The following is a 72,089-nucleotide window of genomic DNA, read 5'->3' on the forward strand; positions in this document are numbered from 1 at the left end:
CTTACTGGCTTCCTCCCTATGACTAGCTTAAGCTGCTTCCTGAGAGCAATCAGGAGCACCTGACCCGGGGTGGCACTGCCTACAGTAAACTGGACATTCCAATATCAGCCATCAATCAAAAGTGCACCTCAGGCTTGCCCACAGGGCCAATCTAATTGAGGGCATTTTCTCAATTCAGGTTCCTCTTTCCAAATGACTCTAGCCCTGTGTCAAATGAACACAATACTAGGAAGGGGCTCTTACTGATAGTATTACTTTTGACAGGGTGACAAAAAGGTAACCATTTCAACTTTGTTGAGACAATGTATGGGAAAGCACTAAAGGAAATAGGAGAGAAAATGTAAGAGACTGTTACTTTGTAGCTACTGTTTAGAAACTTCATTTTGGATGTGCAACATTGTTTATAATGGCAAAGAAACCAGTTCATCAATAGAGGAGCATTCACATTACATCACCACATAAGAGAGTCCCAGTCAGGCATATAATTAGGTCTCTGAGGTGTTTTACTTTCATGATATAGAAAAATAAGTATTATGCTCATTGATTAAGCAATGAGCCTTTGTTAAAATGTAGCAAGAAAGTATGATAGAATTGACTGCTAATTGATGGATTCATGGGCATTTTCTTGCTTATTTTTTTAACCTGTCATGCTGGTAACATTCGGCATTCAGCCTCTGTAATCAGAAAAGAATCCTATTTCAATGTTCCAAGACAGCACTAGAAACACTGATACATCCGTGCCGCTAAAATAGGTAATAGAATCATGGTACTCTTGAAAGAAGATCTCAGCTTTGTCTTTTTGTATAGTATTTGCCACTGGCTGAGTTTAGCAGCATTTACCTCCTAGGACTGAAATGATCATTTATGAGTAGGGAAACACTGGAAACTGAGATAGCGGTCACATTTTAGTGAGGAGCCAATGGAGTCTGGTGCTCTGTGCTCTCTGTGAGCATTTACATTTGCATCAATCTTTTCTTCTTATTTCTCCTTTCTTTCTTTCTTTCTTTCTTTCTTTCTTTCTTTCTTTCTTTCTTTCTTTCTTTCCTTTCTTTTCCTGTTCTGTATCTTTCCTTTTTCTTTTCTGTTCTTTTTCTTTCCTCTTCAAAGAGTGTTGTTGCTGAAGCCAGGCCTGGAAAGAAGTCAGGGAGGGTTGTTACCCACAATGGAAGAGGAGGCAGAATGTTTTAAATTGCTCTTCTTGCTTTTAACTCACTGAATCCTGTCCTTTTGGCAGGCACACTTGGCTCACTGCCATCAAAAGGCAAACACTCTGTTGGTTTTCAGAAGTCATTTCTCCTTTGGCTTTGTTGATGGTGAGATGTTGCCTTTGCATCTGAAATTGGACACTTTCTTTTTCATTCTGAACTCTGGGTCTAAGTCACTACATGTTCTTCCCTTATCAGTGAGATGGTGCTCTTCCTTCAGTCTGCTCTTGATTTATGTTGAGGTTTGAGGAAAAACTCTAAACACTTTTTCCTTCTAATTCAGCACCACCAATTCTGCTCCTAGCTCTGCTATGCTGTCATTAACTGGCAGGCCTTAATTAAATACTTCCATGACTTTGAACCAGGGGCAGTAGCTCTCAGCTTCTTCCTGTCCTTTTCTTTCTTCTCTGCCATTGTGTTAGTTTCCTTGTTTATACTTTAAGCCCTGTCCAGTCAAGAGATTCTTTGACATAAAAAAAAAAAAGCTCTGATGTGTTTGTTCTCACAGCAGTTAGAAATCCTCTCTCATATATGTGTTCTAAATCCCCTGAACGATGTGATTATCACATTAGCAGGGGTATAGTGAAATATGTACACATCTTAAAGCTCCCAGTGATTTTGTCAATTGCAGGTAATTCTCAGGCTGCTTGTAACTCATTTTTCATAGGGGGAGAAACCCTGAAGTTTATCCCCCTGCCCCCTGCCCAAACTGTCCATCCAAGTTTCACCTCTCTACAGATACTGCATTTGCTCACTGGTCTGTGGACTCTATGTAAGTAACTGAAGTAAGAAGTATTCTTCTCTGATTGAGCTTTTTAACTTGTATTAGCATTTCATGATATACGTGTGCCACCCACTTGCCTGTCCCTGTGAAAGAGAAAGGCACAGAGCTGCCTGTATTCTCCAGGCTATCTCGCAAAATTAAATCCAAGATTTTGTGGTAAGTGGAAATTTCACAGCTGTGCTCCTGACCCACCTCCATTTGTTATCCTTCACTTTTAGGCACTCTTCAGGACCAGTGGGAAATTGTCCTTAGTCCTGTCTAACGTGACCCCCATCCACAGCTTTCACTCTTTAATGAATACCTGCTCCAAATGGTCTCCTATTTGCAGGTACCTAGCTTCTCTTGGAGAGAGCTTATTAAAAGCTTATTGAGCCCACTTCCACTTGGTCTTTTTGTGGGACTCTGAGCCACAGGACTGTGGTTGTGTGTGTGTGTGTGTGTGTGTGTGTGTGGTAGGTGGGTTTTGTCTGACTCTTTTGCCTACTTGTGAGACCTTTTGCCTCTTACTAGTTTTCCTTGTCCAGCCTTTATAGAATATATGTATGTAGACTTATTATAATTTTATGCCATGTTTGGATGATATTCCAGAGAGGATATACATACATACATACATACATACATACATACATACTTACATACATACATACATATATATATATATATATATATATATATTTCCAAGATAACAATAGCAAAAACAAAACCCCTGCTATTTGATAGGTACTGCAAGACTGTATGTATGTATATGTATATATATATATATGTATATATATATATATCATATACATATGTATGTATATATATCCTTTATTTGTATGTGTTTATATATAGCTTAATACATATTCTTTATTATATCCTTTGCATATATTCTTTATGTATAATATATATTCTTTATATAAATTATACATACATATATTTACTTACACCTACATATGTGAGTATAAATAAATATACATGCATATATACATATGTATAAGAATATGTATATGTATAAGAATACACACACACACACACACACACACACACACACACACACATATATATATATATATATGAGAAAGACACTGAGAAAGAGTCTGAGAGCAATTTCTTTTTTATTTAAACAACTTTATTTTAAAAAACAGAGATAAATGTACAGATTTTTAAAAAGCATTTTTGCATAAAACTATATGAATATATTTTTGTCAGTATTTGATTTTTTTAAAAAAGGTTTGATAGTATACATTGAACCCTTACTAGTTACAATGAGCATAAAGTACATGTAAAACAAAATGTAACATAGAAATAGTCAAAGTTTTCTTGGTGTGTAAAGATTAAACATAATGATTTTTAAATACCAAGAATTGCCACAAGGCTACATTCTTAGCTCTTGAATTATTAATGATTTAATGTGTACCACACTCTGAGAGGGTGCTATACAGTTGTTTTTTTTTCTAAGAAAGACTGAGGCTTCCCCTTTTTGGCCTTTCTCTGAATGCAATTCCTATGGCATTTTTATGTTATCCTCATTGTAGAAATACATAATCTAAAGCACCAATGGCTTCATTCATAAATACTTTATGGCTAAATCCAGCATATTCTTACTTGAGACTTGACCTGATCTGCTGCCTCTAAAGTTCGCTCTCATTTATCTAGTGCTATTGAGGTAGTGGAACAGCAGCATCCATCGCTGAAGAAAATGAAGATGAGCTTAGCATTCACATTCCTGGAGATGGTTCCTGCTTTCTACATGTCTTTATGACCTTTGCGTTCATGTTCAAGCCTTACTCACTCTTCCTGGTTTTCCTATTTCCATGGAGCCTGCACCACATCCTCTGGAATCCTCAAGTCATAACTCCTGTGTCTTCACATGCAGAGCATCCCTAGAACTTACTCCAGTAAGTTGGAGTAATCCATGGTTTAGTTTCACCTTCACACAAATAGAAGGGACGGAGAAAAAAGATAGTTGAAAAATATTATAATATATTTTTCGTTTTTAGCAAACACCTTTATAGATATTTGTTGAGGAAAAAATAGAAATTATTTTCAGAAAGTACTATTTTTTTTTCTTGCGCAATCTATAATTTTTACGGATGGAGAAAAAATGGAGGGCAGGATCAGGTGAGGGAGGAGATGGGGAGAAGTACAGAGGGTTGGGAAATTGAACCGGGTGTGTAGTAGTGGGGGATGGGGAACTGGGGGTAGCCACAAGAAAGTTCCAGGTGCCAGGAAAACAAGAGGTTCCCAGGATTCAACTGGGATGACGTGAGCCAAAATACCCAACAAGAGGAGAGAGAACCTGTAGAGACCATATCCAGTGGTTAGGCAGGGCCCCTATGGATGGATGGGGCTACCCACTCATCTCAAAACTTTTAACTCAGAATTGTTCCAAAATGCAGGGACAAGGAATGAGGCAGAGAATAAAGGAAAAGGCCATCCAGAGACCACCCCAGCCAGGGATCCATCCCATCTACAGACACCAAAAAGTATTAACTGAAATTTTACTTTTCTATCTTTTCTTTATGCAATGCATATCCTATTACTTGAACTCTTTGTTTATAAATTATTATTTTCTTTTGTTCCAATTCTTTTGGGGATGTTGAAATTTTTTTCTAGCACAACTTAAAAATCATTACTATGATTTGAAAGATCATCAGTTCTTTTCAGTCCTGTTCTTGAAACTATTACCTTTTTAGGAATAACAGTAGATACTTGCTCTTAAGGAAGGAACAGGCTTGGATCTATTTCTAACCATTCAGTTTGCTAATAATTCACTAGTGGGAATTTTATATTCCATGCTACCACGTGGGACCATGAAATAGTTTAGCATTTATAGAATAACAGGTATATTTCGCTCTTTCTTGTGGACATGGGGTATTTTCATACTGGGAATGAATTTTCTGATACTAGGGCTTCAGGACTTTTAATGGTTACAACCCAGTCTATACTGAGGTGAACCAGCATTCTGGATTGTGGGTTCTGCTTAGCGACAGGGCAGCTATGGCAGTAATATGAACAACACTAACTGTCCAGACCCTTCACACTGGGGGTTGTTTGTTTAGCAGTTTAGATATTCAGAGATTAGTTCTTCAACTTACTCTTTCTATCATGCAAATTACCCTATACTTAGCTATATGCATAAAAATTAAGATTTCCTATCTTTGAGTTGAAGACAATAACATAAACAATGTTTATCATAATTAACCATTTGTTGGTATTACTGAGATGGAATTTTCTATGTAGTCCTGACTCTCCTGGAACTAATTCTGTAGACCAGGCTGGCCTCAAACTCAGAAGTCTGCCAGCCTCTGCCTCCTGAGTGCAGGATTAGAAGTCTGTCACTATGCCTGGAATAATTAACCTATTATATATAAGTGATCAACAGAACTTTATCTAATACTCTGGGAAAAAACGCAATTGCTTTTCAGTTATTCCCAAAGAGCAAATGATACAAAGGAAAAAAATAGGAAGACAATGAAATAAATTAGAGACCATACTCTTTGCTGTGATTCTTTTTAAATCTTGGTTCTAACACCTCAGTGAGTTTAGAAAAACACGTTCGGAATGGGTGTCCCATGTATGTTTATGCATATGCATGTTCTCTATCAGAGCTTGGCTTTTCAGATGTGTTGAACTTAGCGTAAATTTGGAATGCCAAACACGTGACTTGTAAATCTAAGTACAATGAGAAGCCAGTGACAATGCTTGATGTCAAAAAAGAATTCAAATGACTTAGATTAGAAATAAGGAATGTTTCAAAGTCTCTACTGTTGTCATAGCACCCTGTCAATCATTCAGTCAATCAGGAATTCTTATCCTGACATAATGTGGAAGGCTACTCCCCATGAAACACAGTAAAATGAACATGTCAACAGTCACAGGCTATAATGAATTTCATTATAAGGCCACTCAAGGATGCTCAAGAAAAATTAAAGGCACTTCACTGTAAGGGAAGAGATTCTCATTCTCAGTACCATCCCTTTATATAGCATTCAAGGTTATCATTACATTAAAGATGGAGGGCACAGGGTGGTGGTGGTGGTGGAGGAGGAAGAGGAGGAGGAAGAGGAGGAGGAGGAGAAGGGGGATGATCTCAGCTTTTTACTGGAGCTATTGTAGTGCCTATTTGAGACACAGGAGGATGCTTTTCATCACCAGGCTCTCAGTAACTTTCCAGCGATGGTACTGGAGTGAGTTAGGTCGACCTGCATGGATCTTGAGGTTCTGAGCTACTGCATGGAGTGTTGCCCAGATGGTCAGGCTCTGAGACTGGTGAGCTGTGAGCTGGTAGAGGTAGAGGAGAAGAGGAGGAGAAGGAGGATGAGGAGCCCGATGAAGTTGCTGAAGGGTTCTCAAAGCACCGTGAAACAACCCCAATTCTCCTTGCTGCCTCCACTCTGTGAGGCAATGAGTACCTAGCAAGCTGGTTTAAGTATTCTGATCTTGTCACACTGCAAATTCCCTGATGCAGTTTGTTGAGACCTTTCTAAGTCCCTGAAGGTAGCTTCTGACCTAAGGGAGCTGGACCTCCTCCAGAATCAGCTCATTGAGACAGGCCTTTATTTACTGAGCCAAGACCTGGCTTGGCCCAAGTGCCAGGTGCAGACACTCAGAATACAGCTGCCTGGCCTCCAAGAGGTGATCTGGTACCTTGTCATTGTGCTCCAGCAGAGCCCAGTCCCAACCACTCTGGACCTCAGTGGCTGCCAGCTGCCTGGCACCATGGTAGAAACTCTGTGTTCAGCCCTGCAGCACCCTAAATTCTGCCTGAAGACCCTCGGTCTGACTTCTGTGGAGCTGAGTGAGAATTCACTGAGGGAGCTTCAAGCTGTGACAACATTAAAGCCAGATCTGTCCATCATACACTCAAACTTGGACACACATCCTCTGAAGGGATGAAGCAGTGTCTTCTGAGGCCACCGAGTCCGGAACAGGATGGAAGATGCTGTAGCCAAAGTTCTTTGGAATATGTCCTCCCCCATTCAAAAGCAAGTAGAGGCCAGCTTCTCCCTCCAGGGAAGTCTTTCAAGCCAAGAAGCCACAGAAGGGCAAGCAAAAGATCCAGGTATATGTAGGCCCTTGATAGTTTCTGGATAGGCCTGGCACATATCCTGCCCTGAATGCTTTGAGGTTAGTCTTCTCTCAGCCCCATAACCACTGATACCTTCCTTTCTGTCCCTTAAAGATAATCCCAACAGTAATAGAAGTATTCAGTAGCTGAGCATGGTATTGGATGATGTCACTCATCTGTGATGTGACACCCAGATTTTTTTTTGTATGTATGGATGTTGTCCCCCCCAGAGTTCTACCCTCTGTAGGCAGATGACAGGTAGATCACAATTCCAGTCTGGAATTTTGGGTGTTGGCTTTTGAAAGCATGCCATCCCTGAAACCTTAGAGTTTTAGCCCAGAGAGATCCACTTGCTGCCTGAGAAAGATAGGAAAGGAAACAGAAGAGCAACAGTTTCCACTGATGGTGGGAGCTGCCACAACACAGTGGATCTCTCCCAATATAATACATTTTCTTTTGGGTTGCCTTTGCAAAAAGAGGAACAGCTGCACAATTATATATATATATATATATATATATATATATATATATATATATGTATGTATGTATGTATGTATGTATGTATGTATGTATGTATATATATATATATATGTAAAACACACATACACATGTAAAAAAACACATCCAAGAATCTGCAGAACTCATGTCAAAGCTGACATGATCTCTAAGACATGGCTTTTTATCAACCAAGATCAAATGGTTTATGTAGCACATTAGAGCATGCTAATGTATCTTTATTAAGATGGAGCAGATGCCATTGTCTTTTGTGGACCACATCCTGAGCATATCCCATCCTGGCTGCTGCATGATGGTACTTAGAAGTTCCCGCTCCACCTCTGCTTCCCCCTCACAAGCCAGCTCACCTCCCCAAGTCCTGTATTTTCAATCAGAGAAAGTGTTCCAGCCTCTTATCTTCTGGTGCTGCCTCTTGCTAAATGGATCGAAGATAACAGAAAGTGGCAGGAAGTGCCCTTCCTGCAAGCAGAGGTCAGAAGCATCACTGCCAAAGTCCTTGACAGTGGTTTTGGACAGTTGGAGTCATAATCATATTGAGATTTAAAATGTAACTACTAGCAACCCCCCCCACCTCATTCCTCAAAATTTTAAGGTTCTAGAAAATTTCTTGACAAAGAAAGGTATTGGCTTTCTGTAAAAGTATAGCAATTACTGAAAAAAGAAAGATTTAAGTCTAATTTTTAATGACTGTTAATACAATAGAGCATTTCTAACTGTAAAGGGAGAACCTTTGGACTTGTATGCTAGGGATGAAGTCCTGTGAAAAGTGACTGGTGGTTCAGCCATGCCAACCTGACCAGCATGTCACATGGGTTCCTGGAATTTCATCTGAAAGTCTCTCTTTATATTGCTGGCAGGAAACATTTTTCCTCTAAGCATTTCTTATACATCTGCTTTGTCTGAGGATCATGCCTGTCAATGCAGGCCTCTCAAAAGAAAAGCAATGGAAAAGCTAGCAGATTGAAAGGCAACATGGCAGATGCCTTTGGTCCAAGTCCCCAAATGTGAAGTAGAAGAAAGGCATTGTTAGCCACACTCTGTCCTTCATGGAAGTGCAGAGAATTGCATCAAAGGCCACAAAGCCATTTGAACAGGTTCTTTCAAAAAACATGTTAAATAGTCTCTGTCTCTTTAGAGTGAGAGCCCATGTAGAGGCAGGAGATGGAATATCTAAAATGAGGGAGCTGGCAGCAAAAGCCTGTGTAGTAAGAACTCTGTGACCCTGGGGTGACAGTATCTTTTCAAGAGACTAAGTGAGTTCTGGAAATTACATGACTGTGTGGGGCTTCTTCCCACTACTGACTCCTAGACATTGTCAGAATTCATTTATCAGAAGTTTGTTCCCTCCCATTTGCCTTCCTGAACCACTGATGTATCACCCCCGGTATCTCTCAGAGTCATTAACAATTCTTTATTTCTTGTACACTTCATCAAACAGAATTTTCTTCTGACTACATCCAGGGCTTTTTACATGACATGGCTATAATTAGGGAAGATATGAACAATTATTTATAGATATCTCATTATATTCAAAGATGTACTAGCTCAAATGTATGATTTATTAAAGAAAAACAATAAAAGGAGTAAGGGACTTTTTTACTTACCCCATTACCACCATGCTAAGCATTATCTTGAGGAGCCAAAGTAAAGCAACATTGAGAAATATGTAGAAGATAAATAATACACAGGCTGCTGGGGTACCAGAAAATGAGTGTACAGTCTTCTCTCCTGACAGGGAGTCCTTCTGTGGAGACAGGGCTTAAAAGTAAGGAAGACAAACAAATGGTGAATGTTTTCCCAAAGTGAGAGTTGATAGATTACAGACTGATCAGTAATGGTTCCTGCATGTGCTGCTAGGCAACCACTCAATACAGAAAAATATTTGGTAAACACTTCACTTATCCCAATGTTTCACAAGTTAAATATTTACTGGGGGATCACTGCTGGAGAAAAATGCTAAAGATGAAACATGACCCTGCAAAAGGTAACTGTAGTCATCTGACAACTCAAAAAAGAGAAAGCAATTAAAATGTGTTTTTTATATAGGTTAGCCTGCAAGCATTATGATTCTTGGGACAGAATCCAGAAATATCTTTCTTTGTGTACTTTCATGGATATATTTTATAATATAATTATATCTACTCTGTGTTGCTGTAGATTACATTTTCTGAAGATGGTCACAGCAATACATCCTATCCCATGTGACATTCTTAGAAATTGTGTTGAAACCCATCCATAGAGGGTTGGGATTGCTGTTCCCTTTCACTGCACATGGGCCAAACTTAAATGTTAGAGCCAACTGAGTAGAAATTTCCCTCTAGCCTAAGACATAAAAGACAGCTGAGTTTTCAATTTACTGTATGGTTTTGGCACCTACCCATAATGGTTTGAAAAGATATAGACCATCCTATATAGAAACTTTACAGGGAGAGTCCCCAAAATATCAATTGGACACCTATTAGTGCATTACTAAATTTGTGAGGAATGGGGCTTCATATACAATTAATATAATCCTGAGTATAGAGCCTTCCTCCTAAGGGTCGAGACATGAGGAAAAGACAGTGCCTACAATTTTCTATTTTCAACCTAAAAGGTCTACTTGCATTACAAGTAATTATCGAGTAATTAGTGGCATAGTCACTGTACCTAGAAAATATATTAACCAAGTTGTTAAACCTACATATATGCTAACAGTTGATATATGAGAATTTATCTGTAATTTATCAATAACCTCACCCTTAAAACAATGAAAACTCAATTCCAAAATAGCAGACTAGTGAACCAGACAAATTTTATGAATTTTTAAAAAAATGGTACCCATGTGCCCAAAGTGTGGTATCATTTTCTGGATTTTATAAAGTGTTCAATAAAGTAGACAGCATTAAAGGCCACACTAATGCCACACTAATTCCCCTTGTCCCTTGAGCCTTGTCTGTACCTGACCTGAGTGTTGAATAACTACTTCAAGCATCTGTTCAAGTCTGCTCTGTGCCAGAGTCATAACTGTCTTCCAAGAGATACAGCAACTAAGAATTTCAGAGCAGCCATGGCAGAAGATAGTTAAGTGCTGTAGACTTGGGGATGATTGTTGCTATGGGCTTCACAGAAACAGAAGAGACTTGTCTTTAAAAATAGTATTGAAGCAGTGTAGTCTTAGGGAGTGAGAGAGACCAGGTTGTATGGCCCTCATGATTTCTCTTGCTTTTAAATTTCTGACATTTTCAATGACTCTAAAACAAACAAACAAACAAAAAAAAAAAACAAAAAAATTTTCATAAATTTCCAGTCTCCCTGCCTTCTCAGTCTTTAATTTATGAATGACCAAGTCTGTCTTAAGATAAATGTGTGTGAAAAACCATTGGCTTGGGTAACAAAATGAACAAAGTTGTATTAATGTACATTTTAAAAATTAACTCATTTTATTTACATTTGAACTATTGCCCCCTCTTTCTTGTTTTCTCTCCCAGAGTTCTTCATCCCATCACTCCTTCTTTTTGCCTTTGAGAGAATGCTGAACCCACCCACCCACTCTCCCACCCAACCACCCCCCACACAGATACACACACAGATACACACATACATACACACCCTTCACCCCCTCAAGCACCTACCTACCCCCTGGGCATCAAGTCTCTACAGGATTAGGCACATACTTTCCCAGTGAGGCCACACAGGGTAGTCCTCTACTACCTATATGTCTAGGCCCATGGACAAACCTATATATGCTCTTTGCTTGGTGGCTTAGTCTGTGGGAGCTTTGAAAGGTACAAGTTAGTTGATACTGTACCTCTTCCTATGGAATTGTCATCCCCTTCAGCTCATTCAGTCCTTTCCCTAACTCTTCCATAGGGATTCCTACCTTGGTCCAATGGTTGGCTGTAAGTATCTGTGTTTGTCTCAGTCATCTGCTGGTAGAGCCTCTCAAAGATCAGCCATGCTAAGCTCCTTTCTACAAGCATAACAATGACATCAGTAATAGTGTTAGAGTTTGGTCCTGCACATCAGGTTGATCCCCAAGTTGGGCAGTCACTGGATGGCTTTTCCTTCAGGCTCTACTCTATTTTTGTTCCTGCATTTCCTTTACACAAGAACAATTCTGTGTCAAAACTTTGAAGATGGGTTGGTAGCCCCATCTCTCTACTGCAGGTACTGTCTGTCTACTGGAAGTGATTATTTCAAGTCTCATTTCCCCACTGTTAGGCATTTCAACTAAGGTTATCTCCAATGAGTCCTGGGAGGCTCTAGCATCCCTGGTGCTTGGACTTTACACCCATGATACAACTCATAGACTGTATAAAATTTAACAAGAAGGAATTCCCAAGTGAGAATGCTTTAATCCCATTTAGAATGGGGAAAAATAATTATAGGAGGCAGAGGGAGGGAAGAGAGGTGTGTGCGAGGGAGGACAGAGAGCATAATCAGGTATGGGAGGGGAGACAGAAAAGCCCAGAAGGACAGTAGAATAAATAGAAATATGCAGCTGCATGGGGAGGATGAACAAAGGAACCTCTAGAACAGTTTTATTGGTTGAGAAATCTAATGTTAAAATTATGGATTCTGCAAAAAACCTTTTGTTGAGTCATCAAAAGGCAGCATGAATCACATGGTAGGAAGGCAAATGGGGGGCAGTGTAGAGAAGAGGAAAGGAGAGGAAAGAAAAGTGCAAAATATTCTTATGAGAGGGCAAACAGCCTTACAATATTACAGTATTAGCCTGTGAATGCATAACCATAATAACCTCTATATCTTAAGTCCCACCTTCCAGTAGCAACCTGATAATCATTAAATTTTACCATCAACTTGGTCGAGGCCAACTATTCAACTAGAATGTTTGTGAATTATATATTCATTCATGTCTCTTCTTTCTCAGGGCATACTTGCCTTCTTCAATGCTATCCCCCCTCCTTAAAACAGAGAAGCATATGAAGTAATTCATTTACATTTCTCAAGATTTACACTTTCTCACAAGAAAAAAAATAAATTAACATGAGTTGATAGCAAAATGATCTTGAAATATTTGATTTATTCTACTTTCTATAAGCATACGTATTTTGAAAATATAAAAAATAAAGTTAGTCTCTGTTCTACACTTTGTCTCCATATTTCTTCCTATGGGCATTTTGTTCTCCCTTCTAAGAAGGCCTGAAGCATCCACATTTTGGTCCTTCCACTTCTTCAGCTTCATGTGGTCTGTGATTGTATCTTGGTTATTCTAAACTTTTGGGCGAATATCTACTGATTGTTGAGTTTATACCATGTGTATTCTTTTGTGACTGGGTTAGCTCACTCAGGATGATATTTTCTAGTTCCAGCCATTTGCCTAAGAATTTCATGAAGTCTTTGTTTTTAATATCTTAGTAGTACTCCATTGTGTAAATGTACCATAGTTTCTGTATCCATTCCTCTGTTGAAGGACATCTGGCTTATTTATAGCTTCTGGCTATGATAAATAAGACTGCTATAAACATGTGTCCTTGTTGCATGTTGGAGTGGAAGATCTTTTGGATATATGCCCAGAAGTAGTCTAGCTGGATCATTAGGAAGTACTATCTCCAATTTTCTGAGGAACTGCCAGACTGATTTCCAGAGTGGTTGTACCAGTTTGTAATTCCACTGACAATGGAGGAGCGTTCCTCTTTTTCCACATCCTCACCAGCATCTCCTGTCACCTGAGTTTTTGATCTTAGCCATTATTACTGGTGTGAAATGAAATCTCAGGGTTGATTTGATTTGCATTTCCATGATGACTAAGGATGTTGAGCATTTCTTTAGGTGCTTCTCAGCTGTTTGATATTCCTCAGCTGAGAATTCTTTGTTTAGCTCTGTGCCTCATTTTTAATAGGGTAATTTGGTTCTATGAAGTCTATTTTCTTGAGTTCTTTATATATATATTGAACATTAGCCCTCTATAGATGTAGGATTAGAAATATAGAGACAAAGTGTGGAACAGAGTCTGGAGGAAAGACTTTATTTCTCTATTTTCTTTCTGTATTCAGAGACTGCCTCACCTGGAGATCTATCCCATATATAGCCATCCAACCCAGACAATATTGCAGATGCCAAGAATTGCATGTTGACAGGAACGTGATATAGCTGTCTCCTGAGAGGCTCTGCCAGATCCTGAATAATACAGAGGCAGATGTTCATGGCAATAATTGGACTGAGAACAGAGTCCCCAATGAAGGAGTTAAAGGAAGGACTGAATGAGCTGAGTTTGCAACCCCATAAGAAGAACAACTATATCAACCAACCGGAGTTCCCATGGACTAAACCGCCATCCAAAGAGTGCACATGAAGGGACCCATGTTTCTAGCCACATACGTAGCAGAGGATGGCCTTGTTGAGCATCAATGGGAGGACAGGCCTTTAGTCTTGTCAAGGCTGGATGCCCCAGTGTAGGGAAATGTCAGGGACTGAAGGCAAGAAGGAGGGGGTGGGTGGTGGCAACCTTACAGAAGCAGAGATGAGGGAATTGGATAAGGGGTTTCTGAAGGAGAAACCAGGAAAGAGGATAACATTTGGAATGTAGATATATAAGATATCCAATAAAGGAATAAATGCCAAAATGATAGTAGTTATTACTTGAAATTTATATATATATATATATATATATATATATATATATATATATATATGTGTGTGTGTGTGTGTGTGTGTGTGTGTGTGTGTGTGTGTGTGTGTGTGATGAATGTGAAAATCCCACCTCCACAGAATGGATTCTTGGCTGGAGAGAAGTGTGTATGCTTTCTTGTACACTCACTCTCTCAATAACATATTCATCTTTTGTTCATTATCAATGCATTGGCAGTCTCAGCATGCTGGGTCACGAACTCAGGTGGAACAAACCATGCTATCTGCTGAGCTTGGACCTCATTTGTCTTATGTAAATGAGTAAGGACTCTCTCTTACATTTTGTAGGTTATGAACAAGCATTGCATTACAATTTGATGTGTGACATTAAAGTATTAACATTTTGTACAAACCTGAAAATTGTTAGTTACCTGGTAAGTAGTCAGAATTTCTCCACACCGCTTCTTCTAGCACATACCTTTGCCCAGCAATAATATAGTGCTATTGTTCATATCAATGTTACAAAGTTTGCTGAAAGCATAGAATTTGTCTGTTGTTCTACATGTTTCAAATGGATTGCATGGTGGAGACAATAGACAAAGGATTGCCCTGCTCCCCAAAACATTACTTAGCAATTACTTCTTTTCAAACTCCACTCTGGAATTGACCTTTTTAACAAAGTGGAAAGAAAATGAAGTATATCACTTGATTTTCCAAAATAAAACAATGTAATTCTTTTAAAGTTTTGGTTCTTATTCTTTATTATTATTTTATTTATTTATATTTCAAATGTTGTTCCCCTTCCCAGTCTCTCCTTAAAAACTCCTCACCCCTTACCCCCTCCCCTTTGCCTTTAGGGAGGTGCTCCCTGACACACCTAACTATGCCTACCCCACCCCTGTAGCATCAAGCCTCCACAGGACCAAGGGCCTCTCCTCCCATTGATACCAGATAAGGCCATCCTCTGCTATATATGTAGTGGGAGCCATGGACTGATATATATGTATATATATATATATATATATATATATATATATATATATATATATATATATATATATATATTCTTTGGTTGGTGGTTTAGTCCCTGGGAGCTCTGAGGGGGTCTGGTTAGTTGATATATTTATTCTTCCTACAGGGTTTTGATACCCTTCAGCTCCTTCAGTCCTTCCCATAATTTTTCCATTGGGGTCCCCGGGCTCAGTCCAGTGGTAGGCTGTGAATATCTGCATCTGTCTCAGGTGCTGGCAGAGCTTCTCAGAGTACACCTATACCAGGCTTCTGTCTGCAAAGCACTTCTTGGCATCAGCAATAAAATCCAGGTTTAGTGTGTGTGACTGGTATAGATCCCAAGTGTGGTGAATTGAACTCAGGACCTCTGGAAGAGCAGTCAGTGCTCTTAACCACTGAGCCATCTCTCCAGCCCCTCTATTTTATTTCTAATTTGCTTCATAGATTAAAGTTGCCTAAAGTTTCAGGATTTCATTTTGAAGCACTCAATGGAAAAGCAGACAACAAATTAATAGAGGTGATCGACAAGAGTATTCATGGAGTCATAGGGCAATGAACCTCTCAACCCTGTCTGTTGGCCATGACTCCACCCTTCATACATAACAGATTATATTGATAGGGGGTTCTCTGTGAAGACTATCAAATCCAGTTGATGGGCTCAAGTGAGCCTGGGTTCTATTAAAAGATGAGTCCTTCTATATCATCGGATCATCTTTTGGGAAATTCCATACCTGACTCTGGCTTCCTCATTGTGCTTCACTCGATATCACCTACTTCTCTTGTCTTTTTTGGTGCTCTTCACACTTCTCAGTCAGTTTTGTGTATTATGTGTATAGGCATGGGCTAGGACTTTAGGGTCAGATAGAAGTCACTTTGAATACTACCTCATTTTTAAAATTTTTTGTTGGATATTTCATTTATTAATATTTTAAATGTTATCATCTTTCCCAGTTTTCCCTCTAGAAAACCCCTGACCCATCATTTCTCCCCATGCTTTTATGATGGTGCTCCTCCACCCACTTACCCATCCACTCCTACCTGTCCACCCTGGCATTTCCCTACATAAGGGGCATAGAGCCTTCACAGGTTCAAAGGCCTCTCCTCCCATTGATGCCCAATAAGGCCTTCTTCTGCTACATGTGTGGCTGGAGCCATGGGTCCCTCCATGTGTACTCTTTGATTGGTAATTAAGTCCCTGGGAGCTCTATGGGGTCTGGTGGGGTGATACTGTTGTTTTTACTGTGGGTTGCAAACCCCTTCAGCTCCTTTAGTCCTTTCTCTAACTCCTCCATTGGGGACCCTGTGCTCTTTCCAATAGTTGGCTGTGAGCATCTGTCTCCATATTTGTTAGACTCTGGCAGTGCCTCTCAGGAGACAGTCATCTCAGACCCCTGTCTCTTATTATCTAGTGACATGAGTTTAAACTGCCTAATAATCTGATCCTTACATTTTCAGTTTTTCTTACATCCATTTAAGTTATTATTGTGTACTAATTAAAGAGCCAACATAGATGATAAGCTTGGCACAAAACCCTCTGTGAAGTAAACAAAAGGTGTATCTGGCATTTCTTATAATTATAAATATTTTTATATTTTTTACTATCATCATCATCCAGAATATTTCTGCATCTTACCTACCTTTTAGTCCAAGCTAAGAAGGAATCTAATTAAGATCCTTTCTATGCCTTTCTATCTCCTTTTACTCCTTAACTGATAGACCATTCACCATCTTGTCACTGAGTACCATTTTTAAGTAGAAGGCAGTTATTATCTCTTGCTTCTATGGATCAGGCAGTCTAAAACAGTTCCATTGGGTGGATGTAAGTTTCTTCAAAAGGTTATAGCCAAGCTCATGGATAGAGATACTGTCCTTGAAGACTTGATTGAGATATGACAGTCCATTTATAAACTCAGTTACATTACCCCTGACAGGAAAAAAAATAAAAAACATGTGTGTGTATGTGTGTGTGTGTGTGTGTGTGTGTGTGTATGTTTGTGTGTGTGTGTATGTCAGAGAGATGTAAGAGAGAGACACAGAGAGGGAGAGAGAGACAGACAGAAAGAGAGGGAGAATATGAGAGAGTATCTACATGTACAATATAGTCTCAGAGGTGACAAACCCTATAGAATGTGGAGGAATACGGCATACCTTAAGGTATAGATTAGAGACTGGAGATATTCAGATTATTAGGAGACACATTGGAAGGGCCACTGTAGTAGTTACTTTTCTATTTCTGTGGTAAAATGTATTGGCAATGCAGACTAAAGGATGGAGAGTTTACATTGGCTCACAGGCAAGTCCAGTACATCATGGTGAAGAAGTCAAGGCATCAATAACTGAATCAGGTGTTTACATCTTATCTGTCACCAGGAGGAAGAATTCAATGAATGTCCCTTCTTATCCTGCTTTTCCTTTGAATGTAGTCCAAGATGCCAGCCAAAGAAATGGTGCTACCCACACTGTGTGAGTATGCCCATCTCAGTGAACCTATCAACTTAATTTCCTGCTGGCATGTCTAGAGGACCATATCCCAGGTTATTGTAGACCTCATCTTGTTGACAATTAAGATTTACTATCTCAATGCTACCCCTTCTGGACTTGATACCTGAATGTATCACTTTAAATAATAAGCTTTGATTATATCATAAGAGGAAACAGAAAAAATATAAAAACTCGCAGTGGTGGATGACTGCAGAGACATCTTGCAGACACAATGGGGCAGTTGCACAGGTGAACAATGGGTAGGTATGGTAGCATGCAAAAGCTGTGAAAGATCAAACAATATGAAGTCCTGTCACAAAGTGGGAGAGATGCCCATGATGTGACTGACAGCTATATTTGAGAAGCTTTTGGCAGTTGGTGGCTGCTGAGAAAGGGACAGTCAGTTTTTTTTTTTTTTTTTTTTTTTTTTTTTTTATAAGTATAGCTCTTGGTGAGGTAACCATGTTTCAGAAGAAAACAATACATCCAAGAATATATAGGGAGCTCAAATTAGACTCCATGTGTGAAAGTAAAAGAGGATGCAAATTTGGGGATCTACGTATGGGGAGGTAGATGTGGGAAAATTTGGCTAGTCATGTGAATAAGATCAAATCACTCAATGAAAGTCTCAAAGGGCTAATTAATTCTTAAAGGTCACATGCTTCCATTTGTGTCCCCAAAGAATCATGCTCAGAATATAACATAAAATAAAATCCCAATTAATAAGTTCATAAGTCTTCTAACAGTGTAGAGGCCATAAATCTATACCTCCTGGGATTCAAGGCAAATTCTTACAATAAGTACAACTTACATGTCTCCAACAATTAAATGTGCAGAGAGAAACATTCTCATTTGCCGGAAGGAATAATCAATCCAAAGTAAGACCAAAATCTAGCAAGAACATATCTACCATTCCTGCTGTAGTTTTATTTATAGCATCTGAGGCTTGTGACAAAAGTGACTGGGCTCAAAAAGGCTTAGGTAGCCCCACCCATACTGATAACTCTGCTGTCAGTAGCACATATAGTCTCTCTTTTGGGCTATCTCCATCCCATACCTGCAGCTTTCTGACAACTTAGATCCAATGAGACTTAGGATTTGCCACAGCTTTTCAAGTTATTTCTCAGAGCTACTATTTAGGGATTTGACTCCAATTGCCTAGCATAAGCTAACCCCTGAATATGATAAATCAAGTCTCACTGTCAACTTCTGTGCTGGGTAGTTTTAGGTCATCTGGACACAAGTTAGAATCATTCTGGGAAAGGAAATTATCAGTTAAAAAAAAATAGCTCCACGAAATCAGGTAGTGGCCAAATCTGTAGTGAATATCTTTAATTGGTGATTAAAAGGGAGAGTCTAACCCTTTGTGAGTGGGGCCAACCCTTCAATGGTGGTTCTGAGTGCTATAAGAAAGCAGACCGAGCATTTGTATCTGTGCTTGCCTGCAGACTCATGCCCAGAGTTGTGCTGTTTGCTTTTGATGCACCCAGACTCCTTGGATCACAGATATAGCATCTTCTATAGAATTCATTTTAGATGATGTAGACAAAAATTTTCTCTAGGCAATTGTTTTGGATTATCTTCTTTTAAATAAAATTGAGCCTTCACAGCATGGAGCTTCCAATGGGTAGACTCTTTCCCTCAGCATCTTTCACATCCTCATAGAAGAGTTAAGGAAGTTCCCTTTAATGATGTTGACATCTTTAGCAATAATAATGTCTTCCTCAGCACCAGCTTGAATTTCATCTTATCTAGAAATGACTTCCGCCAAAAAAATTAACCCATTACTGTTATATTTTACTTAAATTATATGATACAGGTATAATGAAGCCAAAATAGTGCCTTTTGTCCAGTTCCTGATAGAGTTTTTGTTTTCCACTGAAATTCCATGAGTTGAAAGATATTCTCTGCCTTTCTTGTAATATTCTTATTTTGCAAAATCTTGCCATAGCACATTAAGCTTTTCTTCCAGTATTCCAGGGTTTTTATAGTCAACACTCTTCTTTATTCTAGCCACAAAATGTTCCAAAGGCTAGAGAACCACATAGGACATCAATAGCCCCATTCCTGTTACCTATTACCTGTATTGATTATGTTGGGATATATTTGAGAACTATTGGGGCTTTCTGTATTATTGATGAGTTTATATGGAGGGGAAAACTATGAAAACTTTCTGTTTCTCGTCTTGTGAATTCAAAAAAATTAAATTTATGGGCCACAGTTGGTAATTTTTAGAGAATTTATTATAAACTCATAGATGAGAAAAAAGAAAGAAAGAAAGATAGATAGATAGATAGATAGATAGATAGATAGATAGAGAGAAAGAGAGAGAGGGATGGATGGATGGATGGATGGATGGATGGATGGATGGATGGATGGATAGATGGATGGGTGGGTGGATGGATGGATGGATGGATGGAAGGACGCACGAACAGACAGACAGATAGATATTCGAGCTTCTATAAAGTAGGAAAGTTCTTGGTAAATGGGGCTATTGAGCTGCTAGTTTGAGCTTTTCACAGGACTAATAGCAGAAACTTGGTGAGGTTTTGGGAAGGATATGAGTTATATATCATCCAGCTGTTCCAACTGAACATTGAGGTGTCCAGGTGCCTCATCTCAGTTTAGTTACATAGCCACATGTAGCTCTAGACAGAGATTAAGGGAGACACTAAGAAGGCAGAAACCAGACCACTCTTTAGAAATCCCTGTCTTCCTGCAGGGATATTCTTAGAGCTGGGAATTCTTGGTCCACCAGAATCTTTTCTGTCTCCTGATATCATACAATCTCTGCTGTTGTGATAAAGTACACAAACAAAACAATGTAAGGAAAGAAGATTTTATTTTCTCTAACAGTTCAATGACAGGTCTTTGTGGTGGGGAAATCAAGGCAGGAAGAGATTGAAATTGCCCATCACATTGCATCTCAGTGATATTCAAGGGAGTGCTGTATGTCTGTAGTGATCTCATCCTAACCTTTTCACACTGTCTTCTTACCTAATCAAGATAGTTCTGGAAAGGCAACACCCATAAGCCTATCTCCTAGAAGTCTGTCTTTAGATCTTATCAAGTTGACAGCTGAGATGATTCACCACAGCCATCATAGTTACGTGCCTACCATTTGTTTTCCCAGTCCTCTCCTCAGCATCACTTTGCCTATAACAGAACAAAATCATAGTCTATATTTAAAGTTCCCCAGGATTGGATCTCAGATCAGATCTGCAGCAATAGCATGCTTCCTGTATGTGTGAGACCCTAGGTTCAATCCCTAGCACTGACAAAGTATATTTTCTTCTGGACATGGTAAGACTGCTGTGATTATGAGTCACAGTGGCTGAGGTGGCCTGTACAAGACCTATACGAGATGAAGGTGGTCAACATGCTGGTATGGGGGAGAGACATGGATTCTATGAGCCAACACATAAACTAAGAAGCTATGGGCAGTTGATGCTTTTAGGGGAAAGAGAATGAGATTTGTTAAAACCGTGGCTCCCAGAGTCTTTACCATACTTCTGCGGATGGGCCCAAACCCAGGTGTGAGTAGGAAAGTTAAATTTGCACACCTGCCAGTTACAACTCAATAACTATTGAACATATGGCTATTGCTCTTCATGCTAAAAGAAAATAATGGGCATATGCTGTCTGGTTAAATGGCACATGTAATTGATTGGAAAGCTGATTCACAGCCACCATTAGGTACAGATTTATATTTTCACCAACAAATGCCTACCACACAACCTTCTCTTTATCTAATTCTGCCCCATAGAACTATTTTGATTCCCAAGGGAGTTTTTGTTTTGATTCCCAAGGGAGTTTTTGTGTTGTCATAGTTCTCTGTGTTCAGAACGCTAATCCTTCCCAGTTACTGACATCCCCACATGTGTCTGTGACTTTTGCCTGCCCCTGACATTGCCACAGCACCACTAGAGGCTGTAGAGTTGATTATTCATAATCACATCTATTTAGAACTCAGATGACAAGGCAAACCAGGAATGGCTTCAGCATGGTCATCTCATCCTCATAACCCTATATACCGGGATGTCCTTTATGCACACATATTCACAGCATAAATAAACTGAGAGCAGTAAGTATGATCAAAACACATGCATTAAGTTCTCAAATAATTAATAAAATATTTGTGAAGACATGTATTTATGTTCCCAAATATATTCTTTAGCTTATACACGTACTATCTCTTTATAGCTCAATTTTTGTACTAAGAAATACTGTTTGAGAAAAAATTATCTTCTCTTATTACTTGAGAGAAAACTCCCCAGTGTACAAACACAAAATAACCAGTCACCATCTTTTTCTAGTGTATGGCATGCAATGGTTTTAACTCTACTGCTCTGGTAAAAGAGTCTATTCTCTGTGGAGGGCTTGCTTTCCAAAAGCTACTCTAGCTTTTGTCGTAAAAATAAAAAGCCATCTCTGTGAAGTTAGTTAGTTCAAATGGACACACACACACAATATTCATTGCCAGAAAAGGAAAAGAGAAACCCTACATTTTTAGTCTGAAAAAAAAAAAGGCAAGTTGGAATAAATCTACAGAAAACACCAATCAGGAAAAGCAAACTGTTCTTTACAAGGAAAATTGGCAGCCACAGGCTAAAATCCAGAGCAAAGACCTGATGGCCCCGAGGGCGACACAAAACACAGGCCTCAGTGAGCATTTGTATAAAGTATTTTTGGTATTTTGGGGCCAACTGCAAGGGAAACCAGGTATATAGCAGAGCTCAGCACATCACGGAGGGCCAGCTCGTTCAGTGTTCTCTCGGGAGCCTCGGGAGCTGACATGCTCTCCAGCTAACTGACAGGAGTACAAATGCCTGATGGGAAATGCCACAGGAAGATGAGCCTAATGTTTTTATCTCTGACATTTCCTCAAGGAAAAGAAAAAAACAACTGGGAATTGATAAGAGTAAACTAAAAAGCCAAAGAAAGCCTTTAGGCAAAGCAGATTGTACTTTCTTTACTACACAAGTAAATGTCAGCTTTCTTCTCCCTTAGAAGCATGTGTGTTCATTTGTAGGCTTTTGAAAACCCTAAATAAAATTATGTGGTTCTTGAAAATTAAGGAAAACCATACTTTGATGCATAGTCCTACTCATTGTAACATCGTAGTAATTTTACTTGACAACTTAGAGCCTTCATTATTTACTTGGTTAAAAACAAGTAACTACCAATGCAAAGTAGGCCCCTTATAATTTTAGCTATATTTGAGTTAATCTCTGATGTCCCTGTGTTCTGGAATTCTGATTGTAAGGGTAATAAAAACATTCTATAGTGGATTGTCATGTTTAGAAATGAAACAAGCTTCATTTTGGTAAGATTCGAAGTTTATTATCCTCACCACTATCACCATCATCACCACCACCATCACCACCATCACCATCATCACCACCACCATCACCACCATCACCATCATCATCACCATCATCACTACTACTATGATTTTGGAGACATGGTCTTACTCTGAAACTCAGGTTGCCCCTGTACTTGTCTCAACCTCCTTGGTGCTATGAGTACAGGTATGTGTCAACATGCTGGATTGCATAGATTGTATCTTGATTTCCCATTAACCCCTTAAATGTGCATCCATTTTGATCATGTGATGAGAATTTGAACTATGAATGGTTTGGAAAAAAGACACTATAATCTATTACTTATCTGTAATAAATAAATGAAGTGTTTTCTTTTTTCTTTATGCAGTGGTTGGGACATCGGAAATGATCAGTGACTGCCTGTTAATTTAAATGAATGAACATGGAGGGAAAGATCAGATTCTAGTTCTAGAACACACACAGGGTTTTCCTTCCTAATGGCCTCACTGTACATCAGTGTTAGCCTACGCATGCTGATTTGGAGTCTGGAGTCTTGTAAAAGGCTTCCATGACCTAATTAAGTCCTTAAGGAATTTCTATGTTATATCCCTTTTTACGTTTGTAACTTGTTGAGTCCCTGTGATCTCTCTCTCTCTCTCTCTCTCTCTCTCTCTCTCTCTCTCTCTCTCTCTCTCTCTCTCTCTGTATGTGTGTGTGTGCATATGTGTGTATGTCTTTCTGTGTGTGTGATACTGAGATTGAAACCAGAGCCTCACCTCATCTTTCTCTCTGTGTCTCTCCCCCCCCCTCTCTCCCTCTCTGTGTCCCTCTCCCCCTCCCTCTCCCTCCTCTCCTCTCTCTCCCTCTCCCTCTTCCTCCTTTTCTCTCTCCCTCTCCATCTCTCTGTTCATTAGCACACTTAACCTGAGTGTGGAGGCAGAAAAACTCAATATGTAAAATGTAAATCTGTGTATTCCTAAATCACAGAAATCCTTAAGCTTGGGTGAAAACCACTGTATAGGATCAGGGTGACTTTTTTTTTTCATCTGCATCTTATCTGTTTGCACTTATATTTGATTATGTGGACTTATTACTATTCAGCACATTCTGGAAATGCTCAGCTCTTTTATATATGTCCAGGGCACTGGTGTCACAGTAGTTATCAGTACAAGGGGGTTTTGGCTGTGTGTGGTCATGTCCCTGTGAACTGACAGCAACGTTGGGTAACTGTGTTTGAAAATGTAGTTCTGTGACAGAGGCTATCTTCCCATCTGCTTTAACAAAGCAACAACTAGCAAACAAGACAAAACAGGGTGTGTCACTAGCCTGGGGCTCATATGGTCCAGGCTGATGGCTCCCCAGCCCTGGAATTTCAGGTGTATCCCAGCACCCATATACTTTTAGGTAGGTTCTGGGACTTGAACTCAGGTCCTCATACTGAAAAGACAAAGTCGTCTTTTTAATCCCCATGGGTTCTGTTTGGATGCAGCCAACCCTGGGACATGATAAACCAATGGTTGGATTGTGACCCAAACTTCTACTATAAGTGGTCTCACAGGAAACAGTGTTTGGTTCTTGGCTTTGTTGGGTGAAAGCTTTGCTTCTCAGCCTTTATGTGTGACATACATAATAATAACAACTTATCTTCAGTGCCATAAATAGAATGTTATTCTATTTTTGAATGACAATTATGAAAACAATTTTTAAAATATTCCTCTGCATTTACTTAATCAGAAAAATATGTTCTGCTTTCTAAAGTAAGTTCTTGAGAGAAATAGAGCTGTAATATTGCCTTGCCCATGAAGGACATTTGATAGTTCTCAAGGGCGTTCAACTATACTGTTACAGTTTAAATCTGAAATGCTCTGCTAATGTCTCGTATGTTACAGCCTCGGTCTGCATATAGTGGTGCTATCCAGAGGTCAGGTGTCTAGAACTTGAGTAAGTAAGAGAAAGCTGAAGAAAGTAGGGAATGTTTTTGAGACCTATGTCTTGTCCCCTGTCTCTTGGCCCTAGAGAAAGTAGATTTTATGTACCCCCATGTCCCAACACCTGCCTTACCTTATTCCAGGATGAGAAGGACTAAGAATTAATGACAGAAAAACCTGAAACTATGATGTAAAACAAGTCCTTCTCTTCTTGATCTGTTTATGATAGGTACCTTGTCACAGAAGTGACAGATGCACTCCTTTCTCTGTGTGAACTTCAGAGCATCCTTACACATAAGTCAGTGAAAGCATTTTAGAAGTGAATAGGTTGAATCTGAGGAATGTTCAGTGAATGCCAGCTGGCATGTGGTACAGGCTTTGTCCAAACCATTGGGTTGACCTTCCAAATCCTTCTTCAATAATGCATTAGAATTGTCAGGACACCATTTAAAGATTCAATATTTTTGAAAATAAATCTATTTCTCACACTTTCTTGCCTGGTTAATACTTATATAGGAAGTACTTCAAAGTTGTTTTCTTTGTTCAGTGTTATGCCCCTGAGTCAGATTTGGTATTATTGGGGTAATATTCTTGCTCAAATATTTAAATGGCATATTATTTCCTCCTGGTATCAAGCTACAGGCAGGGAAAGTGGTAGAGGCAGAGGGTGACTTTTTGTAAACGCTGGAAACAGACCCATGGATGAGACAAATGACTGGGAATGACTATGGAGGTAAAAACCCTCCTTGAGGTTTTCATGAGATTGTTTCTGCTCATCACTGCATCCCACATGTACTGGAAATGCCCCATCAGCAAGATGCCCTTGTTGGAATGCCCTTACCACCTGCTCTCAGCAACACTCCTCAGTGCTTCTCTTCCTCATCACTTCAAGTTAAACTACTGCCATCACTGCTCTCTGTGCTTCAATTAGATAGCCGTGGTGGCATCTGTGGGGTTTCAGAAGAAAATGTGCTGCTGTTCATATGCAGCCCAAAAATCAATTACCTAATTAATTGCAAGTTGTGATGGCTTTAGGAAGCAGGTCATGATAAAATGAAAGAGACTGGCTTTCTTCAGTAAAATGTCTACAAAAACTTATCTGAAAGAGATAATGCTTACATTAAAACTAAAAGGATGGGAGGATACAGTTAAAAGAACATTCCACACTACAAAGCAACCAGGACCAAAACTATGGGCAGAAAAGGGTTCTTTTTCTAATTCCTTCTAGTTAGTAGTGTTAGGACCCAGCAAAGGAAGGGAGAGAAGGACAAGCTCTATGGAAAGAGGTAGGACCCAGATTGCTCCTTGATTTGCTCTAATATGTCTGGCTGCAAGAGTGTTGAGAGCAAGAAGAGAAAGCAATGTGAGAACATTTCAGAAAGAAAAAAAAACCAAATAATTATATATCAAAAAAGACAGGCAAGACAAGGTTGGAGGTTACTGGGATAGTTCAAAGGAGTAGTTGAAGGAGTGTCAGAAGTTGTGTGGCTCACTGGTTGGTTGAGTGCTTGCCTAAGAAAGATGAGGTGAGGCTCTGGTTTCAATCTCAGTATCACACACACAGAAAGACATACACACATATGCACACACACACACACATACAGAGAGAGAGAGAGAGAGAGAGAGAGAGAAGTGTGCACATAACATATAGACAAACACATACACACATGTGGTTTTTAATTTTTCTTTTTATGGTCTTGTAGCATGTTGGTGAACCTTTTAGTTATATGTTGAGTCTTTATAAATATGTCCATCTTAGGACAGATGTATGAGATAGATATCTGGGATTTTGAGCTCGTATGATTTTGTCTCTGAAGACTTAGGATGATAGACTACGTCAAACCCTGGGGAGCTCTGTTTTAAGATAAGATATAAAACAAGGAGATTGATACAGTGGAGATGTGAGGGCGAGTTAATGATGCATGAGGTAAGGCAGAGAAAGAGATGACTGGTAGTTAAAATGGACACTAAGAAGCATGTTCATTGGCAGGATTGTCTCATGAGTGTGGCCCTGTCCCAGGTTCCTCCATCACACTCTCCTCCACCCTATAGGCAGCTAGAGAATCAGTGAGGTTGTCATCCCCAGGGGCACAGGTCTTCCTTCATCTGCCTTTTGCCAGTAGCCGAGTTTAGAGAACTGGTGAGGATATTTGACTGTTTGCCTATGATAATGAGACAGAAGGATGTCTGAAGAGTTCCTAAGGTGGGCTCAGATTTAGGTCTGGGATGAAAAAGTAAGGTAAACCATAATCAGTACCATCTCTTGACTTGGAAATACATGTTAGGCTTTAGTAGTTGCTGTGTCACACTGCTCCCTGCCTCTTTTGAGTGAATGCTCTAGTTATCATGTAAACTGACAGGCTTCACTGTAATATCTTGGTACACATATATAACTATACTTTGCTCTCAGCCATACCACTTTTTAATTAGGGACAAATAACTTGGAACAAAGATCTTGAATCTTGGGTTGAAGTCACAGCTCCCCCAGTTTGATATTGCTCAAATGTGGGCCCATCATTCCATTCCTTTGGACCCTAATGTCTTCATGAGAAAATCATCCCTATGTGATCAGTGTCAACAGGTGTCATGGTTCCGTGACTTAAAATGCAGAAGATCCAAGTGATGAAGCACATTCCACTTTTGCTAGCAGTAGAATATTGTGAGAAAACATAGGTGTGCTGGGTTGAAGAGGAATGGCCCCCACAGACACATGTGTTTGAATGCTTGTACCATTGGAAGTGGCCCTATTAGGAGGTCTGGCCTTTTTAGAGTGGGTGTAGCCTTGCTGGGGGAAGTGTGTCACTGTGGAAGTGGCCTTTGAGAACTCCTATGCTCAAGGTATATTAGTGTGGCACAGTCTCCTTCTGTTCCCTACAGATCAAGATGTGGATGTGTCAGCTCCTTCTCCAGCATCATGTCTGCCTGGATGCTGCCATGTTGTTGGTTTTTTTCCCCATGACTTTAATGGACTAAACTTCTAAACCTGTAAACCAGCCCCAGTTAAATATTTTCCTCTATAAGAGTTGCCATGGTTGTGTTGTCTTTTCACAGATAATAGAACCCCAACTAAGACAGCAGAGTAGCATATAGTTGTCTAGGAAAGCACTGTAAGTCAAATGAGCTGTGTATTTAGGATTAGTGCCTGTTTCCTGCCCGCTTTTACATTTCTGATGTATCTTACTGTTTGATCCAGACCTGTTTACGCTCTAGAGCTTGGTGGGTGGGTTTGTGGGTAGCCAGGAGAGAGGGTGGCTAGCAGAACTTAGGGGGAGGATGAGATATGAAATGCAGGTTCTGGGGCCAAGAAAACTGTGAAAGCAGCTGCTCCACTATAAAATCCAAGGGCTCTCTGAAGGATGAGAGGAAGCAACAGGCAAAATATCTGAATAAACCTCTGAGAGGCTGGACAGAGACTGCCATGGGATTTCTCAGAAAAGTCTGCACAGCTTTTGAAGCATTCCTTTCTTGATTTGGAAGAGAGGTGAGTAGGACAAAGTGGGGCTATTATCAAGAGGTGCACTTTGTATAAGAAAACAAGGACAACAAGCCTGGTTCCAAATTCTATCGTGTAGTTTGCTATCCTGCCTCCTGACTTACTAGCTATCCCTCCAGAAAGGAAAACACAGGTCCATGAAACTGAACCATGCCTTTTTATCCTATATGCTAGAAGGATGCAGATGTTGGTAATCCCTTTTTATTCTTCTATGTGTTAAGCCTCATGTATGATAGAATGCTGTTACCTTTTCATATATTGTGGTTGGTAACGTGCATGTGATCTTGCAATGGCACATGTATAAAGGAGAGGACATCTTCTTATGGCATTTCTTGCCTTCCACCTTGTTTGAGACAGGATCTCTTTATTGCTTGCTGCTATGTATAGCGTAGCTAGTCCATATGCTTTCAGTGATTATCTTGTCTCCATCTCCTCCTTTTGCCATAGGAACACACTGGGATTTTGGGTGTGAGCCACCTTGTCCAGCTTTTCCTTGAGCTCTGGGAACTGAAACTCAGGTGCTCACACTTGTGCCACACTGGGCCCATCGAGCCACCTCCCTGCCCTCCATAATTTGTCCTTTAAATAACAATTCTGGATCTTGTCTCCATGCATAAAATTCACAGTTCTCTTGCATTGCTTTGGTAATAGTCACTTACATCTTGCCACTGTTTATTGAGCACATCAAAGTCAGTTATCATAAGTAACTTGATCCCCAACTTAATATGTAACTTAATACAGACCCTTTGTAAATGAAAATTAGGCTTTATTAGTGGAAGAATTAGCATTGAAGCTCAAAGAGGTTATATGGTACTTTCTCACTTTCTAGCTTGCTCGTGGCTACCTAGGTTTGTTATGTCCAGAGACCTGTGTGACCCTCGTGTAGGCAAGGGAACCCTTATTGCTTAGCATCAGCACAGCCTTCCTATATTTTGTCTTTACAAGTGAGCACATGCTCTCTGTTCTTATTGAATTGTTGTTTTCTAATAGATGGATATGAAGGAAAGGGCATGAATTAATCATTCCATGTGCTAACTATACTTCTGTTTTTAAATCTTTTTATTTATTTACATTCCAAATGTTGCCCCCTTTCCCGGCCTCCCTCCCACACCAAACCTTGTCACTATTACTAAATATATTTCTTGTTGTTCTTAATGAGGAAGAAAAGTCAAAAGAAGTGTCTAAAATCTTTACCAATTTAAAACTTGGTCCTCGGAAAATTTTACAGGGTATAATTTGAACATAATTGCCATCATTCAGACCCCTTCCCTGCCTACTCAACTTCGTGTTTTTCCTGTTTCATTTGAAGTCATGAAGTCTGCTTTATACTCCCCATATATTCTTGTTTGTGTGACCTCAACAGAAGTGTGGCTGACCTACCAGAGTTTCTACTCTCACAGGAAACTAAGGCCAGCTGGGTGCCTTTTCTACCTGAAGAAGGTTCTTGATTCAATGGGACCTGTTCCCAGGGAGTTCACTCATGCACTGATATATTTCTTTCTCTCTCTATTTTTTTCTTTTTGATATTTTTAAAATTTACATTTCAAATGTTATACTCTTTCTCGGTTTCTCCTCCCCAAACTTCCTATTTCATCCTCCCTCCCCCTACTTTTATGAGGGTGCTCCCCCACCCACCTACACATTCCCTCCTCACCACCCTGTCATGCCCCTACACTGGGGCATCAAATCTTCCAAGGGCCAAGGGCCTCTCCTCCCACTCTCAAACCATTCTCGGCTACATTTGCAGCTGGAGCCATGGGTCCCTCCATGTGTATTCTTTGGTTGGTGGTTTAATCCCTGGGATGTCTGGGGCAGGAGGGGGGTGGATCTGGTAGGATGCAGTATATCACACTGATATATTTATATAGAGAACTCTTGAATGATCCTTTTGCCTATAAATAAAGCACCCATAACATATAAAGGTCATCATTTTCTGCACTAGTATATCACGTATTCTCTTTGTTTTCATAATTTTTATCCTTTAAGATTTTTGGCAGCTTCATGAATTCCAACTCAGAAAATTTAAACTCCCAAATGAAGAACATTTCTGGGCAATTGTTTGGGGCTGCCTGCTGCCGACTTCCACCAGGAGGGCAGCATTGATGGTGTGTTTGGAGCTCGTGGGTGTGTCAGCTGGAATGAGATATCACAACAGAGCTGCAGTGTAGTTTGGCTTTCAATACATCCTACGTAAAGTAAGGGAGCAGTGTGAATAGAGTGGTAAATTCAGAGGGCTGTTATTGTTGTTATTTTAGTTTTATTTCTATGGTAACTTTTTAAAAGTGAAAACATTGGTTTCGTTTAATTTTTGAGATTATGATATATTTACAACATTTCTCCCTTCTTTTTCCTTGCCCCCCAAAACCCTACCAGATAGTCATAATCTACTTCAAATTCCTGCCCTCTTTTTTCACTCATTGTTATTATATGCATTTATGTATATGAATATACATATATATTCACAAATGTAACCTGTTCCATCTGTCAAATGTTACTTAAATGTTTTCAGGGATGACCATTTGGCACAGGAAAAACGAGATTTGAGATAAAGGGGTGTTTTAAGAGGTGTTTTAAGTCATAAGTATATGTTTATAAAAGTAGTAACAGTAAATACAATAATTTATTCTGAAGCAAGCCATTAGTGCTATCTAGATATTTATCATTTTGTCATGTAATTTCCAGGATTTTGATGCCTTTATCTTCGCTTATGGTATCAAGTGTTGAAATGGCATAATGTTATGTTTTTAGTCGTCTGGGACTAACATCTAAGAGCTTTGCTTCTTTTCTCAGTTTAATTGTGTGCATAAAACCTGGAAGAATTCCTGTGGTCAGAATGTTAGTGTAATTAAATGTATTAAGTTGTCTGTCTGATATTTCCTTTTGGGCATTATTTTATCCCTTTATAACTACATCATAGACATCATTAAAATTTACCAATATTCATAGGTATTTTTGTGCAAATCATTGATTACTTTAATAGATTTTAAAATTTCAAATCATTAATTTTAAGCCAAATGTCCCTTTTATGATGTATCTTAAACTCACTCAGAAATTGGACATATGAGATATTCTAAATCATTGCAATATCTGTCATTCATCTTGGGGCCAGTAATTCAGAAACTCTGTTTTTAGTTAATTTTAATTAAAAACATTCCTACTCAAAATACTGCTTAATGCCAGATAATTGCTCACATTGAACATAGTTATTTTTGCTAAGGGCAAGGAGCTGAAACCATAAATTATGATGGCAGACACTGACGAAACTATATAAAATATTGTTTCTGTCTTTATGTCAGTCCTGATTCATTCACCTCCACTGTCATTCCCTGGGGAGCCTTGTGTAAGTTATAGTTTCTAAAACATCCCTTATCACACTGAGCTCTGGCAGCTCACCACTTGCTTACTGACCAGACTATTGTTCTGAAACGAGGAACAGAAAGGAACAGAGTCAGGAGTGAGCTGCACCTTGGCTAGTCAGTGTCAGTACAGTTTCAGGGAAGCTAAATATTTAATAGCCATGAGACGATCTGGTTTGAATTGGCTGGCTCACAATTTTACAACTGCAATATTGCAGGGTAGGCATCAAAAGCACCCAGAACACATCTTTATAAATACACGCTCACTTTATGTGCTTTATAACCTTGTAAATTCACGATCGACAGAGGCTGTTTGTGTGAGATGGGCTGGATAGAGTCTTTTGCTGCTGAGCAGGTTATTAAAGATGACAGCTTTTCCAGTACCCCTATTTTCTAAATATATATTATGCATGATGTTTCTAAGATGGTGGGTTTTTATCGTGCCTCAGTATCTCTTTCTCTTACAAAATGATAGTTATCACAGGAACACGTTAAATAATAAAGATACTTCTAAATAAACATATTGTAAATAGATGGATTTCACTACCAAGCTTATTTCCACAACATTTTCCCCACAAATTCCAGAACATTTCTGCAAGTGACCAGGAGACAGGAATAGACTGACTTTGCATTCTCTTCTATTAGCTTTGTTATCCCTCAAGTAGACAATGGACAAGGAGATAGGAAATTGTAATGTAAATCAGCTGTTTTAATTCAAAGAATGCTTTCATTGAAAATAGCATAAAGAGTCCAGTTTGTTTTGGTTGGTTTGGTTCTCTTTTCCCCCTCTCTGCATTTGTTGTATTGTTTGAAGAACAAAGTACTTTGGTCATAGTTTCTCTATTTCCCTCTCTTATACTCTTCAACAAAATAAAATAAAGAAAAAATAATCATTTATATATATTTAAATGTATCAAACTATTGGTACAAAAAACAGTAATTATCTGTAGGAGAGATTTTTAAGTGTGGTTGACTGTGCATGTTTTTGATAGTTATAATTTGCACATTTATTTATAGGGACTCTTGTTCCAAAAAGATTTTAAGGAAGCATCTTTGAGTATGATAGGTACCAAATGTATCTAGTTAACAGTATCAAACTATCTTAAAGGAACCAAGGATAGCTTAGAGTTAACCTGATCCAGCATGTGTGTTCCCAATGATATGAGCACAAACATACAGTGAAGTACATTGCCCCATTGCACAAGTGCCCTGTTGCTTACTTCCAGGTTAGGTAAATAAGTAATTGTGTTCTTGCTTTCAGAGAGCATGGTGCATATAGAAAAACCTAGAAAAATAAAGGAATCCATGAAATATGAGGGAAATCAAGTGGTACAGTTTTCTAAGTGTCACTGCACTCAAATCACAGAATAGAGAAATCAAATAATAAAATTTGATTTGAAACAACTATTTTGTGGGTCCATCTAAGAGTCACAGATAAGAGCATATGGTTATATAGAAATGTATTTGTTACATATGTTACATAAGTGCAGAAACTACATACTCCTTATATCACAATCCTAGTTATAATGGACAGAACCATTTTGTGCTTATTTTAATTTGTACGAACTAGATCCTTATAAAGGGTAAATATATATTTTTCTATCCCATAAAATATAAAAGGAAAGGTCAATGTCAACTGTTTTTGCAAAGCCAGTGGTTTATTTTCCCCAAAGTTAAATAAAGACGAATCAAACTTTTATTCTAATGTCCTTATTAAACATAGATACAGAAATTCACATGAAAAATTTGTAAACTGGTTGCAAGGTCACATTAAGAAGGCCATTCACAATGAACAAATTCACTTCATTGCCGATACGATGGGTTAGCTCAACATACGCAAATCAGTAAATATTATGATCAAATATTTAATGGAGTCAAAGACAGAAATTATACAGTCAATTCAATAGATGGATACAAGACACCCTTGAAAAATTATGATATCATTTCATAATAAAAATCCCAAAGGGACTAGGTATAGAAGAGAAACACTTAAACATAATAAATAATATGTATCACAAATATACATCCAACATTGTGCTAAATGCAGAAAAAAATGAAGTATTTCTGCTAAGACCAGGAAGAAGAGTAGGGTGTTTGCTCTTTTCATTCCTAGTCACTGTAATACTTAAAGACTTATGTAGAACATTAAGACAGAAGAACAAAATAAAAACGATGATATAGGAGAGGAAGAAGCATCCTTATTGGCATCTGATAGGATTCAGGCTGGGCATTATCCTGAAAACGCCACCAGAACACTTAGTTCTGATGGATACACTAAGCAGGGTGGCAGTTTAAAATATGACCTTACACAAGCCAGTAGCCTTTTTATCTAAAAGAATAAACACACCGAGAAAGAAAACAGAGAAGTAACCCAAGACCCAATAGTCTCCAAATCAAACAAATAAAAAAAAAATGATTTGGAATAAACCTCAGCAAGGAAGCAAAAGTTCTCTACTGTGAAAACCTTGAGTATGAAACAAATAAACTGTAGGAAGCTCTAGGAAATTGGAAGGCTCCTGTGCTTTTTGTTTGGAATAACTAATGTTCTGAATATGGGCTATATACTAGAGATTGAATGCAACCCCTATTAAAATTCCAGTACCACTCTCTGAAGAAATAGAACATTGAACTCTAAAATTCAAGGGAATTTAATGGAATCAGAAAGATCAAGGGTAGACTAAACAGCTCTAAACAAAGTGAATACTGTTGGACTGCCACCAGTTTGATATCAAATCATACTACAGAGCCATGAAAACAAAAGAGCAGGGTAGTTGCATAAAGATACTGGCTTAATGGAGTACAAGACACAGGTATTGTCCTGTGAGGTTACAGTTACCTATTTTATTTACAGAATTGTCAACAGTACATGACAGAAAAAAGACAGTGTCTTCCACAAATGGAGTCAGACAAACTGGATATCCACATGTAGAATAAAGAACCAGATCCTGTCTCTCCTTGCACAAATACCAACTCCTAATGGAACAAGGACGTTAATGTAAGACCTGAAATGCTGTCAGGAAAAATATAGAAGAAAACTTCAAAATATAATCATAAGCAAGGACTTTCTGAATAGGACTCTGGTCACTTGGAAAATGATATCAGCAATCAATAAAAGAGACAGTGTGAAACTTTAAACCCTTCTGGACAACCAAAGAAACAATAGAATGAATGGACAGTTTAGAGGATGATAGGAAACCTTTATATCTACATATGACAAAGGATTATTATGTATAATATTCATATAACAAAAAGGTAAACAGCCCAATCAATAAATGAGCTAATGGCACTTCACAAAAGATGAAATGGCCGATAAACACGTAAGATTCAGTCAGCCTCACTCAGAAAAATGCTAATCAAAGCTACACTATGATCTCATCTCAGGCCTGTCAGACTGGCAGTTTTAAGAAATGGCAAATGCTGGTGAGAACATGAAAACTGACTCACCCACAAATTGCTGATGGGCTCACATATCGGTCCAGCTGATATGAAAATCAATACGAAGATTTCTCAAAAATTAAAGACATGCCTATCATATGCCCCAAGTATACCACTATTACTTATTGAACCCCAATCAAATGTATCACAGAGATGATTGTGTATAGATAGTTACTGTAGAACTACTCACAATAGTAAAAGTTATGGACATAAACTATGTGTCCACCAACAGAGGAATAAATAAAGAAAATATGATAAATATGTGATGGGAATTTTTAGTCGTAAAGAACATATGTCATTTGCCCGGCATAGATTCACCAGAAATAGCCAAATTAAGCAAGGTAAGCCAGACTTTGCTATCATATTTATCCTCTCATTTGTGGGTCTTAGACTTTCTATACATAAAATTATGAGGCTATATAGGAGAGGAAAGCTGAAGTGAAACTCTCCAGGGGTCAATAGGAATAATTGAAGGGAAGAGTAACAATGAGGCAGAAGGGGACAAGGGAAGGGGAAGGGGACATGGAGTAGAATATATGGAGAAAGGGGACATAGGAATGTGCATATTGTACAAGGTACATGTAGAGGAAACCAGAAAATACATAAAGAACCCAGAAAATTGTTTTAAAGAGAAAGTTAGAACATAACTAATGGACCCTTTAACACTGACTAAATACACAAAGGTAATAACACTGGTTAATTATTTTAGACATCAAAAGAACATTTGAACAATCAAGTGTTTGAGGATCATTGCGGGGTGACATTGACTTTCAGCATTGAAGTAGATCCAACTTGATGGACTATTTTAGTTTGTATGTTTGCTCCGTATAAATTAGATTTTCCTGTTTACGGTGATGATATTTCAAATTATTGTCACTTGATTGCAATTATAGTGTGATTTTCATTAAACAAATATAATACAAGAACATGGTCTAATAAATGAGGAACATGATTTAGATTCAAACATTTTCATTACAGAAGACTGTGATAGATCTTTTAGAACTATAAATATCCATTATTAATGCATTACGCTAACTTATTCAATGTTGTTCAAATCCCAAACACCTGGAATTATCTGGCATTGTTATGCTATCAAGAATAGAGATGTGACTTTGATATAACTGTCTTTTTTTCTCCTGAGTAACCTCAAAAGGTTTTCAAGACTGCCTCTTTGGAATTATAGCATTACTATGAAATGATCCCAGATACCAGATCAGAGAAGAGAATTCTGTGCTCAAAGCTAGGCTCTGATATTCACTGTGCTTGTGATCTCAGGCAGATGCTTTGCTGGCTTCCCCTCTGCAGAACAATAAACATTATATTATTTATCTCATTTATGAGGATATTAATCTATAATGCAGACAAAAATGAGCTCCAAATCAATGATTGGAAATTTAAAAGTTACCTACCTGGACACATATAAAAAATTCTCAAAACCAGCCTTCTCATCCTATTTCAAAATCTCCATCAATTTCTCTTATATAGTAACAACAGATGATGACATGTTGCTCTAGATAACTGATAGGAAATCCAATGATGCAGTATGTTTCCTGTACAAAATCATCACAAGTAGTCCCTCCCTGCTGATGTAGGCAATGTTTCTCAACTACCCCATTACTAAATCGTGGAATTCTAACATTTATAAAATATATCAGTTATGAAAATATGGAGATACACCTAATTTAAGTGTGGGTTACATATTTTCTGGGAGTCATTAGAATATAATGGGTGGCAAATTAAATCTCTCCAGCTTACAATGCCTGTCAACAGGACAACATGATGAGCAGCTGGGCTCTGGACACCACTGTCTTAGCAATTGGTGCCAGTTTATTGAAGAATTCCAGCTGACTTAAAGGCAGCTTAGAAGATCCCCAAGAGTTCTTTGTCATGATAAAACACAGGCAGTGTGGTTAAAATGTCAAGACATTGCAATTACTTGCACAGATTCACTTATAAACACACACACACACTCACACATGGCTGCACACACACACACACACACACACACACACACACACTGACATCATATCCAGGCCTTTCTTGTGACCTCTATTTGGGTCATCTGACTGATCTCTAGAGAATTTAGAAGTGCTTCTACCAACATAAAGAACCTCTCTGAAATCTAAAATATAGTATCAATCATTAGTGTATTTCACATGCTTTGAAAACTATATTTGGCATCATCAACAGCTGCTTGCATGAAATGTTCGGCACTAAAATATGATTGGTGAACACTCAGGATTTTATTTTGTGACATTACTTGCAATTGTGGGAATGTTGACAGATTGGTTTCTATTGCATTTAGTCCCCAAGAAATAAATTGGTCTGTAATATTCACGTTTCCTCTCTATGAAAATTAGTTAATTTTTCTTGATTTTTTTTTCAATTGTTTTTTTTTTATATCAAGGAAAATAAATTCCCCCTTTAGTTCATTTTTCCCTGGATGCAAATTGCTATCATTTGCCAGATCCTAAATTGTTCGAATAGAGATCATCGTGTTTTAGGATATTTCTACTAAATTGCTGTCCCTCAAAGTTCACTGATGTTTTGAGAAAATGTTGCAATAGCTTCTTGACTCTGGCAAAAGATAGATTATCACCAAAATTACTACCTGGAGGCTGGCGTTGCTTTGTTATTGTGATGGCTGTGGTTGTCAGCAGAGGCAACAAAGTAAGCTATGTTAGTTGCTGGGAGCATCAATGACCCTAGCAAGGCATGAGCAGGGTAGAATATATAGTTTAGGTATTACACGAATAGGGTAGCAGCCAAATATGTTCTCAGGGAATGAAAGAACAGAAAGAAGAGAAGAGAAGAAGGAACACACAGCTCTGTTCCTCAGGCTCAGGGATTATTGTAGAAGAGACATAAGGATTTGAAGTTTCAGGAGATCAGAGATTTTGCTGTGAGATTATCTCAGACAGGTCAGAAGCTTCACCCATTTATTCTCACCAACATGCCTGCCTGAACCTGTTGGGTTTTTTAAAAATGTATATACACACTTAAATAAGTGTGTATAAGGTTTTAGACTACATGGATGCGAAACACTGCTTTGTAATAATTCGTAATCTTGGAGTAAAAAGACTATTATATGTACCCAAAGTTCAGTATTAATCCCTTTTACCCTGTTTTCTTTTTTCCTAAAAGAGCTTGATTACTATAATTTCTTCCTTAAATATTTAAAAGAATTTACAGAGAATTCATCTTAGCCTGAATTTTTGTTCTGAAAGGAGCTTTAATTCCTGGTCTTGATCATGAAAAGATTTAGAATTCTTTAGATTTTGCATCCAACTCCTGTTTGTTTTTAGTTGCAGTCTTTTGAGAAACTGTTTGGCTATTTCTCCAAGTTTATTTACATAGAACTCCATTTTTTTTAACTACTTGATATGTTCAGAGCATCCACGAATGTTGCTTTTGTGTTCCCACCTGATAGAATTACCTATGTCTACCAATGTTTACAGTGGTGTGATTCTTTTCAAGAACACTAGACACTGGAGCTTTTGCTTGGTAGAACAAGTTATCCAGTTGGGACATTGCTTTCCCCATTGAATGGTGACATTGCTTAAATCACTCTCATATATGTGTCTATTTTGGGAAGCGTCTATAGTCACACATTTCCATGTGGCTTGTTAGAAGGCCATTAGTGTTCATTGCCCCTCCCCATATTCCTTCTTTTATCCCTGTCCTCCAGCTCTTCTCATTTTAGTTTTTCCTTTATTTCCTTACCATATACTATACTTCATCTTTTATAAGAGATCCTCTCTTCTTCCCGGTGCTTAACTAGCTACCTAACTTCTGGTTATTTGGATCCAGATATGCTGATGTAAAAGCAAAGTCCACATATCTCCATTTCAACTGATTAGTCACAGTCAGTTATATTCTATAAGGTTTTATGCTAGAAGCTTAAATCACTGATATTTTTTCAACTTTTTGCTGTTCAAACGCATACCTTTAAGGCTATAAGTATCTCTAATCATAAGTCTAGTTTTTTATGAGTTTTTATATGGTTAATTTTCATAGTTATTTTTCTCTTATTCATAAATTGTTTTTAACGTGTGTTCTTTATTTTATCACAGTGAATGATTATTGAGTATTACATTTCCGCTTTTCAGTTTTAGCTTAGTTCCACAATAATCAGAGCACATATTTTATAGGATTATGGCGATTTAAGAATGAGAATGGTTTTATTAGTTATTATATGGTAGAATTTTGATAAACATTTAATAAGTATTTTTAAATACCATGCATTACACATATTTTCATCTAGTACCTTATGAATACTAAGTAAGCAATCTTATCAAATAGGCTAAATAAATACTTTACATCCTTACTGATTTTATTTTGTCCTTAATGTATTAGCAATTGGGAAAGTCACATTAAAATCACTATCATTGATTGTGCAACAGTCAGAGTGGACCAGGAAATAAAGAAAATCTGGAGTGTAAAAATAAAAAAAAGAAAAAACTGAGATGTTGAAGATATATAAATATTGAATGCATGTCTTTCTGATGAAATGACCCTCTTGTCACTATTAACTCACCTTGTTTTTCTTGACTAATGTGTTAAAGTCCAGCTTATTTTTACCACAGCAATAATTACAAATAATAAAAACTATATTATTTGCTACATTCAAAATTTGATATACAACTGGTATGGAAGATACTTATTTTACTAGGTTTGGGTAGAGTTTCTTAGTTTTATAGTATGTGGATTGTTTTTGTTTGTTGTTGTTTTTTTTTGTATGACATAAAGATACTTTGTCTGTCTGTCTCATGGATGTAAATTTTTCTTGTATCTCAATATCAATCTCGTTCTTTCTGTCTTGCTCTCTCACTCTTTACTCCCCCTTTCTCTCTCTTTTTTCCCTCCCCCACCTTGAGAAATCTAATCATATGTTGTGATGGTTTGCATAGGCTTAGCCCAGGGAGTGGCACCATTAGAAGGTGTGGCCTTGTTGGAGGAAGTGTGTCACTCTGAGGGTGGGCTTGGAGACACTCCTCCTAGCTGCCTGAGGTTCTTATTCTGTTCCTGGCTTCCTTTGGATGAAGATGTATACCTCTCAGCTCCTCTTGCACCATGCCTGCCTGAATGCTGCCATGTTCTCACCTTGATGACACTGGACTGAACCTCTGAACCTGTAAGCCAGCCTCAGTTAAATGTTTTTATTTATAAGACTTGCCTTGGTCATGGTGTCTGTTCACAGCAATAAAACCCTAACTAAGACATATGTGTATCCTCATCTTTCGGTCCTGTTCTTTTTTTCCAAGCCTATCTGTATCTGTATTTTCTTGTGACTTACTTTCTTGTTCAGTGTCTTTATTTTGTGTTGGTTTTGCTGATATTCTGTGCTAAGTTTGAAGTTCAACTGTCCTACTTTTAGTATCAAAATGCTCATCTTCTTAATCATCTGATTAAAATCTAGCTGTCTCCTTTATTACATGAATTAATGACACATTTACTTAAAAATCTGCATCAGTTGTTCTGTTTAAACCACCCATCAAGTCTATTCTACCATTGTGTCTTCTGGTTCTTGATCATTTGATTGTTTGCTTTTGTATGGTTGGAAATTCTGAATTCGGCATCATTGTGTAGGAAAGTTTGACAGGATCATGTCATGATGTTTTACCTGGGAGAGGATTGCCTTTTTATCTTGGGGAAAAATGAAGTAGGGTTAGATCAGCTTGGTCCAAGAAGGAATGGGTGTGGTCTACTTACAAGTCAATTATCACGAGAGGTATCTGTTTGCATTTTTCCCTAGATATTCAGGTTTAAGCTTACAAGTCTCAGCTGAAATGATGATCCCTTTCTCTTTCTGGATACCTCCGGTGATTGAAATGAGAAATGTTCCCCATATTTAAACACTTGGTCCCTAGTTGGTAACCCTTGTTTGAAGAGGTTTAGGAAGTGTGGACTTGGGGAAAATATGTCCTTAGGAATGGGCTTAGGAAGTTTAAAGCTTTGTTCTACATCCAGTTTGTTCTTTCTGCTTCATGCTTGAGGAAAAGTTTATGAGCTCTCAGAATCCTAATCTCCCCACTGAGTCAGCAGAGTCCCCTCTCATTCTCATGCTTCCCTACTATAACGCTGTCAGCCTTTCTCAATGAGAGCCCAAGTAAACCCTTCACTTTATAAGTTACCTTATATAAGACATGTGTGTGTGTGTGTGTGTGTGTGTGTGTGTGTGTGTGTCATAGGATTTTATCACAGCAAATGGAAAGTAACTATAAAGTAGCCAAACTCTATTCTTTTCTCTCAGCTCCACAGCATGGATGGTAGCTCCGAGCCATCATTACCTTTACAAGCTCTCTGCCCCGAACTGTTTATGAATAGGTAGCAGCATCCAGTGAAATGTGTCTTCTCTCTGGATCCCAACGTGCTCCATTAAATTGCTGCTGCCTAAATCATTCTCCAATGCATTCAGACAGCATTTCCTTTCTGAATTTATAGTTGTTGTTCTTGTATTAATATACTATGAGCTACTTTGTGATAGCTGGAGGAAAAAATCCTGCCACTAACAGATATTAAACATAGCAATGATATAATCTGATTTGCATTTTAGAAAGATTTCCCTGAACATCAATATCCTCATCTGTCCAATGAAAGATTGAGGCAGAAACCATTCTCTAAGGCCCATTCATCTTTAATATTCTGAAACTCATGGGAGCATTAACAGTATGTCACACTTTCACTTCAAGCTGTAAAAACCTACTGGTTTCTGAATATTAATAACTTCAAGCTAAAAAACACGAGAACTAGAGAAGACCAAGAAGCCTATTTTTATCTCTGGTGTCTTCTTTATGTTAACTCTGGACTTCTAGGAACATCATTTCCTTCCAAATTTTGTTATTCGGGAACCAGGATTATATTAACCATATTCCAAACACTCTCTACTTTTGGGGCTATTTTCCAATTCATACCTTTTTTCTTTAATAATATTTTGGAATTAGATTCTTAGCCTACTTTTTACTGGCCTACATGTTCAAAATTCTAAGTTACATTAAGTTATTACTTTATTGAGCAAGTTATTTCTAAATGATAAAATTCCTACTTAAAGGTTTATGTGTGTGTGTGTGTGTGTGTGTGTGTGTGTGTGTGTGTATGTGTATATATGAGTGTGTTTGTATGTGAGTATGGTTGTGTATGTGTTTGTGCATGTGTGGAATATGAAAAATAAAAAAAGAGGTCATGAATTTGGAAAGAGAAGAGGAGACACAGAAGGAGGTAGAGTCAGGAAGGGTTATGACTGACAGAGATGCAGTGCTTATAAATGAAGATCTAAAAATTAAATAAAAAGATAAACTATATAAATAGGATGTACACTTCTAGAGTTAATAAAATTTGGTTGTATATAAGGAAAATGCATTTAGGGATTAATAAAGAGATAGAGATCTGTATGGGAAGCTACTTGTGACATTGTTCAAAAATTGATAACTAATATAAATACTTAAGTTTGGTTTTGAGATATAGAAGGTAAATTTCAGGCAATTGTGGTTCTTGGGATATGAAACCACATACCAAATACCTACTGTATTTCTTAGTTAAGACAGAACTAAGATTTAACTTAATTTCAGGGAATGTCTTTTCTATCGAAAATTTTTTATTCATTCTAATACAATAGCATTTATTTTACAGGATACACCTAATAGAAAACCAAGAAAATGATTCTTGGTTTCATCAGTAAGTAAATGGCTAGAAGTTTTTTTAAATCAGTTTGTCTTTCTTATGTTTTCGATATGGCTAGATCTTATCCACAGATCTTTAAAATGTTTCTAAAAAGTACATACACTCTGCCCTATTTTTATCAGAGTAAGGAGTATTTTCATAGTGTGTATGTATTCATTGCATGAATTATACCACTGCACATATTATATTTATGTATCCCATTTTCAATAGTACTTGTTCTTGAAGTATTTATTTAACTGCTGCTTTTTGTTAGATTTATTTTGAATTATAAATACTATTGTGAGAAAAAACTCTTTTCAATAAAAATTGCTGCATTTGCCACCAGGAACAGTGGAAATCCAGGGACGCAGGCCTGGTGAGACTGTGCTGCAAGTAACCAGGGCGCAGAGAGGTCTGGGCCTAGTGCATGGAAAGCACGCCCCCCCCCCCCCCCGATTGGTTCAGGGGAGCAGGAACTCTGCTGTATTGACTCCGTTTTCATATGGAGGGCCCATGTGTGCAAAACAAACATACAGGTCATTTGCCCCAGGGAACAGCAGAGATCCAGGGACAAAGGACAGGTACACAGAAGAGATGGGAACCAATCACTGACAACTAGACCACATATAATCACAGACACCAAGATGGCAAGAGGAAAGCAGAAGAACTTACCCAATGGAAACCAAGACAACCTGACAACATCAGAACCCAGCTCTCCTATCACAGCAAAGAGCAGAATGCCAAACACTCCAGAGAAAGGAGACTCAGACCTGAAATCATACATCAAGATGATGACAGAGATCCTTAAACAAGAACGGGAGGAAAAGCATAAAGAAATAGAAGCTTTTAAAGAGGAAACATAAAAAAACACTCAAAGAAATCAAAGAACTAGAGGAAAACAGAACCAACGAGATGAAAGAATTAAAGAAGGAATTTAAAATGGAAATGGAAACAATAAAGAAAACACTAAATGTGACAAGCCTGGAGGTAGAAAACCTAAAAAAGTAAGCAGGAGTCACAGATGCAAGCATCTCCAACAGACTACATGAGATGGAAGAGAGAATCTCAGGGGCTGAAGACAACATTGAAAACATAGAAAAAAAAAAACAGTCAGAGAAGATGGAAAAGCCAAAAAGCTCCTAACCCAAAATGTCCAGGAGATCTAGGGTACAACGAGAAGACCAAACCTAAGGATAATAGGAATAGAAGAGGGAGGAGAATATCAACTAAGAGGCACAGTGAATACAAAATCGTAGAAGAAAACTTCCCTACCCTTAAAAATGAGATGACCATGAGCATAAAAGAAGCCTACAGAACTCCCAATAAAGTGGACTAGAAAAGAAATTCATCCCAACACATATTAGTCAAAATGCCAAGTGCTCAAAGCAAAGAAAGAATACTAAAAGCAGTAAGGGGAAAAGGTCATGTAACAAATAAAAGCAGACCAATCAGAATCACACCTGACTTCTCAACAGAGACTATGAAAGCTAGAAGATCCTGGACAGACATCATGCAGACCCTAAGAGAACACAAGTGTCAGCCCAAGCTGCTATACCCAGAAAAACTCTAAATCACCATAGATGGAGAGACCAAGATATTCCAGGACAAAACTAAATTCACGCAATATCTGACCACAAACCCAATTATAGGTGGAAAACCCAATACAAGGAGGGAAACTAAATCCTAGTAAAAACAAGAAAATACCTAAGCAAGAAATCCAAAAGAAGAAAGACACACAGGCACAATTCTACCTCTAGAAGCAAAATCAGCAAGAAAGCACAACCACTATTCCTTAATATCTGTTAACATAAAAGGACTCAATTTCCCAATAAAAAGATATAGGCTTGCAGAATGGATACATAAATAGAATCCAGCATTTTGCTGCATACAGGAAACTCATCTCAGAGACAAAGACAGAAACTATCTCAGAGTAAAAATTTGGGAAAAAACCTTCCAAGCAAACGGCCTCAAAAACAAGCTGGAGTAGCCTTTCTAATATCAAATAAACTAGATTTTGAACCAAAAGTTATCAAAAAAAAAAAAAAAAAAAAAGAAAGAAAGACACTTTTTACTCATTACAGGGAAATTTTGTAAGGAGGAACTCTCAATTTTTAACATATATGCTCCAAATACAAGAGCACCCATATTCATAAAAGAAACCCTACTAAAGCTCAAAAAATACATTGCACCCTACACAATAATAATGGGAGGCCTCAATACCCCATTCTCATCAATGGACAGATCATGAAAACAGAAACTGAACAAGGATGCAGTGAAACTAGCAGAGGTTATGAAACAATTGGAATTAATAGATATCTACAGAACATTTCATTCTAAAACAAAAGAATATAACTTCTTCTAACCACCTCACAGCACCTTCTCCAAAATTGATGATATAATAGGTCACAAAACAAGCCTCAATAGATATAAGAAGATAGAAATAATCCCATGCATCCTATCAGATCATCATGGTCTAAGGGCAGTCTTTAATAACAAGAAAGACAACAAAGAGTTCATATACATATGCAAACTGAATAATGCTTTGTTAAACGATAGCATGGTCAAAGAAGTAATAAAGAAAGAAATTACAGATTTTCTACAATGTAATGAAAATAAAAAAACAACATACCCAAATCTATGAGATACAATGAAAGCAGCACTGAGAGGAAAACTCATAGCTCTGAGTGCTTCCAAAAAGAAACTGGAGAGAGCATACACTAGCAACTTTACAGCATGGTTGAAAGTTCTAGAATAAAAGGAAGCAGATACACCCAAGAGAAGTAGATTACAAGAAATAATTAAACTCAGAGTAGAAATTGACCAAATAGAAACAAAAAGAACCATTCAAAGAATCAACAAAACAAAGAGCTTGTTCTTTGAGAAAAATAACAAAATTGATAAACCCTTAACCAGACTAACTAGAGAGCAAAGAGAGAGTATCCAAATTAACAAAATCAGAAAGGAAAGTGGAGACATAACAATTGAAACTGAGTAAATTCAAGAAATCATCAGATCCTACCTCAAAAGCCTATATTCAATAAAGCTGGAAAATCTGGAGGAAATGGATGAATTTTTAGACATATACCAGATACTAAAGTTAAACCATGACAAGGAAAACCATCTAAATAATCCCAAAACATCTAAAGAAATAGAAGCAGTAATCAAAAGCCTCCTAACCCCAAAAAAATCCCACGTCCAGATGGGTTCAGTGCAGAATTTTATCAGACATTTATTGATGACCTAATACCAATACTCTCCAAAATATTCCACAAAATAGAGTCAGATGGAACAGTACCTAACTCATTTTTCAAGGCCACAATAACCCTCATTCTTAAACCAGAAACAGACCCTACAAGGAAGGAGAACTTCAGACCAATCTCACTTAAGTACACTGATGCAAAAATACTAAACAAAATTCTTGCAAACCGAGTCCAAGAACACATCAAAATGATCATTCACCATGATCACGTAGGCTTCATCTCTGAGATGCAGGGATGGTTTAATATATGAAAATCCATCTTTGTAATCCACGATATAAACAAACTCAAAGAAAAAAAATCACATGGTCATCTCACTAGATGCTGAGAAAGCATTTGACAAAATTCAACATCCCTTCATGTTAAAAGTCTTGGAAAGAACAGGAATCTGAGGCCCATACCTAAACATAATAAAAGCAATATACAGTAAATCAATAGCCAACATCAAACTTAAACATGAGAAACTTGAAGTAATCCCACTAAAATCAGGGACTAGACAAGGCTGCCCACTCTCCCCCTACTTATTCAACATAGTACTGGAAGTCCTGGCCGGAACAATTAGACAGCAAAAGGAAATCAAAAGGATAAAAATTGGAAAGGAAGAAGTAAAAACATCACTGTTTGCAGATGACATGATAGTGTACTTAAGTGACCCCACAATTTCCACCAGAGAACTCCTACAGCTGATAAACAAGTTCAGCAAAGTGGCTGGATATAAAATTAACTCAAACAAATTAGAAGCCTTCCTCTATTCAAAGGACAAATATGTGGAGAAAGAAATTAGGGAAATGATACCTTTCACAATATTCACAAACAATATGAAATACCTTGGTGGGACTCTAACTAAGCAAGTGAAGGACTTGTATGACAAGAACTCCAAACCTCTAAAGAAAGAAATCGAGGAAGATCTCAGAAAATGGAAAGATCTCCCATGCTCCTGGATTGGAAGAATTAACATTTTAAAAATGGCCATCTTACCAAAAGCAATCTACAGATTCAATGCAATCCCTATCAAAATTCTAACCCAATTCTTCATAGAGTTCGAAAGAGCAATGTGCAATTTCACCTGGAATAACAAAAGACCTAGAATAGCAAAATCCATCCTCAAAAACAAGAAAACATCTATGGGAATCACCAATCCGGTCCTCAAGCTATATTGCAAGGCAATTATGTTAAAAACTGCATGGTACTGGTACAAAGATAGGCATGTGGATCAATGGAATGGATTAAAAGATCCAGAAATGAGCCCTCACATATATGATCACTTGATTTTTGACAAAGGAGTTGTAAACATTCAATGGAAAAAGGACAGTCTCTTTCCTAACCCCACATGTGATAGAAGCCTAATATCCAAGGTATAGAAAGAACTCAAGAAATTAGACACCAGAGAATCAAACAAACCTATTAAAAATTGGGTACAGAGCTAAACAAAAAGTTCTCAATTGAGGAATATCGAATGGCTGAAAAGAATCTAAGGAAGTGCTTGACATCATTAGTCATCAAGGAAATTCAAATCAAAACAACTCTGAGTTTCCCTATCACACCAGTCAGAATGGCTAATATCAAAAATTCAGATGACAGCAGATGCTGGCGAGGATGCGGAGAAAGAGGAACACTTCTCCACTGCTGGTGGGGTTGTAAACTGGTACAATCACTCTGGAAATCAGCCTGGCATTTCCTCAGAAAATTGGACATAGTACTACATGAAGACCCAGTTATCCCACTTCTGGGCATATACCCTAGAGATGCTCCAACATATAACAAAGACACATGCACCACAATGTTCATAGCAGCCCTATTTATAATAGCCAGAAGCTGGGAAGAACCCAGATGTCCTTCAATAGGTGAATGGATACAAAAATTATGGTATATTTACACACTGGACTACTACTCAGCTATCAAAAACAATGACTTTATGAAATTCTTAAAAATATGGATGCATCTAGAGAATATCATCATGAGTGAGGTAACCCAGTCACAAAGAACAGAGATAATATGCAGTCACTGATAATTGGATACTAACCCCAGAAAGCTCTGAACACCCCAGAAACAACTCCCACACTACATAAGTTCAAGATAAACAAAGGCCAAAAAAATAATGAAAATCATTATGCTTAATCTTTACACACCAAAAATCTTTTACCATTTCCAGGTTACATCTTATTTTACATGGACTTTATGCTCACTGTAACTAGTAAGATTTTATTGCATACTAACAATCCTTTAATAATATCAAGTAATGACAAAAATGTCCTCATATACTTTTATGCAAAAATGCTTTTAATATCTGTACATTTATCTTTGTTTTTTAAATAAAGTTGTTTAATTTAAAAAAAGAAACTGAAAAAAAAAGAAAATTGCTATAAATTGCCAAAAGAAGACGTTTACCTTCCTGTTACCTCATCATTGCCTTCAATAATACACTTAATTTTTTTATAACATTTCATCCTTTTCTTTCTTATTTCTAAAGTATAGTAGACATGCATCCCATTAAAGATTTATCATCCCTTCACTTTTCACCCTTGTTGATCTTAGTATTTATTGGCTTGACAAGTCTTGTAAAATAGTCACCTCCTAAGATGCACAACTCTTTTGACCCGACTATAAATAACCATTGTTTACATCATCCCTGCAAAGTATCCCTCCAGGATCAGTTCTTCTCATTCTCTGGAGTCAAGATGGCTTCAGTGTTCTGTACCGAATGGACAAATTACTCTCCAGGTCACTAAGATGGATGTGTAGACTCAGAAATAGATTAGTGAGTTCAAATGGAGGTTTCTGGCCAGGAGATGCCTGTGATCAAGCCTTTTTTTTTTTTTTTTTTTAAATATGACTGGTGTTGTGAAGTTTCTAGCTAATATCACAATAAAAAAGTGTCCTTACCACCAAAAACTGGCTATTGTTATGTTGTGAATGGATGGGAAATCAAGCAAAGATTAGAATAACATTTTATTTGTTGGTTGAAAGTTTAAAAGATTATTTAAGGTGGCATTAGAAAAACTCCTCTGAATTTAATACCTGTGTACCATAAAGGGGCCCAGCAAATGTAGGAAGTGTGACCATGAAGAGCCCAGAAAATGTAGGAAGTGTGGCCTTTCCCTAAGGAGATAATCTGACATTAACTAGAATTCCAGGTGCAATATGTACCTTTGGCAGAACAATTCCTATGCTTCTAAATGTCCGTGGGTTTTCCCTCTTCCACATCCATTAACTACTCTTGCTAATGATATTGCTTTCTCTTTTAAACAGCTTTACCATCACGTTGCAAGCAGCCTTAGCATCTAGACAGTGAATATTGTTTAAAGAGTTAATATCATTCTGACATTTAAAAGCAAAACAACTTAGAAACTGATAATCTGTTTTGGAGCTGACTTTCTCCATGAACTCTGAGAATTGTTTCAACTTTTCTGAAATGGGTGTTTTCTTAAGAGAAAAATAAGAATGCTGCACTTTTTGCTGGGATGTCTTTCTGGCTAATTTTATAGAATTTCAACATGAAGCAAGAGTCATTTGTAGCAATGTGCTTTCCCTAATGTTCTTCTGTTTGGATGCCCTATCTGAATATTAGATTGCTTCTCCAGATGTTACAGGCTCATGTTTCCTTCTGGTGAATTTGACTGTTGATCCCTCCCTGTGTTCTGCAGGATTTCTATTATCTCTCTGACTTAGGTAAAGCTTTTTATAAATGTTCGATGTTTTGGAGTTTGGATTCAGTTCAGATAGATGATATTTCCAAAGGACTTTTGCTCATTCAGTTCTTCCCCTGGGAATGTTGAAAACAGTTATCTTTTCCTCCTGCTTTTGTAGGGTGAGGGTATCATTGTTTTTTTTTTTTTTTTTTTCTCTCTCTCTTAATATATTGGGGATATTGACCTCTTCCTTAAACCTTAGGTCAAAGGAGAAGTGGTGATTGTTTTTGATTGGATGATTGTGTCCATATGTTTTGCTTCTGGGGGTATCTTGTTAAAGGAAGAATGACTATCCGATATTCCTAAGGTCATTTTAGAAAATGTCCAATAAAACTTGTTATGGATATATAGGTTTTGATGTCAGATAGATCCTGCTCTGAGATTTAGTTTAATACTTACTCTCTGTGTGACCTCAGGCAAACTGTTTAATGTACTAGGGTATCAGCATTCTAAGTTTGAAATTTTGTAATTAGTGTGTGTCATCCATATAGCAGAGAAATGCCTTGCTACCTGTGAAAATCGTGTAACTAATAAGTTCCCCAAGGTGTTTAGTCTGTTATCTGTGACACACATTTAATGAATATTATCTGAAAAAGTAAAGACTTTAAAAAATCAGAATGTAATATTGCAACTTTCTTTAGAAGATATAACCTGTTTGTTTAAGGTTTATTGCTGCATTATTTAAACATTTTTATATTTTGAAATTAAATATACCCCCTTCCTTCCCTTTCCTCTCTCGAACACCTTCCAGTACAATCTCTTGCTCTCTTTCACATTTACATGCACACATATGCACACACACACACACACACACACACACACACACACACACACACACATATATATATATTCTTAAATATATAAATATAACCTTCTGTGTTTTTTGTGTAATGTTACTGGTATATATAAGAATATGTAGTAGTGGGATGCATATTTTGTTGGTAACCAATTAGCTGTCTAATTGGACTATAGGCTGACTCAACAATAGAGAAATCATGGCTAACCCTCTAAGTATAACCAACCTGGGGTTAGTGAGACCACGGACCTTGGAGGAGAATCTATAACTGCCCCCTTATTAAATCAGCGTAATTCCTAACTGGATTTTAACTTTCAGAATTTTAAATGTCACAATTGGAGGTGAGGTGGGTTCTGCTCTCTACCTTGTACCCCAGGGGCCGCTCTAAATGTTGGATGTGATGGTGACCTTCTACCACTTGCTCAGTTGCTCTTAAGGTATTCTGTTTGTAACTTTGATTTTCATTTCTTTTGTTTTTGTATTGGAGAGGGAGGAGAGCATGAAGTTGGGTGGGTCTGCAGGTGGGAACAATATGGAAGATATTTGGGGAGGAGAGAACATAGATAAAATATATTGTATACATTTTGTAATAAAAAACTTAGGTTCCCAGCATAAATAATTAATCGCCTTCCATGTGTCTGCACATTAATTATCCAGTATAACACAGCACCATCAAAAAGAACATCCAGAAATCCAGCAGAAACTCACCAGAGCTACCATTCCTGTTATCACTAGGAGAGCATTAGCAGTCAGTTCATTAAAATGACCAGTCACCACACCTACACCAGCTATTCAGTGTGCCCTGGAGCTGAGAGAAGCTTGGCATTGAAAGCATGTGCCTCTACTTCTGCCACCATTACTGCACACCTAAAGGATATATTCAGGCTGTCCATTTTTGTGGTTTTTTTGAAGCTTACTTTTGCAGTGTGTGCAGCCAATCAGGTTCCTGGGCTTCAGGTCACTTATAACTTGTTACTAGAACTCAATTATTTTTATCAGGGATAGTTTCAACTTCAGATCCTCTTAGTATTCCCCATATCACACACATTACATGAAATACACACACATAGACACACACACACACACACACACACGCGCGCACACACACGGAAATTTCACCCAAAGTCTGAAGCATTCTATGTATTTATAGAATTACCAGAAAATGCTGTCAAAAGACAAAGGAAGCCTTTTGAGTGATAAAAATTGTCAAGCCAAGTAGTGGGTTTAATGCCTGATTTCCTTTGAGATCAGCTTGCCTAGGAGGCCTGAAACATTCCTGTTTTGAAGCATTTCTCTGAAAAGATGCTTTAAGAAAATATTTTGGAGTGACACTTAGTTTTGGAATCTTTCTGACCCTAACTTGAGAAAAACAGGTATTAAATATTTTTCTATGAAAAACTGTGTTTTACTCCTTTAAAAGTCCCATTTTTTTGCACATTAAAGTGTATGTTCAGATAAAACGAACTGTAGATTTACATGGGTATGATCACACTCATTTCTCATCCTCCAGTCTCTGCATTTATCTGAAAATGTGAGTACTGAATTCTCTTTGCTTTAAAGTAGCCTGGGTTAGTGTGTGTTTATGTAACTCTGAAGCATTTGTTTAAATATGCTATGACATTCCCTGACTGTATAGTGTGACAAATGACTGCTTCAATGCAAAATAGAGCCTCACATGTAAACTTGCTGTTTAAATTTTGCATCTCTTTTTAATTCACAGAAATCATGGTTTTGTTTGAAGAAAATTATTTATATTTGCATGAAATGTTATGCTATTAAAAATTTCTATTAGCTAGCAAGTATTAGCTGAACAGTAAAAGAAGATTCATTTTTCTAAGACCACTCAAGTGTTTGGCTTGTTTGTTTCAGTTTTTGTATGTTGGAAAATAGTAGTGAATATTTACAAAGATCTTATATTAATTTATTAAATCACAACAATAGCCTATTGGTATCTTTTAAACAAACAGATGGCTAGAAATCCCACATGTTCTCTTAGAAATAATTACCAGAAAAGTAGTTACATAGCAGAGGCTAGAAAGAGTAGAAGCTGAGAAGAGATTAGTTGGTGGATAAAATGAGTTAGGAAGAGTAAATTCACATGTCCCCTTATGCAGTGTAGTGGCCATGTTTTAGCTCCTTTTAAGTGATTATGGGATTTCAAAAGGTCCCCTCCTAGACTAGGCTGCTGTATGCATGCCTGAGGTAATGGGCATCCTAACTCCCCTGACTCAGTTGTTGTATGATATATTCATGTAGCAGAGCAACAGACTTCACGTAGGCAATGATGTGCCATTCTCAATAACTGTCCCCCAAAGATAATGAAACATGTACAGATAGAGATGGGGCCAACGGTCTAAGATCACAAAGCCAGAAAATGTAATAACTGATTCAATTCAAAGCAGTGTCATTTCAGTATTTTTAAAGGTATATTAGTAATATTTTTTCCTTGAAGTGATGTGTCTTGATTATAACCACTCTGTATTCTTCCCTCAAACTCCCTCCAGGACTCTCCAAATCATATACCACTCCAACTTCATATCCTCTTTTGAAATTTTAACCCAGTAAGTTCAGTTAGTGATACCCCCATAAATGTATATTTAGGGTCATCCACTGGGGACTGAAGAGCTCACCAACTGTCACCCTTCGAGGATAAATCACTGCCTCCCTTCTTCTCCCCATAGCCATCAATCACCACTGATTTCTCAATTCAGGGTAGGGCTTCTGTGGTCCCTCTCTCATCCATGTTGGACTGTTTAACTGGTTAGGTCTTTTAAAGGGCTTGTGTGATTGACTAAAGGCACTGTGAGATCAAGTGTGCTAAAGTCTCATCATTTCCTGAAGACAGAATTGTACAGCAATCCTTCACATCTCGGGCTCTTACATTCTTTTTCTCTCCTTTTGGTATAGATACTCTTCTACAGATAAGCATCCACAGTTTCTTATTCTCAACACTTTGAGTAATTATGAGTCTTTGCACTAGACACTATCTACTGATTAAGGCTGAGTGTAGCTTAAACCTATGAACATGTACACACATATCTGTCTATATATCTACATATCTATATCTACATATACACATATTTTCAAGGAAGCTTAATACCATAGCCTTTTAGAAAAACAATACCTTCCCCTTAGAGTATATGACCTTCTTTTTTATGGGTTTTGACCATATTTATGCTACTAGGCATGAATTTTCGTCTATTAAGCAGGTGTCAAATCCAATCAAAAGAGTAGTTGGTTACCCCCGTAAGTATTTTTGGTCACTATCCCATCATGTTTGTCTGTCAGGACAGTACTGTGGCATGTAAGATCAACAACAGTAGGTGAGACCTCTGGTCTCTTTCCTGCTCCAGAAGCCTGCATTTTACCTCCAAGCAATCACATGCGACCCAACCATCTCTGGTCATATACACAAAGGCTTTTTAAAAATATTTTTGAAATTATACTGTAATTATATTATTTTCCCATTTCCTAGTTCCCCCTAACCTTCCCATGTATCTCTAACACTCTTTTCCAAAGACACTTCACATGAGTGGACAGTGCTTTTACTGGGAGATCTAAGTTATTAGATAAAAATCTCAGTGCTGTACATGTGTTGCCTCCCTACAAGGTACAGGTCTTGCCATTGCTCTTGGTTGCCCGCCATTGCTAGACAACAAGACCCTAATGCTCAAGACTCAGTATACTTTGCTTCAGGACACAGAGAAATCAATCTTGAGCTGACTGGGAATCTCTCCCTGCTGCCAGTTACAATAACATTGTTCTCAAATCCTACACTAGGGTTAAGTATTTCTTTTTATAATTGGTAAACATGATAACTCATAAACATGGATGAATTTGACTTTATATTGCATAAATATATACACAGAGATTCTGTTTTACATAAGTTATCAATATAGGCCAAGAATCTAAAATAACCTTGTTTATTTCGAGACATTGTAATTTAATGCCAACATTGCAATGCTAGGGCCTCAGTGTACTTATAACAGGAAGAGTGTTTGAACAAGTTTGAGTGCATGTCCTTAAGTGTGCTCACAGCTAATATACATCTCATGTATATTTTATAAAGTATCGATGGTACGAAAACTACCCAGAGTTATAGTGGCTGCAACCTAGACTCATATGCGTACTGTTCAAAGTGCGTGGTGTATGTGTGCGTCAGTCACATCCAAGCTGGGAAGAAATCAGTGCCTTTAGAACTTTAACAAAGCTTTCAAAATATATTAAGTTGCAAAGTTAAGATGTATTACTATTCTTCCTGTGTCTTATATAATTTTGCTGTGAGAAAAAAAATGTATTACAAACACTCATAGGTTCTTTATAGGTGTTTATGTAGTGTATTCACTGACACCCCCACCTGACCACATATAATTAAGCTTGCATATCTATGGGTTTTGCAACCTGTTTATTCAACCAAATCCAGGTAACATCTATTACAAAAAAGCTGTATTGGTACTCAACAAGTACAGGCATCTTTGTTGTTATTTTATGATTAATGTAGAACAGCAATGATTTACAGTTTACTAAATTTTGCAAGCAAACCAAGCATAATTAAAGTTATACAGGAGTATGAAGACAGATTATATGCAAATACTACAGAATTTAATAAGGAAACATAAATACCTGTAGATTTTAGAATGTATAGAACTCTGAGGGATGTTCTTAGGTTCCTCCCGCCATTATTCTGCCCTAACACACACACACACACACACACACACACAGAGAGAGGGGGTGGGGCACAAGAGCTGGAATGAGAGAAACTGAAAGAGAGAAAGAGGGACAGACACACATACATACCCAGACATAAACACAGACACAGATGCACATGCAGAGACACATAGAGTGACATACATAAACATATATATACACACAGACAGATAGATATGCACACACACATATATATATATACATGTGTACACACAAATACTCAGACATACACAGACAGACACACACATACTTTTGACTGTAAATATTTTCTCATGGTACAGCTTTTCTACTTAGAATAAATGATTATCTGAGGAAAACAGTAATCATAGTTATTTATATGTATGAATATAGATGAGCTAGTAGCTACTATTTACTGACCCTTTTCTACATTATTATCTGAATTTGCTCCATCTGTTTATCAACCTATCCACCCATTTTGTCTTTGCTGTTTTATCACAAGATGTGAAACTTCATGGTGGATGGAAGGGCCCTTTGTTAATGGTATTCACTGGTATACCAAATTCTTATAGTTTTTTATGTTGGCTTATGTAGGCACCCAGAACACACTAGGAGAATCAATAAGATGTCTTCATCAGGTATATTGTACTATTTCTATTTTGACAAATAGAAAACTGGGACTCAGAAGGAAGGGATTATTAGTCTCATTTCACAAGTGCCCAAATAGCAGGACAAAGAAGAAAATCATTGGCTCCAGAGTCACTTTGACTCCAAGTCTCTGAAAACACTCCTAAGAATGAGAAAAGATCATTTGAGGCCCTCCAGTCCATGAAGGTCTCTGGTCTTTTTTCTGATACAAAAATTATACAATGCCCTGACAAAATTCAAGCATTCAAAGTGTTCATTTTCTTGTGTTACAATATCATGAAAAGCTCCATGGAAACCCTGGGAGCATTGCTTTGTAATTTTCTTTTAAACACATTTTGTTGAGCTACATGACAGTTTAGGTTTGTTCCATAATTTGGAGGGAGAATGTGGCCTATCTGAAGTACCAGCCAATAAGATAATTGATCTGTGAAAAATGATACATGATAAAAATACAAAAATTAGAAAGAAAGGTTGGAAAACTACATAGTGGGCTCCACAAAGAGGAGAAGTGATTAAACCAAAAAAGTTTTTAAATTGTCATTAAGTTTAGAAAGAATTAAGGGAAAATATTTTTATCCATAGGTAAAAGTAATGGCTAGAAATGTTTAAAATATATTATATATTTATATTTAAGTATGAACTTACATGACTATGTACACATTTGTCGTATTAAACTGAGATATTTATTATTAAGTATAGTCAAATACAGAAATCTCTTTAGTTGGTAATACCTAAAAGATAACCACACTATTTTGCAAGATTTTTACTTTGAAATTTTTTTTTTTGTTTTCAAGGTTGAGAGAATTCTCAGAAGTTGGTGTTCAGCCAGTATATGCTTTTCCCTGGTAAACTAGGTGATAATTTAATGACTTTTTCATATGTCAGTGTATGAGCCTTCTCTTCTCATCAGCCAACTGTCTATCATCTATCTATCTATCTATCTATCTATCTATCTATCTATCTATCTATCTATCTTTCTATCTTCATCCATCTATCCATCCATCCATCCATCCATCCATCCATCCATCCATCCATCCATCTACCTACCTACAATCATGTAATCATCCACACGTTTTCTGTGTATTTCAAGATGCTAAACAATATTGAAAAGGCTGGTTAGTTAGAAAAACTTAATGTAACAGGTATGTTTTGAACTTTCCTTTGTAAGCATTGCAATTTCTGTTAATGTATCTCCATAGTTTTGTTCAGTTGGCTTAGAAGATTTGGGTCTAAATCTCTATTGTCTTAGTTCAGGTAAAACAAATAGTTGAATCCTAAAAAGTGGCCCAAACTGTTACAACTTCCTAATGCATTTCTGATCCATGTGCCTTCTAGCTCAGAAGTTGTATAAAATACTACTCATTCATTTTATTTTTAGCACCCTGAGGAAGATCTTAGATAAATAGGGTTCCTAATTAAAGGCCTGAGTATTGATGCAAATTAAGATTAGAATATTGTTAGTGCCATGGTGTGCCTAGTGCAATATTAGTCTGAAAATGACCTTTGAAGCCTCCCATTTTCAGGTTATTGGATGAATTCAAGTAAGCGCAGGAAATTAAAGAAGCTCCCTTTCTGCAGTCATTGAAGTATATAGAAGGGTTTCCTTGGCAGAAATCTGAACCATGGTGTAAGTTTTCCTAAGAATCATAAGATATAAGATTCCCAAATAATTGCAGCATTGAAGCTTAACTATGATGTATGTTTTACAGGCAACATACTTAATGAAAAACTGTTTTAATGGAAGGGCAGTAGTAAACATTTCTTCCAGTAGATATTGATCTATTGCTTGAAATCATCTTTCTTGTGAGAGCCCGGAAAGGCTTATCCTTTGTTTCCAGACCTGCTAAAACTGCTCTCACACTTACAACATGTTTCAGGAGAATTCACCCCAAGATGGGTGTTTCTGCTTGTCTCTGACTCTCCATTGTCCTAGAAGAGGAAGGATAGAGGAATGAGCACAGACAAATGTATATAAGTCTTTGGTTATATAATTAGTGGTCAGTCAAAATAGTATCAAAAGAGATAGTTACCTAGGGGTAAACTAACTGAAATGATAAAATGCTCAAAGGGAAAGTTTTTCCAGTTGTCATAACAAATGTAAGTCATTTCAAGCATAAGGGATGACTAGTGAATATCCGAAAGAAAATACTGTACAGCAAATTTAAATTTAAAAGAAATTAAGTGAAGATGTTGAATGTCAAGCAAAGGAAATTAACTCCCTACTAAAGAAGTGAACAGAAGGTCAATGGGTTTGTTGATATGCAGTTATTTTTCTGACTGACTGTAAGATGAAGAAATATACACATGGGTGAAGGCCTTAGTGGGAAGACATCCATAGTGCAGGGACCTGGATTTTATGGTGCCTGCTGCACAAACTCCATACTTTAAGCTCACTATCCTGTCCTCAGTATCCTCCCAAGAGAGGCTGTTTACCAAACCTTTCAGTGTATGGTCTGTACCTTCCTACTGGGTGATTCTAAATATGGCACCCATTCTTCGGTTCTAGCTTGACCAACTTTCTCCAGTTATTAATCTTCACATCTTTCTTTTAAACTCATCTGGAATCTACATTTGAACATTACATAGAGTGACATTTATTTTCTTTTATCTTTTATATACACTCATTTGTAATTCTGTCTTACTTGATTAGTAGTCCTACATCTGGGCATTGTGATTCTTTTTGGGAGTGGGTCAAATAACCCTTAAGAACACCAAGAAACACAGATATTTACATTATAATTCATAAGAATAATGGAATTACATTTACAAAGTAACAACACAAATAATTTTGTGGTTGACAGTCACCATAACATGAGACGCTATGTATAAGGGTCATAGTATTGAGGAGGTTGGGACCACAGCTACAAACTAATTAGAACATAGTACAAGAGTAATTCTTGAAACAGAAGCAAAGGATTTACATAGATCCCACCCAACACTTCCTTTCACAAGTACTGAAATTTTGTGAACTGAAAACTACTCTGGTATTAGGATATATGCTGTTAGGCAGTTTGATTATTTTACTTTGCACTGCTCACCTAATCATCCCAAAGATCATATGTAGTATTAGAGTATTATTACCTTTATTTTGCTGACTGAAGTATCAATGCACAGAGATATAGGCTTTCTGGAGACACTGGGCTGATAAGATACAGTGTTAGCATCAGTGCTGGAACCAGTTCTTAATTCCTAAAGTTAGTGACAGAGGTGAAACCAAATCTGTCACACACAAGTTGTGGCTCCACTTCAGTGTTTGTGTTGTTCTGACAGCACTTTCCCATTGTACTTCTTATATCAGTATGAAGGAAAAGTAAATCAATGCAGGTGCTTACAGACAATTTCCATGAAATCATATGTGCATACTCTATTCCTGCTCTCTAAAGGCTGATGGTGATGTTACACTGAGAGATTGATGTAGTGATATATGGTTTTACTCCTTTACACAAAGCAGCTTTAAACAAAGCAGCTCATCTAGCAATTATGTTCTGCTTAGATCTATTCTTTCTCTCTAGGTAGCCTGCTATCTGGCATGTGTAAGTGAGGAATATCAGATCAAAATTTAATTCATTTGTAGCCAAATCATTGGTTAGATTTCCATATGCATCAGCACAAAGCTACCCTATCAAAACCCCAAAGGTAAAGTACCTAGTCCTTTTCCAACATGCTTCTTGTCTTGAATTCTTTGGAACTAGCCTGCCCAGACATGATTTAGATGTATTCTCTAGCAAAGAGGGCAAAAGATGGATTAAGCAACATCCCCTGAGATCCTCTTTGCTTAGAGCAAATATTCTCTATCACTCTAAGCTTCTGACTCTAAGTAATATTTGAACTCCATCCTCTGGCTTCCCCAGAACAATTCATGATACTGCCTCCTTGGTTTGAAGTATTTGGATTTATTCCCTACTATCCTGACTACATTCTACTTTTAACGTAATGTGTTCTTTTTCATTCTGACTGCTCGACTCCGACCTCCACAGCTTCCTTTCTCTTTTTTCCAGAGTTTATAGACTGTCACTGGGATTTCCTCTGGGTCTTTTAGCCAAGTCAGCTACGCTTTGCTCCTCTAATCTTCGGTTACAACAGGCTCCCTGTTACTCATCTCTCTGCTCTTTCTCTCTCAATTTGTTCCAGGTTTTCTGATGGAGACTCCCTTGCACCAAAAGCAATATTCCAGGTGCAACCACTTGAGAATTAAGAGCAGTATTTACACAATTTTTTAAACTCTTGTGTCTTTTCCCTCTGTAGTTCAAAATAATATGCCTCTAGAGCTGTCATTTTGCAGGACAAACCCACATGGATGGGACAGAATCGAGGCCCAGTTCCCTTTCAACCAGTCTCTCTAAGATGACCTCTCTATGTTTTACCATCTTCTTGCATAGATCTGCATTTTCATTCATTTTCTCTTCTTGTGGGAAGCTGGACTCTTCCCAATCTGACTTGCGTCTTTGCTATCTGATCCCAAGATCTGTAACTCCCCTCAGACCATCTGTATTATTTCTGTGCCTTCGCTGATGTTTTGCAACATACCCTAGCTCTCTGTCATCTGCTGATTTCATTAGTGCACTGTTTACTGTGTTCTTGAGATCATTAGTAAGGATGAATAAACAGAAACACATGACTTAAACAGAAGTCTGTGCGAGTTCTCTTAAGGTCCTCAACAAATTGATACCCCTTTCTTCTATCTTTCTGTGTTCCTTGCCCAGTGTCTCATCCAGCTTGTTCCATGCACACCCTGTTCTCATATCCAAGTGACTACATTCATGATGTGCTGTTCTGCGGCACTTTAGAATCATCCAGACAATTCATCAGCTTTGTCTGGCACCATTTCCTCCTTATTAAATCCAATTTTACTGACTGTTTCTATCGCTCCCTGGATTGTAGCAGTTCTTTGCATCACTGAATATGCCCAGCCGGATTCCCTCCTATTTATTATTATTGTATTAACCTAGGCTGCAGGTGAGAAAAGAATACAAAGAGAAGGAAGAGACTAAGTCTACTGGAGTCAAAGACAGAATAAAAAGGAAAAGTGGCTGAATAGCACTGTTCCTCTTTCTATATCCTGGCTCACTGAGATGTAAGCAAGCAGCCTTGGGATCTAGCATGACCAGCTGCCAGTTTTTCCTTGTTACAGTAGCCTGTGCTCCCAAATCATTCATCTTCCACACGGCTCCATGTCAAGTGCTTGGTCACAGCCATAGAAAAAGTAACTAAGGCATATGTACGGATGTTCATGCTTCTTTATCTTTGTCCCAAGATTTGACAGAGATATTTCTGTACAAAACGATGGAGATCAGATATGTGAATTTTGAAAGGAGATACTTATGTCTAACGTGTATTGAAAAATCAAATGACTGGATTTTAAAAACTGGCAGGAACCACAGCTGGACTTACGGAATATCTGTGATGCACTTGGCCCTGTATGAACACAATTATCTTAGCTCATGATGAAATCAACTCCAAAAGGCAGGCAATTTGGGGCACACCACTAATCTCAAAAGTATCATCATGAAGATTTAAATAAATCGCACCCTCTTGAGGATGTAGCCCCTGACTGAGAGCAGAAACAGGCTAGGTTTAGGACTTACTGACCTTTCAACACAGATATATGTACTTATAGCATGCCCCATCCAAATGTACATAGCAGACCTGATTTTTCTTCACTTAAATGAAGAGGAGAATAAAACATAAGTGTTTAATTTGTGGTTGAAATGGACCAAGTTCCCTCTGTGCTGTATAGCTCCTCTGCAGTTGAACTAAATACAGATTTCGTTAATTGTGCAGTAACTTTGCACATCGATTTGATTTGATCTTTCCCCTAAAACAGAGGCTCTAAACCTGTAGGTCATAACCCCTTTGGGGGTTAAATAGCCTAAGTCATCAGAAAACAAAGATATCTATATTACAATTCACAACAGCAGCAAAATTACAGTTATAAACTAGGAACAACAACAACAACAACAAAAATCATGGTTGTAGGCCACCACAATGTGAAGAGCTGCAGTAAAGGTAGCATTGTTAGGGAGCTAGGAACCAGTGCTCTAAAACAATACAAATGCTTTAGAATAGAGCCTTTACTATTACAGTTACTCTTAACAGTACCGTCAGTTTTTCTCCTGTCTTCATTTATATTGACACAATTAGCTGTTCTCTATTGCAGAGACCAACGATGATTGTGGAATGCAAGTTGTAGCTCCTGAGCTAGAAGATACCTTCATAGTCTTTTCAGTCCAAATGAACCTTGCCCTCCTAACACTGTTTGTCTATGTCCCTTCAACACTTCACAAACTATATAACAAAAACATTAATATTGATTAATTTAGTGAGGAATGCCAACCTCCTTTTAAGACATATTTCAAGTCCTTTGATTGAAAGACATATAATATTAAATACTGAATGTTTAGGGGAATGCAGAGGTATGGGCAACTGAAATGTATACGCATACTTTTGTGCACACATGTATTTTTATAATGTATTTTTCTATTAAGGGAATATAGACTCACTTGACCAAGCAGTCCATCCTTTACTTTCATTCCTTCTTTTTGTATGATTTTTACCTTTCCTTAAATGCTGACTTTATTGAGGCTACCTTGCACTTTAATTTAGAGATTTTCCTGTTGAACAATGTAGTTTTCTTGCTCAACAAGTCTGACATTTGAGTAAATGAAAGGAAAATAGATGTGGGAGCTGTGTGTTCATAATGCCACATTGCCACCCTGAAATCTATGCAGATAATCTACTTGGAAGGCTTCAAGTCCCACTGGAACAGGAAACCAGAACTATTCTACATTGATTTATAGCACCTGCTACAGCTGTTTGGCTCATGGCAGGCATTTTATCTGGAGCAAAATGCCACTGCTGTTGCTGAGCAAACCTAGATGGAGGTCATATTTACTGGGCATGTTTATAATCTGTAGAATGATCTAAGCCATGGAGGGCTAATTTCCCAAAGATCAATCACTAAGGGAAGATTTCAGAGGTTATGTTCTTTATCCAATTTCCTGTGTACTAATGAGATGGCTGGAACCTGTTTGGAATCTTTCTGATTAGAACTCTTCTGAGACTCAATAAAGAATATGACATTCATAAATCTAAATAAGAGGTGACTTGGCTGCCTGAATGGTGAATCATGCCATGATGAGATGTTTCCCTGCCCCAGCAGGGGTATGTTATCAATGACCAATCCGAGACAAGGTCAAAACTGAATTGAAATTCTTGACAGTACTTGGCCTATCCTACCAAATTCAAAGGACTTCTTTTGGTGTTAAAATCCATTGTTTAGGATTTTTCAATAAAAGTTTAAGCAACAAGTATTTTCTTAATTAGTACATGTTGCAGATTAAGAAATAAGACTTGTTAAAATTGCTGCAGTAGAGCGTAATAAGGAGTATAACTCAGATCTGACAATGAGGGAGCAGAATAGTATTGGAAATATTCACAGCTAATATTTAAAATACTTCTCATATGTCAAAAGTGTATTAAGCATTGCCCATATATGCTAACAATAAATTCATGAGTTAAGTCCCACAATTAACAAGTATTTTATAAATAAAGAAACTGAGATCCACATTTTTTCTTTTATTGGGTATTTTTTACATTTCAGATGTCATCCCCTTTCCCAGTTTCCTCTCCATAAACCCTTTATCCCATCCCTCCTCCCCCTGCAACTATGAGGGTGCTCCCCTACTCTCTTACCTACTCCCTCCCACCTTCCTGCCTGACATTCCTGTACACTGGGGCATCAAGCCTTGGCAGGTTTTTGAGAAATCCTCTCTTAAATACATATACCATTCTAGATGTCACCATAAATGTTTTGCCCTCTCTTAGCTAAACATTTTCAAAATACCTGTTGTGGTGGTAAATATTAAAATGATGTGTGACTATTTTCTGTTCATACTGCTCCTCTCAGAATCTGCCCTAGCTCCCTCTGACCCAGGAGGTCTGAGAACTACTCTAGCATGGGACTGTGCCACGACACTTTTATTCACAATTCCCTTGGGTCACACAGCCCAATTCTGTGGTAGGCTGGTGGACTCCACCATTGCACTTTCTCTGGAATTCAATTAAGTTTCCACATGAATGAACACACTATACAATATCTCTGATCCAACTGATAAGATATAATTTTTCCATCTAGACAGCACAAAATCCAGTACACACCCATCCCTTTAAAATATTCATAATAATCTGTACCTATGTGTAGGAAGAATCATATATATATATATGTGTGTGTGTGTGTGTTTGTGTGTGTGTGTGTGTGTGAGTGTGTGTGATTTTATTTATTTATTTTATGTTTGTGAGTACACTGTTGCTGTCTTCAGACACACCAGAAGATAGAGCCAGATCTCAATATAGGTGGTTGTGAGCCACCATGTGGTTGCTGGGAATTGAACTCAGGACCTCTGGAAGAGCAGTCAGTGCTCTTAACTGCTGAGCCATCTCTCCAGCACATCTTAACATCTGCTTCCATGGTTGCTCCCAGCTCCTTCTCTCTCTAGCTCCTTCTTCTCCTTCTATAACGTTGTCCCTGCCCGTCCTTTCTTCTTGTCCAATGACACTCCTCATTCCATCTAGTACCTGTCTTACTGCATAAAGATATCATCTATAACCTATCTACATTATTGGATCATCTCAACTTCTCCCATTTTAAGACAACCAGTCTAATGTTCCTCATTGCTAAGTGCAATCCTTAGATGGGCAACACTCTTTTCATAGTTTCGATTCCAGCATTTCCAGTTTGCTGGGCTCTTCCTTATTGAAAAGCAACCACCTGATGATTCCCTAAAACATACTACCCTGTGTTTCTCCCGAACCCTTTCTATTTATTGGCACCTCTTCCCTTTGTTTAATTTCTCATAAGTAGAAACATTTTAGTTTGAGTCTAGTCTTGTGTCAGGACCATAAGACATATACTTTTCTAGCAGTCTGATAAAGTCTATGGGTTCTAGTTGTCTCTACCCATACTATCTCCAAAATTATGTAATTATTTTCCCATGTCTTTTGACATCAACATGTTTGCTCAGAAAGAATAGGAATCTCCTGTTACTCTTCATTTTCCCTAACTGCACACCATATTCTGCTTCCTAACTGTTTGGATTTTTCAAGCCAGGTTTTCTTATGTAGCCCTGGCTATCCTGGAACTCACATTGGAGACTACGGTGGCATCAAACTCACAGATCCACCTTTCTATGCCTCCCAAGTACTGGGATTATAGGTGTGTAGCCCCAAGCCCAGATATTGCAGTATTTTTATTTTATTGGTTGTTCTATTTATTTAAATTTCAAATTTTATCCCCCTTCCCAGTTAGAACCCCTATCCCCTTTCCTGTCCCCCTACTTCTATGAGGATGTTTCTCTACCCACTGCTCCTGCCTCAGTGCCCTAGCATTCCCCTATGGTGGGTCTTTACCAACAATGTTCCTTATCTAATATCCTATATCTTTTCATCTTGTCCGGCCTTCATTACTGCCCTGTCCATAAATTCTGGAAAGTATGTACTGATTCTCATTGAGGGGATATGAACTTAGAATGGAAAATAGACAGGATGGCTTATTCCACCTTGCCATGGAACACTCAAGTCAGAGACATAGAGTGATCTTACAGCGCCATCATAGAAAATGTAGAGTAAGGACCGAGAGCTACAGAGACCTGCTGGTTTGACAGGGCTCCTTTCCTTCGTCTTTGAAAAATGCACCAGTCTCTTAATAGTTCAATAGTTAGACTTCCTGTTCTTAAAGCCATCCCTACCACTGGGAGGATTTAATATTGAGAAAAAGAACAAAACTGAAGTGAGAACTCTTTCCTAGACTTATTAACTAGCAAGCAGACAGCTTTCCCAGCCATTTCTCCCTGGGGACAGGGACAAGAAATCGGTGAAAATCAAATAATTTGCCCAAGTGACAGTGGAAGAATAAGGGAGCTCCTCACACTCTGCCTGGCAACTTCCTTCCTTTTTAAATGACCTGTGCCAGGATGCTCTAAATCTCTAATAGCATGATTAAGCACGTTTGTTCTTGCTTTACTTCCCTCTCTCCATCCTTTTCTCCTCTCACTCTCCTCCCTTCTCTTCCTCTCCCTTCTCCCTTCTTCTGCCTACTCCTTCTGACTAACTAGGGATAATCCCTTTCCATCCTGTGTAAGCTAAACCCTAAATCACAATGTTTCTCTTACCTTACAGCATATGGCTTCCACATCACGGGTGACTCCAGAGATAGCAACAGCAGGCTGTGTGCTTTGCTTGCCTTGTAAGCTTGAGTTCACCTCATGAGCCTTGTGTGTTTATTCTTCTGGAGGGTCAGTAAACTGTTTGGATGATCGTGAGAAATAAAATAAATGTGAAGAAACAATATTATGAAAACCCTTTAAAGCTAACGTGTGTTGAGCCACCTCTCCGTGTCAGAGATGACTGTGTTGAGGATAATGGGGTGAGTTACAGGGAGTGACAACTCCTTTCCCTCTTAGCTTTAGGGCAATATTCTGCTTCTTTGTTTGGATAGAGGGATTTTGTGAGAATGTAGTATTTCCAGTCTTCTGTTCATTGAAAAAGTTGAAGACCCCTATCCAAAACAAAATGGCTAAAGCCTACAGTACATTTGGTGCTGTCTTTTTCCTCTGGAGGTGCATGTTTTCCTTGTACACTTCATTCTCACTCTGAGGCCTCTTCATCTTCCCTCAGAGGGTCCTCTTCACCTGAGTGAGCCTCCATCAGGGACTCAAGGGAGGAATGATTCAGCAGTGTGTTGTACAGCATTGTCAAATGGAGACAGTGCCACTCCAGCTCCGTGAATTGAAGCAGCCTCCAAAGTGCTTCTGGCAGAGAGCCAGTGGCCATTCCTGTTCTAGGGAAAAAAAAAAAAAAAAAAAAAAACAACCACAAAGACAGAGAGATTGCTGCGCTCCAGCCCGGCTGATTCATGCAGCAGCATTGTCATTGACCCTCCAGAGAGCTGTTCTCTCCCCAGTCTGGCTAAAAATATCCAAATTCAGATTTATAATGACAGGAGCTGATAAATTTGCTGGGGAAATGCAAGCAGTGTCACTGTCGTGCTAGGAAACCTGTTCTGATAAATTGATGTGGGGAAAGAGATTGCCAAACACGGCAGAGGCCCGCCGCGCCGCTTCCCCGGGGATGATGAGCGGAATGAGCGTGTTTTCCTTGTCATCAAAGTCTCCTTTTTTATCCAGGGTAGGCAGGAGAGTACAGCAGATTACAAAGGAGTATAGGGAACATCTTGATCAAAAGAATAGCATGACATAAAACCAAACTTATCTTCTGTCTAGCAGACAGAACAGATCTCCCACAAAAAAAAAAGTACTATCAGAGTTTGGGACTAAAGATGGTTACTTTAAAGGTATAATTTTTTTTTTTTTGATAACCAATGCCTCTCCCTCCACCCCCTGGCTCTATCAAACAATTTGCCAACAATTGCTACGTTTGCTCCAATCATTTTAGGTCATTAACTTTGGAGATTAATGTTGGCATCATTTTCCAGCTTGGCCTTTTGCCAACATCATGCTGGTGCAGAATGTGTAGGTGGATGATGCGTGCTTGGAGCTTTTTCCTATCACACATTTGCTAAGATCACAAAGTGTCATGGTTGAGTTCAATGGGCAAATGTTACCGAGTCATGTCCCAGCGACAGAGCCTCAGTGATGATTTACCAGCCCTTGTTTACCAGCCCTAACACCATTCATCAATAGTCTCAGCAGCATCATTTTTGTCCAGAGTTAAAAGAAGGGCTGGGAATCCAAAGTGGATCAGGACTTCATGGGGAGATGAACAGAGTAAAATCTAGACCACTAAGGGCTGCCAGGGACTGTACCATCATGTGCTTAGCCTAGGTGCCGGCACATATATAGCACATGTGCAGTTTGCTCTCCATGTGGGTTCCCAACCACCAGAGTATGGTTTGTTCCTGACTCTGTCACTTACCTGTGAATCTGATTTCTCTCACTAGGCTCCTTTGTCTTGCCTCAGCAGAAAAGAATGTGCCTAGCCCTGTAGTGACTTGTGCCAGGGCAGGGTGATATCCAAATACTTGATGCACCTGTATAAGAAAAAATAGCATAGATGTATTGATGAGTAGGTGATGGGCCAGAGGTGTGCTTAGACCCATTTCAAAGCTAACATTAAAAATGACAACGGTAAGATCTAGGTATTAGAGCATGGGTAATGAGTCTGAAAGTACTTGAACCAGAAAATGTTTTTGAATTAATTATGTTATTAATATGGGGAGAAATAAATTACTATATACTAATGGTAAGATAGAGATGTGTGGCTAAGAATTACAGCATACCAAAACATTTCTCTGACTTGTTGAAGTATAAACAGAAATAAAAAAAAAAAAAAATAGCTGAATCAGACTCCCTTGAGTGAATCTGTTCTCATCCAAAAAAAAAAAGAGTAGCTTTCCTCAACCAGAAATATGTTCATGGTTTTGAGGAATTTTTTTCTCTATATGTTTCATTAAATAGATCACTTTCTGCCTTCAGAGTAATTATAACTCACAGTGAACATGTTACTCAAACATGGCACTCAAGTGTGGGGCTTCAGCAAGAATGCACTTTTTGAAAGTTTAGCATTAATAAGTGAAAAGGGTATTCATCAGGTGATGTGATAAAATTCCATAAGGCCGGAACCCTTGCCACTAGGGCTTTGAAGACACAGGTACTGGCTGCTCTGATTTGTTAGGCTATTTTCCTTTCTTTTGCTCTGACAATTTTTATGTGAAATAGCTGAGCAACAATACCCTATTATCTGGGAAAGAACAGACATTAATGCATTAGTTTCTATGAGTTTTTAAAGATTTATTTATTTCGTGTATGTGAGTACACGGTAGCTGTCTTCGGACACACCAGAAGAGGCCATTGGCATACCATTTCAGATGGTTGAGTCACCATGTAGTGGCTGGGAATTGAACTCATGACCTCTGGAAAAGCAGTCAGTGTTCTTAACCACTGAGCCATTTCTCCAGCCTGCTTTCTATGTTTTTAATGCTCATAGGGAAATAAAGTCATATAAAACACTATATGATATTGCTTGACTTGTTCCTACTCTTGCCTCTTCTTGCTGCCCAAACACAGTTTTAATCATTGCAATGGAGACCAGCCTTAACTGTGGATTTGGACTGATACTTCATTAAACTCCACATTCCATATGAGCACAGTAAAGTGACTTGGGAGAAGAGACTGTCTCACATGGTACATCTATTTTATGGCAAAGTGAGCAACAGGTAGACTAATAAAATTTTACTGCACAGTGAGGTTAAAGGAAGGTTATATATCTTTGTAGTGTAGAATTTATGATTTTGAGGGTAGAATATATATGCTTAAACTGTTTTGTGTTGTTAGAAAAATGCATAATTCTTATTCAAAGAAAAGGAGTAGCTTCACTCAACCAGCAACATATATATATATATATATATATATATATATATATATATATATATATATATATATATACACACACACACACACACACACATATATATATATATATATATATATATATATATACATAGATTTTTCCATGAATTGTTTTTCTGTATATGTTTTATAAAATAGAGCAGTTTCTGCCTTCAGAGTGATTACAACTATAACAAAGGGCTCCCAGGAAGTCTCTGGTGAGGTTTAGTACATTACATTCTTCCTGCCTAACCTATTCTGTGGGGGTGGTTTTGTGTGTCATTGAACATTGCGTAGTTTTAATTCCTTTATTCCATCTTAACATCTATATTCTATACTATTTCTACCTCCTGTGTACAGGGATTACAAATATTCCTTCCTTCTTTGTGAAAATAGGTAACTGTCCCAATAACTTGTTTGTGCTTTAGCTGACATGTGAAACATGGCCTGTTTTCCATAAGACAGATACCAATTTACAACCAGGAACAGAAGTCTGAAGTGCTCTGAGACCTGGAGTTCATGGGCTACAATGACTTTGAAGCAGTCCTTTGGCTGGACAGCTCCCATTAAAGCAAACCAGGAAATTCTTTATGTTAAGGCACCCACTATTTTGCCTAGTAAAGAAGAGAAAGAGAAAAAGTAGGGAGAGAAAAGGGATAGACCGAGGGATAGGAAGGCTGAGAGGCAGACTGTAAGTGGGATTTTGCTGGATAAAATGTTAAATTAACGGTTTCTAGTTGATATTATACTTTATAAGATGAATGTCATAAAGTAAGAGATTAAGCAAGTGCTAACCAAATAGACTCGCTAAAGCTTAGTGAAGGAGATATTCCCATTCAAGCCATGCAGACCATAAGGATACACTGAGGGCTGTGTCTAAGATGTCAATTGGATCTTCATATGTCTGATGAGCAGCTGCTACAAATGCAGAAGAATTAATTCAAAATACCAAAATCATAGACAAGGAAAAAAATTCCACAGCCCAGTTTGCAATAGAGAAGAAAGGGAGAGAGAAAGGAAAAAAAAGTCAGAACTGTGTTATAGGTGGGAAACATATTGAATTCTGCTCTCTTAAGCTGAGTGTAGAAAAAGTATTGATTAACAGGTTAGGTCTGGTGAGAGGGAGGCTGGAGGCACCACGCTTGAGTAAACCGGGCTGCCCTGGCTTTGTCTGTCAGCACCCCTGCTAGCTCCAGGGAGCAAGTGATTCTGTTCTTCCTTGCTGTTCCTTCTCAGCCTCAGCAAGTCAGAATTCAGGCAGATCTTAGTGAGGATTAGCAAATTTAAAAGCTCAGCCTTGGAAATGCCTGTAATTTGACTCTATGCAAGATCCATCATTTCTCTGACTGTGAATATCAAATACTTTCATACAACCTGAAGTACTGCTGCTGTGAGCTATTGCTAGCATTTTTCTAATTCCAGCATTTTAGAAGAGAATTGGGGTAAGGACTGGGGGTGCCATTCAGTGTTAAAGCATGTGCTTAGCATGTGCAAGATGCTGCTGTCACCCTGAGCAGAAAAAAAAATCATTATTTATAAACACGGGGAAATGTGACTGTGTAGGCACTGGATTACACTCTAGATTGAGTCAGGGAAGAGGAGGAGGGAGGAGCTAACTTCCAATAAGAACCTCCTATTGGCCAGGCCCTGCATTCTGTGTGTACTATCCTACATAATCATTCCACACAATGTGCTGATAGGATGTTGACTCCTGGACTGGGAAGATGAATCAGCAATAAGAACATGTTCTATTCTTGCATTCATATCAGATTGCTTCTTCCATCCTCCGTGGGCACGTGTATTTATATACACATTCTATACTCACACCCATGTGCTCATGCACCTGTGTTCACACACACACACACACACACACACACACTTGAACACACACATGTATACACATGTACACATATACACTTATGTACATACCATCCACATGGATACATATATACACTCATGAGCAAATACCCCTACACACACACACACACACACACACACACACACAGCACAGCACAATTAAACACAAACATTTACCAAAGATAATGTCATGTTTGAAATTGAGAAAACTAAGGATTTGAACTCTGCCCCATATGACTAAGTTTGAGTAAATTTTTTTTCTATTCCTAAAGCCCTGTACCATCTGGTCCATGACTTAGCAACCATAAGGTGAATACAAGATAAAAAATAACCTGAAATCCAAACCAGTTTTCTTCTTCCTGCATTAGCTGTTCTGACTGAAACTATTGACTAAATGAGATTTTTGAGAATAGGCATGAATTCTGATCATCCAACTCCCTGCTAAGAATTAAAAGAGTCATATTATTTCTTCTGTGGGCGGGAAGAGGAGTGAGAGATCTGAAATAGTACCTGTGGAGTATAAAAAGACAAATTTGGATACTGAAAGTAATAGTTGTCAAAGCTGTCAAAAACTGCAATCCTCTTTTACATTAAAATAAAAAGAAGAAGAAGGTTGGGGATGAATTGTGGGAAAGGTATAGAAATCTTGCATTGGCCAATTCAGTTAGATGTTTGCTTTTGTCTTTGTTTATGTTGGGATTGGCAAGGGGATTATTTAAGGAGTTGCTGCATAGTTTGGAAGCATTTAAGCATTTCAATAGGTGTGTATCCACCCATAACCCCACAGTCATAGAATGATCTGCATGCATTCAGATCTGTGAATAAAAGACAGGACACAAAATACATCTGTAATGTTCCACTTCTCTGATTCACTGTTCAGAAGCTACCTTCTGTTTTTGCTCTAGGAGGCAGGTGAGTGTGTTAAGAGCAATACATATGTATGTATGTATAAAGATAAGTTGAGT

This window comes from Micromys minutus (assembly GCF_963924665.1).
Source record: "Micromys minutus genome assembly, chromosome: 14".
NCBI classification, from domain to species: domain Eukaryota; kingdom Metazoa; phylum Chordata; class Mammalia; order Rodentia; family Muridae; genus Micromys; species Micromys minutus.